Source organism: Cibotium barometz, chromosome 51 (assembly GCF_041138505.1).
Source record: "Cibotium barometz isolate CiBa-2024 chromosome 51, ASM4113850v1, whole genome shotgun sequence".
In the NCBI taxonomy this organism is placed as follows: Eukaryota; Viridiplantae; Streptophyta; class Polypodiopsida; order Cyatheales; family Cibotiaceae; genus Cibotium; species Cibotium barometz.
In genome coordinates this window covers 7739003-7801520 of record NC_141096.1, presented here as the reverse complement: position 1 = coordinate 7801520, position 62518 = coordinate 7739003, and the positions used below count along the sequence as shown (strand labels likewise).

The 62518-nt window shown below is 42.7% G+C and overlaps 1 protein-coding gene across 2 annotated transcripts; it reads right to left on the bottom strand.

The window, feature by feature from the left end:
• Positions 1-16932: 16932 nt before the first annotated feature.
• Positions 16933-32355, bottom strand: LOC147609272 (pentatricopeptide repeat-containing protein At3g24000, mitochondrial-like). 2 transcript variants are annotated; one of them, XM_086787822.1, is made up of 3 exons: positions 32097-32273; positions 30178-31974; positions 16933-17571 (listed from the first exon to the last, which is right to left on the bottom strand). In XM_086787822.1, the coding sequence occupies exons 1-2, from the start codon at positions 32133-32135 to the stop codon at positions 30466-30468; spliced, it is 1548 nt and encodes a 515-aa protein (XP_086643948.1). In that variant the 5' UTR covers positions 32136-32273; the 3' UTR covers positions 16933-17571; positions 30178-30465. The 2 variants fall into 2 exon arrangements, with proteins under 2 accessions (XP_086643948.1, XP_086643947.1); XM_086787821.1 differs by having other exon boundaries at positions 30178-32355.
• Between the last annotated feature and the right edge of the window lie 30163 nt (positions 32356-62518).

Sequence of the window (62518 nt, the reverse complement as noted above, 5' to 3'; positions counted from 1 at the left end):
AGTGTGAGTGCCAACTCCTGCACTTCGCTTGATTGCATGACCAAATTCACCCAAGAAGTCCTCTTCTTCCCTCTCTACCCAAGAGGGGGCCCTTCTTTCCAATACCACCTCTACCCCCATAAAGGGCAGCAAGGGAAGGAGAATAGCAACCCAGGTAACCAAGGCAAACCACAAGGCAACAACAATGATCCCAAAAAACACTGCCTCGACACCCACTCCCTACTACTAGAACAATATTCCTAAAAAGAATAGAATTGCCAGATATCTGAGCATGTTGATGATGAGTGTGGAATCAAAGCCAGAGAAAACAGAGGTACCAACTCTAACACCAACAACTCGAATCGCCAAAAAAACCAAGGTGGCAGCAATGCCCCGAATTGGAAGCTAAGAGGGGGCAATACTCCAACACCTACTCTACATGGTCCCCCACTATCAAGGCATTGGTACAAATTGGCCTAGATCTTCTCAGTGGGGCGAACCACTCATGTCACTCAAGGTCCACCCCCCGAGTGAGTATCCTTCGCCACCCCAGAAGGGATGTCTAATTGGTCTTCTCTTACACCTCATCCCGACCCCTCGGCCAATGTTGCTTAAGGCCACATCTGAGTTAGACTCTAGCCACTCTTTCGAAAGAAGGAAGAAACATCAGGCTGGACGAGGTAGTCAGCGTATGGAAGCTTCTAGCCTCGTTCAGATCTATTAGTTACCTCATGATCCATCTGTGCCAATCATCAAAGCCCACCCAACTCTTCGTTGTGGCCATCCAGTCACTTGGATAGTCGACAGTGGAGCTACACACACCATATGGCACACAATGTCAACATTTTCATCTCTCAGCATCCTCCTAAAGGTGAAGTTTGATGTGGCAACAATACACTGTTGGCCATTAAATCTGTTGGCACAATTTTATTTGACACCACCACAGGCCCCAACTAGGCAACCTTGGATAATGTCTATCTTGTTCCTAACTTGGGCCTCAACTTACTTTCTGTATCCCAACTAACCCAACTTGATCATGGAGTTTACTTCAACAAGCAAGTTGTTGAGGTAATTGATGAGACTACCAGTCTCGTTGTTGCCCAAGGTCAAACAAAGAAGGTTGGCTTATACCGGATGTCCACTTTTCTATCCTAGCCATCTTCCAAGGGTTTTAGTTTCACCGGGTTTGTGCCTGTGTGACCAAATCTCCTTGGGACACTAAACAACTATGGAACTATTGCTATGGTCACCTGCCCCTTATGACACACTCTATGAGTTTTCTAGGGACTAGTTGGTTGAAGGCATACCCCACCTCAAACTAACCAAGGATATTTTCTAGCCATGTCAAAGGGGTAAGTAGCATTGCCACAGCATGCTACTCATTGTGCTTAGGGTATCCTAAAGTTGATTCACCTCGACTTGAGTGGGAAATGCCTAACCCCCTCCTTAAACTACTTGGTTGAGTAGACTAGTTGGTTGAAGGCATACCCCGCCTCAAACTGACCAAGGATGTGTGCTAGACATGTCAAATGTGTAAGTGCCATTGTTCAGCATTCCCACAACATGCTACTAATTGTTTCAAGGTATCCTCAAGTTGATTCACCTTGCTTGAGTGGGCAATGCCTAACCCCCTCCTTGAACGGGTCACTCTACTACATGTTGATTGTAGGTGACTATTCGAGGTACATGTGGAAGTATTTCCTAAAGCATAAATCAGATGCTTTCTAGGGTTTGATTAGTCACTAACCAAATGGGCATCTCGATTGGGATTGCTCAGTGACAATGGTGGTGGTGAGTTTATCTCCCATCAATTCGCCGAGTTCTTGCAAGAGTAGGGCATTCAACGCCGGCTCACCTCCACCAACTCTCCCTCACAAAATGGACTAGTGAGGAGCACAAGAACCATCCCATTATGGATATGGCATGCTCCATGCTCTTTGCAGCAGTTGCCTACTCAAAATCAGTCTCAACACTACCGTGTACCTTCTAAACCATTGCCCTATGGTAGACCTCGTTTTGAGGCATTTTATGGCAAGAAACTAACTATTTTCCATCTCCATATCTTTGGGTGTCGTGCTTACACACACTCCAAATGACATGAGGGGCAAGCTTGAGCCAAGGAGTGATGAGTTTCTCATTTTTTGGGGGTACTCTTCTGAATCAAAGGCCTACAAAGTCTTTGATCCAAGATCAAACAAATTCTTTGATCCAAGATCGAACAAAGTCTTCGTTCATCAAGACATTATCTTTGATGAGTGAGACTTACTTTGCCTTCCGTTTCCCATACCGCCTGAACAAGAATCTCTGACTGTGCCACATGAACCTAATCACTAGACTATTACTCCTCCACTTGAGGAGCCTTCTTCTTGATAGCCACTTAGGGACCCTTTGCCCCATTGGTACCTATACAGACCATGCAAGATTCAGGCATGCTTCCCAACGATACCCCCTTGGACGGTCCTCGTCGGTCCACTCCACTCATTCCTCATGCCTCATTTGCCTCTATGTTTTCAGTAGACTATGTGGTGCATGATGAGCCAACATCGTGGAAAGAGGCAATCAAACAATCTGCCTGGAAACAAGCTATGGAACAAAAACTCATATGGCTCACAAACTCTAAACTTGACATTTTCTATTGCACATCCATCTTAAGTTAGTATTTCAATGCTCTGAAGGAGCCACATTGGAGTTCAGTGAGATGATGAGCGTTATTCACTATCTAGCAGGTACCTATATGTTTGGACTTCACTTCAGTCATGGTTTCACCCTGCATGGTTATGCCGATTCCAACTGGGCTGGTGATATTGATTCCTAGTATTCTCATGCTGGTTATTTGTACTCACTTGGATCTGGCCCTTTCTCTTGGTATAGCAACAAGAAGTAAGACACTGTTGGTTTACAAGTTCTTCATATGAGGCTGAGTGTCGGGCCCTCTATGATGCCACCACTGAGGCTATGTATCTCCGTCAGCTTCTTGAGGAGATGCACATTCCCATGGACAACACTACTACCATCTACGTCAATAGTCACAGTGTGATTGCCCTTGCCACGCGGCAATCCTATTTTTTCCTACCATACTAAGCATGTTGGTGTTCATTTTCACTTTACTATAGGGAACAGGTTGAACTTAGTACAAACAGGCTCCAATACATTCCTATGCAGACAATTATGCTGACATTCTTACGTCCGTCAATTAGCCTATCCTCAAGCATTTTCGCGGGTAAATCAGCATCGGTCCACCATTACCCTCAACATCTTGAGAGGGGGACCATCCTCATAAGTTATCTACCATTGTTGTTAACGGGCACATGAGTAAGTGAAAACCCCATGAGGGCACTACTCATGTGAAAACCCACTGCATAGCATTTACCATCTTGCATACCCTTTGCATCGCATTATGTTTTTTGTGTTTGGGGCGCATGTGTGAATGAAAGCCCATATGGGCATTCATGCATGTGAAAACCCCTTGCATTATGGCATTGATCCAATACAGCCCAAATTCAAAAGACTATAAAAGACAAAGAGAAGAATGAATGATCTACACCCACCAGCAACAACCAACCTACCCAAATCCAAATACTTCATCATGTTCCTCTTGACCCAATTACCGTCTTCATCATCTTCTCTCATGGTCCTCTTTTGGCCTGAGAGGGGGTGTGACAACTAGGCCAAAATAGTCCTCTTTAACATCCCAACAAGGCCCTCATTAAAAAGGCCTAAAAAAGGTTTTTTTTTTCCAGGCCGCCTAGGCTAGCTAACTGGGTCAGCCGACTTGGTCAGCTGGGGGACCTACACTATATATAGCCACCACCTCCTTCCCACCACAACTTCATCAACATATTGATCAATGCAACCAACTAAGATCAACCAACAAACATTAACCCGCGTTCAGTAGCCTTGTGCATCACATAGGATGGTGTAGTCGGTAATAAGCTAGGTAATGGTGGTCATGGTAATGAGCTAGGCTTATATTTATGTAGTACCCACGCCCATTCTAAAGGTTATCTCTCGATGTGTCCTCCCATTAGGGATTCTCCGAGGGCATATTGCCTCTCTTGTGTCAAGCCTTTCTTTTATGATATGCTCATGGAGCAACCTCATATTCTCTATTTTAAAAATATCTTGGAGCTCTTCTAATGTTTTTTTTTTATTTTCAAGCTCTTTGTGAAGCTCAAGCATTTTTGTAGGTAATTTTGGTTCTACCTCCCTTGTGCCTCTTCTGGTTTTTTACTTGAGAGACTCCCCTCATGGGATTCTCCTCTAATAGGCTCTAACAGAAGAGGTTCTCTATGGCAACATGGAAATTAATCTCGTTGGCCCTTATATTTCTAGTTGGGTCTTGCTACACCAACTCTTGCGTGTCATTCAACCTCAAGATTTCCTCTCTTGAATAGGGTAAGCTTGTAACTTCTTGGGAAGGAGTTCTTCTAGTCCTTTAAATTTGTACTTCCCTTCCATAATTTTCTTGGCCATTTTAAGAAGCTTGCCCTTTTGGTCCATACGATCGACTTGTCTTCACTTACCTCGTTTCATTCTTCATCAAGAGTGATTTGAACTAGTAGTTTAGGGATAATATCTATTTCTACATAGCTTGTATCATCAATAGAATTTAATCTTGAGGATATTCATTCCTATCTATGAGCTTGTAAATCTCTTTCAGCTTTCTCTTGGAGTTTTGGGGTTCTCTCTATCAAGATAGGTCCATCTAGGACCACTTAATCTCTTCTCTTTATCCAAGGTTATTTGGCTTATTGAATCCAGAACATCCTTGATCTCAGCATAACCTGGATGGTCTTTTGGGTCCGTTTCCCTTGTCTCATTACCAATAGTAATTTTTAGGTCCCTGGCTAATTGAATAATTTTGTTGACTCTGAGGTAGACAATGTAGTTTTTTCCTTGCTATGATCCTTGCCTTGTTTCTTGTTTTTAATGCTCTTGGAAGTTTTTGGTACTTGGGCCATAGAGTGACGACTTACCTAATCCTACTTTTGTTGGGCTTGTTCCCTAGTCACGCTCCTGCCTGGTACTTCATGTTCACTCCTCTCATTGGTTCTTCTTCCTAAGAAGATTGGAATATGACACTTACTATGCCAGAAGTTGTTGGTGTGGCTATGGTGTACCATCTATCCAATGGTGGTGGCGAATTTACGCTACCATTTCTGGATTTACATTCATGGGGCATTCAGCCACTCTATGGGCCCTTAACATCTAAAACAAGCAAGAGGGGATTTCCTCAAGCCGTGTGGGTCTATAAGCTCCTGATGCTATTTGCATTAAGGTAGTCAACTATTATGGATCCCACATCATTGGTCCTATTTTTCCTTATTGGTATCCACTTCTAGGTGGACTCCCAAGGATTAAATGGTATCCACTTCTAGGTGGACTCCCAAGGATTAAATGTGGATAGTCGACGTAGAATCCCGACGTGCTATAAGGGGTTCATCTGAAATATGTTTAATATCCACTAGCCTAGTCAGCATGGTTCCTAGCGACAGCATTGGCTATGGTGGTAACACTACAGGTGGTACATCCAATGTTCTATATGGGTTTCTTGCCAATGTAGGGTTCATTGCTACATAAGTAGTAGCTAGTCAGCTATAGGTGGGGCTAGTAAAGCTAATGTGGCTGAGGTGTTTTTGTGGTAGTATAGGCACTCCTATCATTTTTTCCATTTGTTGTGCATGGTAGAAGTTAAATGATTCATTATTTTCATACCTCATGCAATACCCACACCATTAGTTTCCTCTTGCTCTCAAGACTAGGCACTCATGCATCGTGTGGTTGCTTTTGCAAATTGCAAACCAAGTCATTTCGTATTTAGGAGGTAAATGCAAATGGCATGTCTCCCTGGGAAAGGCTTTCCACACATCTTCTAGCCCTTTTGATCTGCCTTAGCAATGTTTTCTATGCTCTAGGGCTCTTTCATTTTTCTAGTATCCTAGCTTTTGACACTGGGTTCTATTTAACCAATGAGTCTAGTCTTTTGCTTTTCGTGGAAAGGAATGCCTGTAAAGTTATCGTCAAAATCTGTCACATCTAGGCAACACTCCACTAATGTGCTGTGTCTTCTGGCATATAATGCATCATGCAATTATGGCTTCTCAAACCTTTAAGAATAATGATATTAGGTTTTCTTGGCTCGATCTTTCCTCAACACAGCATCCACTATTCAACTTGTTATTAAGGCAATTGCTAATACAATCACTTACCGACTTATGTTCAAGCTACTTGAATTGATACAACTATGTAACTGGGCTATACTTCACACACCAGTCTTCTAGAAGCCCATGGTAACTGCTAGCTCAAGATCCTCCATGGTCCCTTTTTGTCAATCTTCCAACATTTGAAGCCACAACAGATTAACTTAGTCCTGAGAGAATGGTTGAAGGCAAGCAGAAGCAGAGAAGAGCCTTGGAGCAACCAATAATGATCCAGCACTTGAGCAAAATGATGAATGAATCAAATCACAAAAAGGATCTTCTTATATACAACAAAAATAACCAAATTGGTAGGCCACAACCAGTAGAAGAAACCCACAATTGGTGAAAATTACCTACGACTAGGAAAAGGGATTACACATGTGGGAAAAAATACCCCCACGACTAAGTAAAATACGTCATATAAATATGCTACATAAATGGTATAATAAATGGAATAAATGATGGAGATGAACACAATCTAACACCTCCTCTCAACCCCAACACGGTGGATTCACTCCTCCCATATGGGTCAGGAGCTGATTAATAAAATCTTGAGGAAGAGGTTAGTGAAGATATGAGCTAGGTTGCCCTAAGAGGGATAATAGTCCAGATAAATCATGCCGCCACTAGCTTACGAACAATGTGAAAATGGACCACCTCAATGTGTTTGGTCCTGCCCTGAAAGATGAAGTTTGAGCCGATGTCAAGGCACTCTGGCTGTCGAAAAGAATGCAAAAAGAGGAGTATGAAAGACAATCAAGATTACTCAACATCTACATCAACCATAATAGCTCATAGCAAGTATCCAAATAGGACTGGTACTCACCCTCGGTAGAAGAAATTGAGAGTTCATCCTACATCTTGGATTGCCATGAAATGAGGCCAATCTGTCTCTGTGTGCAAGAGGGTCCTGATGCTCTGGGTTGGGGACGTCTGGCTCGCAGAATGGATCGAGCTATCTCGCTAAGAACTCCTCTAGGGCGTGGAGCTAGCGTGGGTATGGGTGGTCCAAATCAACTCCTTGCTCAATGTGCTCAACCAAATGTTGCACAAGCTCCTCCACATCAATGTTCATACATTTGCTAAGCTTCATGTGCATTCAAACACCTCATGTGACTCTGGAGGGCATCAATCATGTGTAGAATCAACAAAAACTACTCCAATACATAGTAAATTCAGTGTTGCCTACTGTATAGGGGATTTGAGAAGATCGTACTCATCATTGATGATATATATGGCCTAGATTTGATCCAACATAAGATCCCAACACTTCAATGCTTCTGATTTGTGCAATAAACACCTCCAATGGCATCAATTTGGAGAATATATTCTCTATTTTTGTGAAGCTTCCAAAACAATGATTTTTCCACTTATACAATGCATAGATTTTCTCCAAAATCAATCTAGGGTTTGTATATTGTTACCATATTATAGTAGTGATGTGTGTGAACACACTTAGGACCGCCGGGGCACTTTTTCCCTCACTAGGAGGTTTTTTCCCCCGTGCATTGTATATACGCCCATTATCTTCTAGGGCTTGTAATCTTTCATTTTTGGCACTCATAATACACTACTGTGTGGTGCTCAAGCTTCCTCATCTTCTTGAAGTTGTGTGTGCATTCCTGCAACCCTAATTCCAACAATTGGTATCAGAGCAGGCTTCCTTCTCCCGGGCAGCATCACCGGCACCTGCCGCTTCATCTCCTCCGATTGCAACAAGGTTTCACGAGCGTCTGCAGGTTAGTATATGCCGTGGGAAAGCCCGTAGGGCTTGGTCGTTTCAGAATTTTGATCTGAAGTCATTTCGCCCTCCGTTTTTGCATTCCAAGTACTGCGCAGGCAAAATCGTCCTACTGTGCAGATTTTCTGTCAAGATTAAAATCTGCAGGACAGGTGCCCATTCGTCTGTTTTGGGCTGTGCTATATAGCACAGGTCGATTTTATACAGGTTTACCTCTTGCAGACAGCATTTACATCTAGTAGTACAGTCATTGGCCATGGCTGACAACAATGATGTATTCCGCATGTTGGCTGCTGAGGATAAGTTGGATGGCACCAACTATCCATTGTGGGCATATATGATGCGACATGTATTGGTAGCAAAGGGGTTATGGAATATTGTGCAGGGTATTGATGCACGTCCTATTGTGGCTGGAAATGCTGCAAACACATCAGAAACAGGTACTGTTGATGATGGTGCAGGCACAAGTGCTGTAGCAGCTGTTCGAGAACCACCACTTTCAGCAGAGCAGATTCGTTGGGATGGTAGAGATGCGCAGGCTCATGCCTTGATTGCGCTGTCTGTCAAACGTACCATTATCCCACATATTCGCTCCTGCAGGACTTCTAAGGATGCTTGGGATGTACTTGCCACATTGTATCAGGCAAGAAATGAGGCTCGTGTTGCTTACCTCCGAAAACAGTTGGAGAATGAGCATATGAACGAAGGTGATTCTATGGATAGCTTTTTGACAAAGATCAAGGATTTCAAAGAGCAGCTCATTTCTGCAGATGAAATCCTGTCAGACAGTTCACTTGTGCAGACTGTTTTGAATGGTCTACCAGATTCTTATCAGGGTTTTGCTTCCACTCTTCGCTTGATGATGAAAGGCAATCCCAATGCCTTATCATTTGAGGAGTTAGTTTCTGTTTTGCTGCAAGAAGACCAGTCAAGGCAAAACAGGAATATTATGCGTGTCGCAGATCAAGCTTTCGGTGCTAGTCAGAGAAGCGGGAAAGGTAAAGCTGGCTTTTCTTCTAGTAAGCAGAAATCTGCAAATGCTGCGCAACCAAAGAAGGAAGACAAAGATGAGAAGAAGGGTGACAAACAGAAGACATTTTGTAAGTACTGTAAGGGAAATGATCATGTCATCAAAGCGTGTCCTAAGCTGGCTGCGAAAGAGGCTAAGAAGAAAGAGGCTGGTATGGCTGTTGCAGATGCCTCTCCTTCTAACAATGAATCTGCTAATGTTGTGCTAGATACAGAATGGGCATTCAATGCGCAGTGCAGTTATGACCCATCTTTGCATGACACATGTATGTCTGCAGTAGATTCAGATGTATGGTACTTTGACAGTGGTGCCACTAAGCATATCACCTCGCAGCGCAGTTTATTCACTTTCCTTGAGTCTGCTCCCACAGGGAATACTGTCACTTGTGCCAATAACTCCTCTTATCCCGTTAAAGGAGTTGGACAGATTGTGCTGAATGTTGCAAATGGCAACACCTTTACACTTTTTGATGCATTGTATGTGCCAGGGATCAAAAAGAATCTGCTGTCAGTCTCCGCATTTGCCAAAACAGGTTTGGTTGTAAAATTTGTGGATGACAGATGTACTGTTCATGATCTCTCTTGTGGTGACATCATTGTAGCATCTGGTTCACTATGTCGAGGGCTGTATAAGCTCAATATGGATGGCAAATGTGTAGAGGATTCAGCATGTGCTATTATGGATACGCAGGCTATTTCAAATGCAAAACTGTGGCATGCACGTTTTGGTCATCTGAATTTTGCAAGTTTGCTGCGCCTGCAGAAATCTGAAATGGTGTCTTCTTTGCCTAAGCTTGAGGCACCTGTCAAGCATGTTTGTGAGGGCTGCATATTGGGTAAAATGCAGCGTGCTTCCTTTCCCAAAGATGGATCAGTGAGAGCTGAACGCAGATTGCAGCTTGTTCACAGTGATGTTTGTGGTCCCATGCAAACTCCATCATTTGGAAACTACCTTTACTTCGTGACTTTCATTGATGATTTTACCAGGCATGCATGGGTATATCCTTTGAAGGCAAAGTCCGAAGTGTTTTTGTGCTTCAAACAGTTTTTGGTTATGGCTGAAAATGTGTCAGAAAGTAAGATGGGCACCCTCCGTTCAGATCGAGGGGGGGAGTATATGTCTTCAGAATTTAATGCATTTCTGGCTGAGCGTGGGATAAAACACCAATGTACAGTGCCGTATACACCACAGCAAAATGGTGTGGCTGAGAGAAAAAACAGGTCTCTCATGGAAATGGCAAGATGTATGGTTAAGAGTCAAAGTCTACCACATGGTTTTTGGCTTGAGGCTGTCATGTGTGCCACTTATGTACTAAACAGGTGTCCCACCAAAGCATTACAGGTTGTCACTCCATATGAGGCTTGGCATGGCCGCAAGCCATCTGTTGGCCATTTACGTGTTTTTGGTTGCCTGGCATATGCATTAGTGCCTGTGCAACATCGCAAAAAATTGGATGACAAAGCTGTCAAATGTATTTTTGTTGGATATAGTGCTGAGAGCAAAGGCTATCGCTTGTATCATCCACAGACAAAGCGCATTTTGGTTAGCCGTGATGTTGTATTTGTGGAAGATGCAGTTCAGCCCTTGGTTTCATGTACTAAGGAGACAGATATCAGCTCACATGATGTCTATGATACATTGTTGCCTCTTTTCAGTGGTGCACAGTCAAGTGCAATACCTCATGAGGCAGTTTTTCAGCCTATGCAGGTTTTAAATGATGGCACAGATCAGCCTATATCTGATGCAGATGTGCATGATGCACTTGAGGATGAGAGACAAGAGATTGAGGGCTCTAGGAATATGCCTAGATGGCTGGTGCAGACTTTGCGTGACAGCAAGTTGGATGCCCCTTTGTCTAGTCGCACTCGTTCTGGCTCTCATGGTGCCTCTTATGCGTCAGATTGTTATGCATTGGCTGTTTCTAGTATGTGCGATGAAAGTGAGCCTGTTTCATTTGATGAGGCACAAAGTTCAGAAAATTGGATGGCTGCTATGCAAGCAGAATACGATGCTATTATGAAGAATGGTACATGGTCTTTATGTGACTTGCCCCCTGGCAAGAAGGCCATTGGCACTAAGTGGGTATACAAATTGAAGCGTAAGCCTGATGGCACAGTGGATCGCCATAAGGCTAGGCTTGTTGCAAAAGGTTATGCTCAAGAGAAGGGCATTGATTTTGATGAGACTTTTGCTCCCACATGTCGTATGACCACTGTTCGTAGCATCTGTGCAATAGCAGCTCATAATGGTTGGAATGTACATCAGCTGGACATAAAGACTGCGTTCTTAAATGGAGATTTGCATGAGGAGGTGTATGTATCGCAGCCTCGTGGTTTTGTTCAAAGAGGGCAGGAAAACAAAGTGTGCAGGTTAAAAAAGGCTTTATATGGTTTAAAGCAAGCTCCACGAGCTTGGTATGAAAAAATACATGCATATTTGACTGCACATGGGTTTCAAAATAGTCCAACAGAAAGCACTTTGTATGTTAAACGTGTGGATGGTGTACATCTAATCATTGCTCTCTATGTCGATGACATGCTGCTCACAGGACCAAATGAGAGTCATATTGCTGATTTTAAGGCTGATTTGAATGCCTCTTTTGAGATGTCTGATTTGGGGCATTTGCATCATTATTTGGGGATACAATTTAAGCAGTGTGATGGAGGTATTGCTTTGTGTCAGACAAAGTATATTGAAACATTGTTGCGGAGATTTGGCCTTGAAGACTGCAAGCCTATTGCTACTCCAATGGAGACAGGTTTGAAGTTGAGTCTTCATGATGCTGGAGATCACTTTGATGTCACACTCTATCAGACAGCTGTTGGTTGCCTCATTTATGTATGCATTACGAGGCCAGACATTCAGTTTGCAGTCTCACAGGTGAGCAGATTTATGCATAGCCCAGGCAGTAAGCATTGGCAGGCAGTGAAGCGTATCTTTCGCTATTTGAGTGGTACTCGGCATCTTGGGTTGTTTTATCCCAAGGGGGGATCATTGCCGCCAGATTTACATGCTTTTTCAGATTCTGACTGGGCTGGTTGTTATGACACACGCGTGTCCACGAGTGGTTTTTGCTTCATGCTTGGAAGCTCATGCATATCATGGTTGAGCAAGAAGCAGCCTACTGTGGCCACTTCTAGTTGTGAAGCTGAGTACAGGGCAGCTTTCACAGCTACGGTTGAGTGTGTGTGGCTCAGACGCCTTATGGCTGATTTGGGTGTTGGGCAGCCATCTGCCACCACCATCTTCACTGACAGTCAGAGCGCATTGGCAGTTGCGCGGAACCCAGTGTTCCATGCTCGTACGAAGCACATTGAGGTGCACTACCATTATGTCAGGGAGAGACTCTCTGCAGGAGAGATCAGTTTGGCTTATGTGCCAACACAGGATAACCTTGCAGACCTTTTCACAAAGGCTCTGCCTCGTGAGAAGTTCGAAGCTTTTCGCAAAGCTTTGGGCTTACTCCCTTTTGTGGATTCGTCCACATAGCTAGGCACTTCCCTATACATGAGTGCTAGCTCTTGTTCACCGCATCACTCCAGGGGGGATTTGTTACCATATTATAGTAGTGATGTGTGTGAACACACTTAGGACCGCCGGGGCACTTTTTCCCTCACTAGGAGGTTTTTTCCCCCGTGCATTGTATATACGCCCATTATCTTCTAGGGCTTGTAATCTTTCATTTTTGGCACTCATAATACACTACTGTGTGGTGCTCAAGCTTCCTCATCTTCTTGAAGTTGTGTGTGCATTCCTGCAACCCTAATTCCAACATATATGAGTTGCTATTGCATTCATCAATGCCACATATATGTGTCCTTCACCTATTACATGCATTTGCCTCTTTGCATTCAAGCTATCAAGCTTTCCATTAAATCTTGCAAAACAGAATTTCCACTTGCTTTGGGCAACTCAAATCTTGCTTTGCTTGTGTCAAATCACCTGCAATCCGCTCAAGGGTGTTTAGTTTTGCTTACCCGTGGTCCTTAGCTTTCAGATCTGTTGAGTAGGTGTGTGCTCCAAGCTCCAAGCTCCAATGGATAGCTCAAAAACATAATTTCCCTCTTCTTCACTCACTCACAAAACCCTAATAGAAAGCACCAAGCTCTGATACCATGAAAAGAGAGAAGAGGTAGACACAAGTGTAGAGAGGAAAAACCTAATCAGCTCTCATCTCAAACCATCAACATCTACATGATAGAGAAGCTCCATAGCTTTCCTTCATTGCACACCACAAAATGCAGCACACTATACTAGTGATAAGTTCATAATGAAATAACCTAAGTCTAATGTCCACACACTTGGCCAGCTGGACGCAGCCATTATTGTCCACACACACTGCTAGACTGGTATCCACATGCTACCGCTATCCACCAAATCCTAATGAGCTTGCATTCTCAAAAAAGAAAATCATGAGGCAACTACATAAGATGTGTTGAAGACCATAACCTTGGTTTTGCCCAAAATGACCGTAAGGTCTCTCTCCCTGCAAAATTTGTCCAATGCATTTAAGTGTTTCTGTAAACCCTCATTGAATCTGAGATCAAGACAATGTCATCAGCATATAGCAATATTAACAATATGGGCACTACTATTTGAGCCAATGGTGAACCTCTTACCTCCGAAACTATCCACAAATACTGCGATCTCATCAATGTATAGGCCAAAGAGTGTAGTTGAGAGTGGGCAGCCCTGCTTAACCCCAATAGTGCTACATATATCTCCCGAGGTCCCACTGGGTGCACGTACTCGACCGAGTACTAGCTCATATAGTGCCATCACACCCCATATCATCTCATCTGAGAACTCGAGCTCTTGCAACCATCCTATGAGATGGGATCGAGAGACAGAGTCAAAGGGTTTACGGAAATCCACAAAGCATCAATACACGTCTCTTTGAGGACCTCACCTCCTCTATGCAGCCCGTAAAGTAAAGATATGGTCCAGCGTGGAGAAGTTTGTCCTGAAGCTTGCCTGGCCTAATGCTCTGTTTCCCATCCTCTCTACCATAGAGTTCATCATGTCCTCTAGTAGGCAATCTCTAGAGCAAGGGCTTCTTGTGTGGCTAGCTCGCCTTTCTCTTTGCCATACTTGTGCTCTCTTCCTTGCATAATTCCATACATTTCTCCATGCATGCAGCCAAGCATGCGTCCTTTCAGGCTTCCATCTCTTGTCACATCTCATCTTGCAGCTATTTGTTCATTTCCTCTACCCAGTTGTCTCTGCCCTGGATCTCAGGCTCCCGACAGCATTAATCTCCTTTTGATGCTGGTTCAAAGTCTTGTCTATCAACTTCTTTTGGTCTGAAAGGGCCTTCTGAGTTTGTTCCTCCATCTTGTTCACTCTGTCTTCAAGAAGGAGCACCATTGTCGCAATCACCCAGCTCACCATTTGTGCGGAAACGGGAGAGATGGCGAACGCACAGGCAGACAAGAAATGGGAGAGATGGCAGGTGCACAGGTGGACAGAGCAGGCGAAAACGAGAGAGATGGCAGACACACAGACGAACAGAGGCAGAAACGAGAGAGAGAGAGAGAGAGAGAGAGAGAGAGAGGCAAAACTCAATTGTGATAATCCCTTTTCATAATTCATAAATCACTTATATACATGAGCTCACTTTTTACAGTGGCCAACCGCCCATTTACAATTTGGAAGCCCAAGACTGACTTTCTAGCTCTATGTACACCTAAGCTCATTCTTGTGACCAGCATTACATGTCGTAAACTCGGTCATCCCATTTATCCTTTATATGTAGCGCTTAGTGCATTTACATAATCATGAGTTACAAGAAAAAGAATAACCACGCTTAAAGAAATAACCCCCTCCCCATTTCCGATCCGTCCTCAGAGCTGGCAAGGATACTCCGCAGTAGTAGATGGAGTAGGTGCGGACGAAGTCAATCGACGATTTGGGATGTGGGGAGGAGTCAATGGAGCCTCGTCGAAAAGGAAGTCTACATCATATCTTCAAAAGTCTGCAACCACCATGCAAGCATCCACTCGATGCGTTCATAGTAGCCAAAGAGTTGCTTCATGGTTGCCCTCGTAGTAGTGGTCCCAATCCGGAAAGGCTTCTAGGAGAGTGATGATGAGGTTGAAGAAGCGGATGGTAGCCACTATGGCAAGGTCCGGAACCTGATCGTAAGCGGGTCGATGAATCCATGCATTTTGCTGAGCATGGTGGCCTCTATGCAAGGGTTCTGGGACGTGGGAGGAGCGAACCATGGAAAATTGTACTGGAGCTTTGGATTCGCCTCTTGCTATTTCTGTATCAACTCCCAAGCCCAGCGTTGACGAAAAGCTTTGCAATACTCTTGCCAGATGTAGAGCTTTAATAGGAAGGGCCGACGCCAAACTGGCTACTGGCCCATGAGCTAAAAGGTGATGGGGCAAGGGTGAGGGGGAGGCCGGTGGTACCCTCCGTGTTGCCAAGGTGGATGATGTCGCTTCCAAGCGCGATGCTTGGCGTCTAAATACGGCTCAAGGACATGGATGTTCATGCGGTCGGTGACCCTACTAATGGGGGCTTCTTGGAGTTGTCGATCGAGCAGTCTATTGATGGCCTGCTCGAACTCCGTGGAGTCCAAGGGGTCGTGCCAGTTGAGGGGGTTGAGGGGTGGGTCGATTTCCTCATGCTCCTGCGGTGGTGGCGGGGGGGGATCTTGCCTTCCTCTAGATGTGTGGGGGAAGGAAGTTCAGGTGGTGATTGAGAGTGGAGTGGAGGAGCCATTGATGAAGAGGGTGCCATGGTGAGGGTAGTGGTAAAGAATGGTGGGGGACTGGCCGAGGGTATGTCTTGAAGATGTAGCAGAAGGCCTAAATGAAGATTGTTGGTGAGGGAGGAGTGGGTATGTGAGGGGGTATAGAGGAGTGGTAAAGAATGGTGGGGGACTGGCCGAGGGTATGTCTTGAAGATGTAGCAGAAGGCCTAAATGAAGATTGTTGGTGAGGGAGGAGTGGGTATGTGAGGGGGTGTAGAGGAGTGTGATGGCGGAAAGAGGGAAGGGTGGTGGTTCCTAATGGTGGCGGGAGTGGTGGGGGTTGAGAGTTGGTGCTGGGTTGGGAGGGGTGAGGTGGAGGCGGTTGATGAGGAGGAGACGTGGATGGGGGTCTGGGGCTGCTGGGAGCGGCACCACCATCGTCGTCCTCCTCCTCATTTGTCGTTGTCATCGTCGTCGTTGGGCGCTTGGCATGTACAATGAAGTAGGCATGCTCACTTAGGACTCCTCTCGATCGCGAATATGGCCCTTGTTTACAGTTGGTATGAGCTGACGATGATGCATCGATGTCGGCATGGGTCACTGATGTGGATGCTCGTGCCATGAAGGAATCAATGATACATCTCTAGGCAACATCTTGTATGGGCTGAACTCGTATCTCGGCCTGTCCTCTCAATACTCCATCCCTATGACTCATGGAGTGTGGACGCTCACTTTTGTAGCTATCTAGGCCTGCAATGGTGTACGGGATATGCAGTCACCCTTTTGAGAGTGGAACTCTTAGGTCATCACCTAGCACCTTTTGAAATAATGGTGTCAAATGAACACGTTCTTTCTTATGTCTTCTTTTGAGTCATGTGAAGTGTATCCGCATGCGCCTGCAGTTGGGACTGCTCGAGGTTGGCTGTGAAGGCTTTGACCAACTCTTGAGCAACTTCCAGCCTGCTCTTCTCTTCTATGGGATTTGGGTATTCTTCCAACTTCTTTGTAGATTATTATTTAGGTCAACAACAACTTCATGTGGCTCAATGGTGGGCTATTTTAATCATCTCCAAAGGAGGAGGATGAGACATTCGAGGCTGTATCCTCATCGAAGCCATCTTGAACTGTCGCACGGTCATCCACCTTCCCAATCTTCTAGGTTCTACCTTTACAGGTCTTTGGGGTGACTCTTGCTTGTTCCGAGACTTCATCAGGTCGTGTTGGGGATAAACCTCCAATGGGAATAAACACGACAAACAGTAAGAAGGCATTGCATTCCATATTCATTTTTTAAGCGGTTACTTGCATTGCTCCAAAACCCTGTATCTCTGCAAGAAGATGAAGATGAAAAGGGTCTCATGCATGAGAACCCAAGATTCATGTGAAACTATACCTACCCTACTTATATAAGTATATTTATTAATACTAATGCCTAAGACTAAGGCCTATGGGTAATCTAAGGCCAACACCTAGCATACCCGGTCGTGGGCCAAGCCGAAGAGCAAACCCACTATTTCAGCATGGTAGAACAGAGCCAAAATTGAGCACCCATGAGGTACATGGAGTATCATGAAAGATCATACATGATGTCTACATAGAACCATAACATGACAAGAAATAGACACCATGTTGATGTAGACCAAGAAGTGGAATTGATGTCCACTCAAAGATAGTGTCTGCATGAATATCTGATATCGATGGTTCTGATGAAGAACCATATAAAACCTTCATGTAAGATTTTTTTTTTTAATGCTGCATATAAGCATAAATATCTAGATAAGTACATATGCCACAACATGGATGTTGTGAAGTCACCACTTCTGGATTATCATAATCATCCATAAGAATATTTGCATCAATGAATAAACATCTGGAACATGATCATGAGCAGCATCATACTCATCCGCAATAAAAACAATACCTGGAATAACAACATCTGTATCAGTAAGAATACTGGAACATAGGAATCCTGATCATCATTATCATGATCAATATGCACATCAAGAATAATTACATCATCCGTAAATGCAAAGCATTATCATAAACCATCTGCATCAAGAATATAATCATGTGGATCTATGACTAAAGCATCAAGAACTAAATCTTGTATAAGTGTGACATCCATAAGTGGATCAACATCATCATAAACAATGGCATCATCATGAATAATAACATCATCAACATGTGGCACCTCATCAAGGTATGCATCCTCACCTGGATCAATAACTGAATCAAAGACCCAAGAACTAGCATGAACATGAGCTCTTTCAGATGGAAATTGATGGATCAACAACAAAGAACGAGAGGGAGAAAGAAAGATATATTAAGCGTCTACTAAAGACCCAATGGGCCTATGAGACCAAAGTGATACAATAATGTCCATGGCATATCTCATCATGGAATGGAAAATAAAACAGATAGAATGAGAGCAGCATCAGCTCCGAGTACATGGTATACCACTCTCCAAAATATCAAGCATGGGGCTAATGAGTATGGCCGAGAGGTCTCCCTCAGCTATGTCACGTGGAAAGGTAGCTCGATGGCTGTGGAGCATGTCTTGGATTTGGAGTTGATGAGGTGATCGTGGCCGACGGAGGGGGCCGAATGGGGGCCAGGGGCGTCGGGCATGTTGGAGTGCGGAGACTCGGTCCAAGGTAACTCCTCTCGGACGAGGTAGGTCTGGAGCAGCTCGTGGAGGGTCCACAAGATCCACTATATCAACGTCCTCCACCTCCTATTGGCTCCGGAAGAAACTGGTGATGGTTGGCTAGTGAGGGAGGGGGCGGGGTGGCTAGGGCCGAAGCTCTCTCAAGAAGGTGTCCCTGTGTCTGCGGAGCTCAAGCAGGACTAGGCAACGTTGGTCCTCAAAGTCCATGATCCTAGAGAGTGGACCAAATCCCTCACGAAATAGACCAAGGTGGAAAAGTACGGTAAGGTATGCATTCAAGTATGGGTCGAGATTTTGAGGTACATTAAATATGTATGGTCCGTAAAAACATAAAAAATATACTATATAGTGTACATATATATAGAGAAAAATGAATGAAAAAACAATTCATTTCTGAACATTCAACAACACCACAATTACCAAAATGAGAGCTCCATCTGTCAACATGTTTCCTTCGCTATCATACTCTCAGCTCTAGCTCTGCAATGGTGGTGAACGCAACGGCGTCTGTATCAATGAGAGAAATGGCTATGTTCGCACTATGCATAAGTCGGCTAAAATCGGCAACGGTGGCTAGCCTAGGGTTTTTTTTGGCCCAAAATGTTTTTAAAAATTGCCACGTACTTGCCAATGAGGTGATAGCTCGAGTGGTGAAGGTGTTTGCCTAGGACCAAGAGGCCTTGGGCTAAAAACCCCCCTTGGTGCTTCCTCGGCGGCATCACCTATAGGTGGATAAATAAGCTCCCAATGTTACATTGCATAGCATCTTTATGTGCTTGCTTGCAATTGAAATTGCATGCTGTTTTCATGCTTGCTTGACCAATGTGTAGTTCCCGGTAAGGGGACGCCCGTCCGTGAACCGTGCGTGTGAAACTGTCTGCTAACATGGTTATGTGGCATGTGACAGGTGGTAAGTATTGGTCATAAACCCAGCCTTAGGAGTTAACACTAATTTATAAGTGAGTGTGTACACACTTCATTAAGTTTTGGGCGACCAAAACTCACTTATAAATTATGACCAACCCGGTGTTCACACACACTTATGTCCCGAGGTGGACAAAACCCAATGTCCACCGCCCAAACCTTATCCCCTTTGTACAAAGGGAGTAACCGGCCATGTGTCCACTGTAGCTTGCTCCACAAAGCACTTGCCTGCCACCTACACTGGACACCACCTCACTCCTCTCTCTAGAGATTGGCGCCTCCTTCATGAGGGCATTTTGGGCTGTATTTTCTACACTGTTTCCTTGACTACTCCATATCCAAGCTTGCTAAGGTGTTTTCCAAGCTTCCAAGAGTGTTTGTGGGTGCTAATCACTCTCCTACACACTCCCAATGACTGAAATTCAGCAAAAGAGCTCTCTTCATTGTTGTAATTTCTGGTCTTTTTGCTGAAAACCCTAATTTCAGCTCTCCTTTTTCAAGTTGAACCATAGGGAAAGCTTTCCCAGGGTTCCCTTCATCCTCTTGAAGATTTTTGTCGCGAAGAATATCTTGTGCTTCTTCCAAAGTTTTCTGTCCCTCCATATAAACTTCTTGCATAAGCTTAGGTTGCTGGGAGTATAAGAAGTAAATTTCAATGAGACGGCTGAAAAATTATTAAGGTAAGTTGCCACATTCTCACCGACTTTTTGCTTTACCTCGTCCCATTCCTTTTGCACATCTACCTCAAAGTTTGCGGGAGAAGGAACTTCTTGTTGAACATGGTCTTGAAGTCGGTCCATGACGTTTGCTCGGTCCCGTCTTTCACCACTTTTAGCCAGCAATTCAAGGCGGCATCCTTTAAATGGATACGAACCATGCGGAGCTTGGACTTTTCGGAGAAATCTTCACCTCCAAAGGATGTGATAACCCGAGAGTGGCTACGAGAATTGCCACCTCCGATACCCTCCTTCGATTCGAGCACCTCGATCAAACAGAGGTTAGGACCGCCCAAGACCACACAGGCCGAGCTTTGATACCATGTCAAAGTCACGCAGGTGTCCATGAAGTTAAAGCTACCTCCGAGCTGGACTATGCACGATGTGTTTCATGTTAGTTGGCTAAAACCATATGCAGGTCCAATCACTTTAGAAGTGAAAGACAAAGCGGAACCAGACATAGTTGATGAAGCTGAAGTAATGGTTCCAGAATAGATCCTTTTACACCGCTTCAAGCATGGTTCAAGCCGAAGACAAAGACACTTCCTCACAAAGTTTCAAGACCGAGAGACTCACGAAGCGGTTGGCTTGACAAAGAATTCTTCGAAGACTACCCGGCTTTATTGACTGATTATTTGGAGGCTAAGCAGCTTCTGTCAAGTTAAACAGAAGGGGATGTCATGTGAATCCCACACTTGGATGCAACATAGACATATCTGAACAAGAAGGTGCAGGACCTGGAGAGGAAACTCATCCCATGCGAGCCCAGTCCGGGACGAGTCAGCGAGGGTTCCACTCTACACGTTCGAGGTCACGTGTGCATTGTCCTACACATGAAGCAATGCCAGTCTCTACTCTGAGTCTCCCTCTGGAATGATGTCAGATGATCTGTCTTTTGGGTTTGTGACCGGACACCAGGTGTCTGTAGAAGCATGTAGGATTGCATGTAGGATGGAGTCCAGCCCATAGGGCTACCCCAAAAGAGAGTCTTATGCTCTTGCAGTGGGCATGGGGCAGCCTTTGTGACACCCCAAGGGGCCAGGAAGGCCCCAAGCCTTGCCCACCAGCCCATGGAAGGGCTGGGAAGGCTGTCGGCCAGCCCAAGGGGCCTGTCCAGGCAGCCGACAGGGCCTATGGGCGAGGCCAGGCCAAATGGCTGCCCGGCAGCCACTCGGCCAAGTATGGGGGCTGCCCAGCACCCATACATGCCGGCCATCTATGTTTAGGGGTATAAATACCCAATGCATAAATCAGTCATTCTATCTCATTATGCACAAAGGGTTGCTGCGTTCCAAGGGCCAGGACAGCCAAGGTGAAGAAGTGCAGATCAAGAACCAATCTTTATTTCAGATTTACATCATTCTAATAAAGCAAATACACCATTCGTGGTGGGGGCCCTACAGAGGGTATTCGGGAACCAATACTATGTCCTCTTCTCCCTCTCTGTCTCTCTCCCTCTCTCTCTCTCAATTTCTGTGCATCTTCTTCTATGTTGTACGTTATCTTCATCATGAACGATTGCTGAATTCCGAGCGTTGAAGTTACCAATTCTTCCACCGAGCTTCCGCATGTTACAGTGAGGAAGAGGGCAGCACATATATATACTTCTATATGAGTTGGTCCACTGGCCAATTGCATTCTAGTCCATCACACGACCTAAAAATAGGATCTGCAACTTTAGCCAACGGAAAATATGCAACAAATTGATGTATAAATTGTGTGAATGCAGAATGATCACACTTACCTTCATAGTTACTCAAGTTTGGTTGAGCTCGAATGACGGCAGTGGATGGGGTGGTGGATGAACTAGTACTAGGTGCCAACTTGGGAAGTGTTGCCATCAGACTTGCTTGCAATGTTGCCAGTAACTAGTAACTGCTGATGCTGGAGTTGCATGGCTTCCCGGTCAAGCTTATGTTGATATTCTAATGCCGTGCGTTGTGCCTGGCAACGGTCTTTAGCATCCCTACATTTGGCTTCCTCTACCTTTTGTTCCTTAGCAAGTTGCCTTCTTCTTTACTGCTCCATGAGAAGATGGGAACCCTGCTCTCTAGGCTACTCTTTAGGCTTTTTTACTTCTTTGGTCTCCTATAGTTGTGACTTGAGTAGCCTATTTTGTTCCATCGCTCTTGAAGGAAAATGCTAGTGCTTTGCGGAAGCATTTCTTCTTTGTTGGGTCTTTGTGGACACTTTCTTCTACAGTGGTGTCTTCGTGGACACTTTCTTCTGCAGCATTGAAACTTCTTTCTTCTTCTCTTGACATGGTGAATGGCTCCATGTTTTTCTCGACCTCAGTTTTACCATTTACGGAATGCTCTCACTGTAGGTGCTCAAGCTCGGTCACAACCACAAGCTCTGATACTAATGTAACATGCAACCGGTATGATCGTGTAACGCACAGCAAGACCTTTATACCATTACGTTAATGAGCATGAAGCAATCCACTTTAATCTTTATTCACAGGAGATAGAGCTGAAGAAAGAGAATGTAGAGAGACATCACCAAATTGTGTCCCAATCTACCTAGTTAAGGGCCCCCTCCCACAAGCAGGAGTATTTGCTTTATTGCTTTGGAGAACTTCTTTTACGATTCAGAAAACTTACTGAAGATGATTGATGAAGGATTGCCAAACACAAGGACAACGTAGACCAAACGTCTGCTGAACCATCACACGGATTCAAGACAACTGTGAAGCCACTTCAAAGAGCCTTATGCACACCCAGGGTTTATGCAAGGGCTGAGGGGACTCTTATATATGCCTATTTACTGCTGGTCGGTGAGGTTTACTGCTGTCGGCCAATTCATATTTGCTCACGACTGCTAAAAATACTCAGTTTATGACATTGCTTTCACACGTGTGGTGCTCCTGCTGATCCTGCTGGCCATCTGCTGCAAATACTGGCCGACTGGCTGCCTAAAGGCTGAGTAGCATTGCCAACTAGTTCTAGGGCTTTGCTAGCCCATTTGGTGGCCCGTTTAATGGCACATGGGTTGCCCTTATGCTAGGCAATCATGGCTGGCCTTAGGGCCGGCCGAGAGCCTTTGCATGCCCTTGCTAACTAATGCTTCTACATGCTTCTACACATACCTCGGCTAAGATGACCTACATGAACTGATTGTCCTCCAAGTGGGTTAAGTGAAAGACTCTCACACCTAAGGCTTGCAAAGACCTATGTAGCTCGTGCCTAACATGTTCCTGGACAGGGGCTCACAATGGGGTCACGGCGTACGACATAATTAAAAAATGTACTATTTCTGTACAAGTATGGCACCGATGATAAGCCAGTGTCACATTGCGTCTCACTGCATGAGTGCATAAGACATGTATGCATCAATAGGTAGGTATGCATAAGCAAGATCTAAGTCAAGATCCAAGATCATTGTAAATATTCATGTTTTGCAATATATAGTAGATGAGGGCTACATATCTTGTCTTCTGTGCATTTGCAAGTTCGATAGGATTAGCGATAATCTCTCATGTGCTTAGTGTTTATCTATGTTTAAGTCTTTCTGTTCTCTCATGCAACAACAAACTTCCAAGGTGCAAACAAACACGATAGCATCCAGAAAGAGCCACTCTCCCAAGACGATCTCCATTTCTTATTGTTAGAAATATAACCCCAACTTGTCCATCAGCCACAGTTGATATTGTGCTTATTCTTTCTATCTTTAGCGTGCATTTGCCCTATCAACTACTTATTTGTTGTACTAATTCTTTCTATTTGCTACTTCCCTTAGTGCTAGGCTTCATTATGGCTAAGTCTGCCCTGCATCTCCAGAGGTTTGACAGAAACTTAGTACGTAGGGCTTTGTGTGAATATATGCTCGTGTGTGTGTGTGTGTGTGTGTGTGGAGTGCGTGTGTGAGAGAATATCTTGATACAGAGTTCTACACCCACTATTGGGCACTGATGACGTTAGTGGGGATGTCGTAGTATCTAGTCCATACTATGCATAATGAAGTTGATAGTTATATAGTCTTGTGGGTTGACTACCATGAGTATATAACATGCACGTTCCTAAAAGGTGAATTTGGGCATGTTCCTGGATTTATCTAAGTGTATATATATATATATATATATATATTAAATGTGGATAGGATAAAATGTTAGCCTAAGCTAGAGTCAAAGCGTGTAGCATCACTCCACATGTCCAGGGGCATCCCTAGCCTCAAGGGAACGTGGAGAAATCAATGGAAAAGAATCTATGTGCACATCATCAATGATGTCACCAGTGCACCTCCTCAAAGACTATATAGGCCTATGTAACTAGTTCATTTCTAGCAATGCAATCTATGTTAATCCATAGTATGAATGGCTCTTTGATCTATCCACCATAATTTCAACATGGTATCAAAGCTATTAGGTCCATTAGGCCTCAATTAAGCATAATTAGTATCCAACTAATAAGTCAAATACATATCCTACATTCTAGGGTATATTCTAGGAAGTTTTTTTCTAAACGCCCCTAACTTGGAGGTCTTCCACCGCTCAAACCACACACTATCTTCACGTGGAATCTAACCAGCATTGAAAATGTGGCAAAGAGGTGGTGTGGACTACACAAGGAACATATGTTTCATTGCTTGTATAGAGACTATTGGCAATGCCCCCCATCCCCTTAAAAGGAGCAATGGTCAGTGTGGATCAAACCGATCCCACATACATAGTTAAAGAAAGTTGAGTAGCGTTTCTACTGATTCCATTGACATTGTGAATCTGGGTATGAAGAACAATTGTGTTCAAATCTCTGTTCATAAACCCCTGCATCACTTCTTTTTGAGGTAAGAACCATAGCAAAGAAGCTCAAAGAAATTGTTTAAACAAGAGTAAGCATACACGAGATCATCATTTCACATTTAAAAACATGAGAGAGAGAGAAAGAAAGAAAGAAAGAAAGATTTTATTAACGTCTTTCAAAAGACCGAACTCGACCTATGAGACAAATCAGTGTACCTATGTGGGGTATCCTCTGTCATCCCAACAAAATAAAAAAGTACTGAACTAAAAAAGCTGAATCTGGGTGTGCAATAACTACAAAGAGTGGGGGAGGTGATGGAGCTCTACTACTAGGAGAATGCAAAGCTATATGCATGGAGTATACAATCATGATATGCAACCTAGCTAGCTCCATCCTGTACCATACTGGGGGTATAGAATGGTATACATCAATGAAGGGGGTGTCCACAGCTCCCTGAAAAACATGCCTGGGTCTGCTCTAAAGCGAGCCAGTCGCTCCGCACCCTCTCTGTGAAACTGAGCTCTGATCTCTGTCATCTCTCTCTGGTATAGGCGTGGTGTTCGAAAGCCAAGTGTCCTCTGTCTCCTGCGGGCTCTGAGTGTCTGCTCTCTGAAGAGTAATTCCCTGCTGTGTAGGGACTGGGAGTGGGGTGGATCTCTGAAAAAATGTAGTAATCTGTGTCTGTCGTCCCCCCTCTGAAGCTGTCTGAGCCTGTAATGATGTCTCTCTGTGACGCTATATGTCTAGAATGAATCTCCCCAGTATGCGCTGGTCTGCTGCCTCAAAGATCTGGCATAGGGAATGTGGCTCTCTGAATAAAATGGGATATCTCTCTCTGATGGCTGTATATGCTCTGCATTTGCATACATAATGCTCCTCACTCTCCACCTCCTCTCTGCACAATCTGCATACCCTCTCCTCTCGGGGGATCCGTGCTACTCTGCCAGTGTCGATCTCCAATCGATGTGATGAGACTCTGAGTTGACCAATAGCTACTCGGGAGCCGTGTGGTAAAAAGCCCTCCATGTATCTAGGCCTCTCTATAAATCCATCATTAGTGATACTCATGAAGTGATCTCTGTAGTATAGCATCTTCGGTGGAAGAGGCTGTGTAGGTGATATCCATGTCTCTCGTGTATAGAGCTGCCATAGGTCCTGTCTCAATACTCTGTTCCTCTCACTATGAGAGAGACGGATATGTGGTGCATCCCTGTCATACTGGAATGGTGGTAGATGATCCATGTCTAGGCCATGCTGTGAGAACCAATGTGTAACCTGTGCATACCATGATCCTCTGTCTCCTGCCTCAGCCAGCTGTCTAGATGCCTCAAAAGCTCTGTATGACAATCTGTCCTGTGGCATCTCTCTGAATCTGTCTACCAGGCATATAGTCTGGAATATGGCCTCTACCATCATAGGAGGTGTAGCAAACTCTGCTCGGATAATGTCATGAGGTACTGACGGATTGCTGCGTATCATGCGTGCCATCATGAGGACCTGTGGTCTCTCTAACTGTCCACCAATGGGTAGCAAGTCCTGGCACCCATACCACTGCTCCATACATCAGTGCCGGTGTGACTAATGTGTCAAATAGCCACCCTTTCGTCCGGGGTTCCTGAAAATGCGCCTGGTGGCACTGTCTCTCTAGCATAGCCAATGCTGCATATCCCCGTGTCAATCTGGCTCTGGCTGCTGAACCCATGGTGAAGCGCGTGGCTACTGCAGAGAAGGTAACCCCTAGGTACACGTATGATGTCACCACCTCCACCTGGCGTCCTGCGAGAGTGAATGTCAGCTGACTCCTGCCCTGTCTCGATGTATGAAAGACCATAACCTTGGTTTTTCCAAGGTTCACAGTAAGACCCCTTTGTGTGCAAAAATCATCGAGTGCATGTAGATGCTGCTGTAGACCTCCTGGAGACTCAGACACTAATACAATATCATCAGCATAAAGCATAATATGTACTCAGGTACCTGCTAGATCAACTCCATCTCCGCCTCCCTATGTAATGAAGTCAGCCACCTCATCAATGTATAACCTAAATAGCGTGGGGGAAAGTGGGCATCCTTGCTTCACACCAATGGTGCTAGCAACAGTCTCGGACATACCTCCTAGGCATCTGACTCGCCCAAAAACCTGCTCATATAATGCATGGATGTCCCATGTCATATCTGCTGGTATGTCAAGAGACTGCAGGCGCTGAAAGAACCTCTCTCGTAGTACTGTGTCAAATGCCTTGCAGAAATCCACAAAGCAGCAATAGAGCTTTCTCTTCCTCACTCTGGCCTGATCAATCATACATCTCAAAGTGAATACATGGTCAGTGATAGAGAAAGCTCTCCTGAAGCCTGCCTGCCCTGATGAGCGTAAACCTACTCGCTCAGCGTATAAGCTAAGCTCTTGCTCCAACACTGCACCATAGAGTTTGGCCAACGCGTGGCCAACCATAACCGTCCTATAGTTGCTCGGATCGAGCATATCCCCTGTTTTGTGGATCGGCACAATGGTGTGCATCGTCCACTCCGTAGGCAAACCCTCTGCTAGTGCCCTGTTAAACGGGTGTGCAAGAAAAGGAGCCAAAGAATCTACTGCATATATGAGATGCTCACCTTGTAGGCCCATATGGTCGGCGGCCCGTCCATGCTGTAGGCGGCGGATAACTTCCTTTACCATCGAGTGGGTAAAGAAGCTAGCTGTGGTAGGTCGAGGCTCTTGTGGCTGAGGTATAGGTGGCTGCTGTGGGGCGTGGTATAGACCCTCTGCATATGTGTGCCATGTCTGTGGGTCTGCAATGGGTGTCGATGTCCGGGGCTCTCTGAAGTGCCGCCATGAGATAGGGCTATCTCTACTCATGAAGAAATGAAAGATCTCTAGCTCCTGTATCTGTGCGAAGGCCCACCTTTTGCGGCGAGTAAGTCTCCTCATCTCTCTCCTCCACTCCTGCTCTGTGATGGCTCCCAAGGCTCTCTGTATGCGGAGCCGTGAGTATAGGGCTCTGCACTCGTCATCATATCATCTGTTCTGGGGCATAGTCCCAGATCTCGCAGGCTCTCCTGAGTGGACACGATGTGGGAAGCTCTGTAATGCAACCGTGTGTAGGAGTGATGCCAGCTGGGCTGTAATGGTATCCATAGGTGCCAGGGGATCCATGAGTAGGAGCCCATCCTCTACTCTGCCAGTGTATATGTTTGCCATGTCATGTGTGAAGTAGATGGTAGTGTGTGGCGTCGGTATGGGGGGGGCTGGTGATACTGGTGATCCGGCTAGTGAAAATGCCAAGTATGTATGATCTGCCCCAATAGGACGAGGTGGAATGGAGAATGAGGTGACAAGCTGTGATGCCTCCAAAGATCCCATAATGTAGTCCACCACCGTGTCTCCGGTCCGTGTATGACCCCCATGTGGGAAGCATGTCAGCCCTCTTGATCCCGGCCACTGTAGCATCCTGTTATAAATAACGAGACGATGCATGGCTCCCAACTCTAGTAAGTGGTCCCCATAATGTCCTTTGTCTGGTTCAGTGTCCTCTAATGCCCGACTAGCCCCTATCTCCTCTCTGGATCCACAGGGTGGAGGATCTCCATGTCATCATAGTCATACACCTCACACTGTCTACTCTGTGTGTGGGCATTGAAGTCACAAGTAAGAAATACTTCCCCTAGTGTAGAATAATGCATAATCACCTCTGACAGACAAGTGTATGGCGAGGCTCCTGTCTCCTCCTCCTGTGGCATGTCCTCTGTAATGACATAGGAGGATCCTGATGGAGGAAAGTAACATAGGGCTATGTATATAACCCTATCCTGTGAGAGCTGTAAGCTGATCCACATGTATCTAGCCTCTGGATCCTGTGCTACCACTCTCAGTCTCCCCTGTAGCTCCCGTCTAAATAGAACTGCTACTCCCCCCGACCCTCTCGAGGTACCCTGGCGTGTGGTCCGCCTGTATGCTGACTCCCACTGGAATCCCTCTACTCGAGGTAGCCCTCTCTCTGGGCTCTGATGTGTCTCTGTCGTCAGAAGTATGATGTCTCTCCCCACCATAACATGCTCCAGTCGTCCATGCTGCACCCATAGTGAACCATTACAGTTCCATACTGCCATATGTGTCTCTGTCAGTGGCCTGATCTGTGTCCCATAGGCCCCAAACCGCTAATCCATGGGCCGGCCATCAATGATGACCCGACCATCTCGATAGAAGGCCTTCTTGCCTTCTCTCCTCGCGTGTAAGACTCGTGGCATGCAAGCTCTCCTATGCTCTAGCTGCATCCTCGTGAGATCGTCATCCAAGAAATTAGGAGCTCCCTCTAAGCCTCGTAGTATGACCCTCTTCCTCATGAAGGTGACCTTCTCCGTCTCTCCTGCAAACTGTAGGATGGGGGCTCGCTTGCGTGTTGAGTCTTTTCCGGCTCTCCATGCTTTGGTGAAGGGGAGAGGGTCCTCTTCCCTGTAGCCTAGCTTCATGCATAGAAGCCGTCCATCTTTCTCGGGAGTGGAGTTGGGTGTCTCGGCTATACCTGTGACTCGAATGTTGAGGCGGCGGGCATGCCTCATCTTCTCCTCCTCAATGGTGGTGTGAATGATTTGATGTTCTTCCCTTTGAGTCTCCTCCCTCATTTCTTTGCGGATGTTCTTCTTCACCACCTCAACCCATCCTGCCTGCTTGGCTTCGAGTTTTCCCTCCATGTCCTTTGTGATCTCCTTGGAGATCTCTTCTTTGACGGCCGTGAGTTATTGATCTCCCCTTCTTCCTTCTCGGTGTTCTTGACGGCTACCAATTCCACTTTCAATGCACTCACCTCCTCCTTGAGTGCTGTGTTCTCTTGTTCAAGGCCCATGACCCGTGCTTCGAGGGCCATGATGTGCCGGTGTAGTTTGTTCTCCACCTCATTGAGGTTGGAATCGGATGTCTTCTTATTCTCCTTCATTAGTGCCTTCATTGCCGTCTCGAGGGCCTCGAGTTTCTCTTGGAGACTCGGGGCCATTCCTCGAGATTGAGGAGAGAGAGAGAGTTATGTTGCTGCCTTGGGGGCCTGAGCAAGGGTGGGTGGGGAAAGGGGGGCACAGACCCTAGCGGAGAGGGAGGCGGGCTAGCATATTGCCAGCAGTACTGGCCGCTAGTGGCAAACAGAGAGGGCGGCTACGCACAGAGGCGCGAAGCGAACAGGGAACAACGAAGTGAAGCAAGCGCCGAACAGTGCAGCGAAAAGCGGGCAGCGAACAGTTGCGGGCGGCGACAGTAGAGAGATTAACAGCGAACAGGGGCGGCGAGGGCAGAGGTGAACTAGGGCGGCACACACACACACACACATAGAGTTGCACAACACACCTCTCAAAAGAAGGTGATCCGCTGCTGTGGGTGCGAAAGGCATGTGTCTCTGAGGCAAAAGAGCAAACGCTGATTAACACAGGGGAGGCTCAGAAGGCAGAACGTAAGTTAGGGATTTAGAAATTACAAGGAATTAGTGGATCGTAATCACCTCTACAGTAGAGTGGGTCGACATTCTCTTGATTTTCCAGCCTTTTGTCATTATATTTTTCTCTGAGTTGTCTCCTACTTCTCATCAGCTCCACGTCCCTGTTGATAAAGCCCTTAAGTTCACCTTGTAGCTTGACCTGCCAACGCTCTCTACATTGAAAACTGCATCAGTGCCCCAAGCCCCAAGGATACGCACAACAAGGGGAGAAACTTGCCTCCAATCATGATGTGCATGTGTCGTCCTTCTTTGTGAGTGGGATTTGTTACCAAGCAAAACTTCATGCTTTTACTACTGACTCAGGCCAGCTGCTTCCTCACACAGGTTTACTTTTGCAATGCTCTCAGCATCATCCCACCTAATGGCAGAATGGATATTTCGGATCAACATATAAGGGCCAGCCTCCTGGGTTTCCAAATGAAAAATACGTGTGGCAGCACGTTCTCCTCGCTCCACATCAAAGTGGAGTCTACATCCACCCAGCAATGTAGTCCACAATGTTGGAGTAGCCTGCAATGGCATATGCTTTAGTAACACCTCCCCTTCATCAAGAAGTCCAGCCCTTCCAAGAAGATCAATGATGCAATTATAGTGCTCTACTGTAGGTAAGATACCATTCCTCCTCATAAAAGCAAAATAGTTGCAGCCTTCCTTCACCAGACCAGCATGACTACATGCATAAAGTATGTTAACATAAGTGATTGAATTTGGAATCACACCTGCTTGCACCATTTTTGGTGCAAGATCAAGCGCCTCCTCAGCCAGCCCTTGTTGAGCATATGAAGCAATCATAGCAGTCCAAGTTATCACATTACGGTGGGGCATACTATCAAACACCGAGCGTGCTTTCCCCACACTCCCACACTTTCCATACATGTTCAGAAGAGCGTTCCCTAGATTAACACAAAGTTCAAACCGCATGCTCACAAGGTGTGTGTGCAGTTGTTTGCCCTCATTTATGGCTGCCTGATTGCCACATGCATCAAAGGCACTTATGAAAGTGATTTCATCAGGGGAAACCCCCTGTTGCTGCATTTGTTGCAAACAAACAAGGGCTTCCTTGCCCTGGCTGTGCTGGGCACATGCTGCGATCATGGCATTCCAAGACACAATATTTCGATCATGCAAATCATCAAAAGCCATCATTGCATCCTCAAGGCTGCCACACTTACCATACATGTTGACAAGGGCATTGCGCACCACAATGTCTGAATTATGAACACTGCTTGCAACATAGGAGTGTATCAACTTGCCGTTTCTTAATCCTAGGTTGCTATCACATGCAGCAAGGATGCTAGCATAAGTGAACTCATTTGGCACTATCCCCTCCATCATCATTCGTTGAAACAGGCCAAATGCCTCTTCACCTTGTCCAGTCTGGACATATGCACTTATAACAGCTGTCCATATAACCACGTCCCGCTCTGATATGTCATCAAACACCCATCTTGCATCGTTCAAGCTGTGGCAATTTCTGTACACATTGACAAGTACAGTTCCAACGATGACATCTAAACGGAATCCAGAGTTTACAACACGGGTATGCATGCGTTTAGCCTCTGTGAGAGACCCTGATTCAAGACAAGAAGAAAGGGTACTGACAAAAGTGGGTTTTTCTGGCACAACACCTTCAAGGCACATTTGATGAAAGAATTGCAAGGCAAATGCGGATTGCCCGAGATGGGCATATGCTGCAATTATATGAGCCCAAGAAGAGGCATTCCTGTCATGCAATTGTGCAAACACCATGCATGCTTCTTCCAGAGCTCCACATTTGGCATACATGTGCAGGAGGGCGTCCTGTAAAAGTGGAATTTTCTCACGACCGTTCTTGATTATGTGTGAATGGATGTGCCTGGCTTGTGGCAGAGCTTTAAAGTTCCTACAACGGTGCAACAAAGAGGCGCATGCGTAGAGCTCACCTTCAGAGGTCTCCTTGATGCGTTCCTGCTTGTCTGCATGTGAAGCTTCCAATGGGCCTCTGCTGCTGAAAGAGCGCCAATGCAGAACGCCAACACTTAAAAGCTCATAGCTTTCGATAATTTTCAAGCGTATCATCAAGCTACTCTTCCGAACCATTAGAATAACGGAGATCCATCAGAAGAAGTGGACGAACAATCGAGAAGAACAATCGACCTGCACCGGTTCAGGATTTTATATCTGTAGAGAGAGAGAGAGAGAGAGACATACATGCATATACTATGTGTGTGTGCGCATATACTATGTGTGTACATAATATTCATACATACTGTATATACATACATACTCTAATTGGGATTTTTTTGCTCTCGAGTTTTTGATGCACATTCGACCGGAAACTAGAAATGCGAAGCAATATGCACCCAAAATCTTTTTTTATTTATTAATTAGTGAATGCTCAGTTTTACTAAGGTGTACGAACGTTTCATGAGATAGTCAATAACCTAAGAGAAAATATATATCAAAGAATCTACTGTTTATGGTAACAGCACAAGTATCTCTGTGATCGCGCGATAGAAGGGCTTTCATGCCGTCACTTGTAGGGAGCGTGGCAGGTATCGTGGTAGGCATCCGTTTAGGGCCTCTCTCTCAAAGATTTAAGAGCCTTGTCTCTCTCAGAGTCAAGCGAGGGTAAGGTGGGGGAGGCGACCAGGCTAGGGGAACCAAGCAAGCGAGGGGAGGATAGGCAAGCTCTCTCTGCGCGCCGTAGTTGCATCGAAAGGTAAAGGAAACTGGGCAGGCACGGGGAGACGACCATGTGCATGGAGGGGAGGGAGAGAGGGAGGAGGTAAGCAGGTGTGCAGGTGTGCACGCGTGGCAAGGAGTGGAAGGTGGGGGAGGCGGGTGAAGCGAGGTGAGCGGCAGGCAAGCAAGAAAGAAACGATGTAGAGAAAGTAGCCTTAGAAAAAAAAATAAGTGGCCACTTAATTAATACAACCAAAATATATTGTGTGAATATACAACCAAAATAGATTGTGTGAATACCCACACATTATGGGGGCGCCACAAAGCCAAAGGTGTTTTGCCCATAGCCTTGGAGTGAATCAAAGCCATGTAAAGTGGAAAGGGCATGTAAAGTGGAAAAGATTTACCAAGAAATCTCTACATTTGAAGGTGGGGATACATCCATGTGGAGCATTCAATGTAGCCCACAATGTTGACCTTTAGCCCACATGGAGGATGGAGAGAATCATGGAAAAGGGGATCTAGATCCACAAATCAAGGGGAGCTTTATTAGCACGTAATTCTCATCTAAACATGCTTATGCACTAAGCTAATCCTTGTATCTTCAGCCTATATAATGAGGCTCTCGTATCAATGAAGTACACAATCTATTTTGCATCAATCTCTTGTCATTATGCTCATTTGTCATTAGTGAGTTTACTAGCTTAATCCCATCATTATGTGATTGCTTTGATCCATTTTCTTAATCTCTTTTATTTTATCATTATCTCTCAACCATGTCTTTAATCACCTTTGATCCGCCATAGCTCAAAAGTTAATAATGGTATCAAAGCTTAGGTTAGGTGACATTAAGCTAGTTGTAGCTCTCATCTCGGTGAGGCAACATAAAGGGTAGACGTGAAAACATTACCAAGTGCAAAAGAGAGCACATAGGTGGCCATTGAAAGGTGTAGCGTGTTCATCTACAAATTGGTTCATCAATAAGAGAGAAGCGATGCAACACAGCTCATCAGCTAGGTTGTATCAGCCAAGGTAGTAAGAACACTACTCAAAGCAGTAAGGATAAGAGCTATGTAGGCTCTCATAAAGCATACTACAAAGGAGGATAAGCAACTCAGTGATCACCTGCAAAACAACCATTACAATGGCACCAACAAAATTAAATGCGACCAAGTGCCCCCAATACAGCGACAATAAACGCATTACAGCATCTCAAAAAAAATATTAGAAGGAGAGAGGATCTAAGATTCTGCAAACCCTATAGGCGACAAAGCTTCTTATGGAGAGTAGCACAAGGGTTCAAAGATAAAACCCTAAGTATTTAAGAAGTAGTGTAAAGAATGTTTTTTTTAAAAGGGGGTTTAAAGTGTTTGTTAAGAGCCTAGTCACATGGAGTCATTAAAAACAAATGTGTATGGGCTTCATCATCATCGACATCATGCACATCATCAAAGAAGGGTACAAGCAAGGGATTTAAAGGGGGTTTAAAGTGTTTGTTAAGAGCCTAGTCACATGGAGTCATTAAAAACAAATGTCTATGGGCTTCATTATCATCAACATCATGCACATCATCAAAGAAGGGTACAAGAAAGGAATCGACATCAACAAAAAGATCTGCATTGAAAAAAACTTCAACAACAAAGCAAAGAAGTGAAATAAGAAGAAAGCACATGCCAACTTTGCGAGGAGTGAAGGTGAAGGTGACCAAGCCTCTTGCTTAGAAGAGGCACACATGGTCCAAGAAGATTGGGCTTTCTAAACAACAAGGCCAATGGCCAAACCCCATTGTAAACCCCTAACGTAAAATGGTGTAACCCTATGTGAAAATCCATGTAAATCCAGGATCCTAGTAAAGATGGTGAGGCACCAAAATAGATAATTGGTGGCTATGACTTGGAGGGGGAGTTTGTTGGGAAATGCCAAAGCAATAGCCACACATTATGGGGGAACCACAAAGCTAAAGGTGTTTTGCCTATAACCTTAGAGTGAATCAAAGCCATGTAAAGTGGAAAATATTTACTAAGAAATCTCTACATTTGTAATTGTGGATATATGCATGTGGAGCATTCAATGTAGCCCACAATTTTGACCTTTAGCCCACATGGAGGATGGAGCGAATCATGGAAAAGGGGATCTCGATCCACAAATCAAAGAAAGCTTTATTAGCACCTAATCCTCATCTAAACATGCTTAGGCACTAAGCTAATCCTTGTACTTCAAGCCTATATAATGAGGCTCTCATATCAATGAAGTACACAATGTATTTTGCATCAATCTCTTGTCATTATGCTTATTTATCATTAGTGAGTTTATTAGCTTAATCCCATCATTATATGATTGCTTTAATCCATTTTCTTAATCTATTTTATTTCATCATTATCTCTCAACCATGGCTTTAATCACCTTTGATACACCATAGCTCCAAAGTTAATAGTGTGCACCCTTATTTATCTACATTGGCTTTGCACTTTTCATTCAAGTTCGCCACGTCAGCCTTTGGTTCATTTTTTGGGGGTTTTTTTTAATCTCGCCATGTGTCAACGAGCGATCTTTTTCCCGATCTGATGGCACTGGTGTTCAGCATAGTATTCATTATCATTTTTGGTCACTTGACATTATTGCAAGGGACTCACTTGCCTTAGTTTTTTTAGCTTAGTTTTTTGTATGTGGCTCTTTTCTAAGCGGTCTCGTGTTTTTTTAGCATGAGTGTGCTTTTGTTTTTTTTGGAAGCCTATAAAGGCTTTTGGCCTTTGGCCATTAAAATTATATAGATGATATAATGAGAAGATAAGCGTGGATTTTTGGGAGAACAAGCTTTGAAAAGCTTACGAAAAGCCTTTGTTTCATTTCTCTAATGCCTACTTGTTCACTCAAGAGAGAGGGAAAATAGACAAAGCCGAGTCATCATAATCATTGTCATCATCATCGTTGCATCCAGTCAGAGCACGGTTGTGAGCAAAGAAGGAATAGCACAAGAAGTGCTTCTTTTAGCCTTGGCAAAAGGCCTAACAAAGACACAAAGACGTGTGGCTGCCTTAGCTAGTGGAGGGGGCTTAAAGCCCTTCATTTGTTGGTGTGAATCTCAAGTTTACACGTCGTGCCTTATGTCTTTGGCCTTCATGGTGTGTGTGGTATCCACATCCCATAGTGGTGTGATCGTGACGCGCCCGTCTTTTTGGTTTAGTCACTTGGCGAGTAGCTTGGTTGGTTCTTGTGGGTTTAGTGAGGATGGTTTTTGTGCAACCGGGTGTATGGGGCTTGATCAAGCCCAAGGGAAGCTTCCCATAACCATTTTGTGATTTAAATCTTCTCTTTTTTTATCAAAGGATTTATTTTCTAGAAGTTAAAGGACAACCCGTGAAGGGGATTTTTTAAAAAGGAATCAATGATGCTTAAAAGTACACGATGGTGGCTCTTTATTTGGAAAAGCATTCATGCACGCTTGACACTCATGTTTGTGAGCTTCTACACTTTGGTTTCTGGGGACTGGTGACAACATATGGGAGGATTTTCTCACTTTGGCAAACGGATTTGTTTGAAGACCCATCGAGCATAGAGTTCGATCAAGTTGGTGCAGATGAAGCAGATGAAAATGGTTTGCTCTTTTTATTTGCTACAATTGCTGAGGATGATGCTTATGATGGTTTCTCTACTTTATTTGTCATCGAGGCTTTTGTGATGCATGAAGTTCTTGACAATAATGTGCATGCCAAGCCAATTGCTGATGGTGGATCCAAGGACAAGGAACCTTATAGTTCAACACATGTTGGTGATCACATGGATGTGGATTACAAGTATTTGTGAGGGATTGATTGGCCATGTGATGAGTCTCTACCTAATCATGTGAATGAAATCTACAGAGGGGATATTGTGAAATCATGCTCTATGTTTGATTGTGAAAAAGTTCTTGGATTTCATAAAAGAAGTAATCTTCATCGCGACACATTGGGGGGTTGGCATCTGAATTGGATGCCATGTGCAGTGATGATGCATGGTATGTTTCTTTCTTCTTCGACAAGCATGGTTTCGACAATACAATAATATGGTCACTCTTAAAAGACTCATGTTCTTTATTGTCATGAGATCTTGGGCCTTAGATTTGTGATTATGCATATGCTTACAAGTTCCTCATGGTTAGATCAATCCTTTTTTTAGGATCAAGTCTTTGTATGGCTTGTGCTTTATAAAAGTGTCTTTGTGCTCAAGGCAAATGGGGGTTGCTTCTTCTTTTGACTCTTGTGTGGTACACATGGCTTGTTTGCAGAGGATGAGGATATTTATAGGTTTCTTCAAGGTGTCACAGTTCCTAGGCACAAGGATATTATTTAGGACTTCTTGGTCAACATTGAAGATATAAATGAGTTTTTTTCGGGCTAACATTGTTGAAGAGGACAAGCATATCATTCGGGATTTTCTTGCTCATATCATAGATGGAAAGACGATTACAAATGTATGTCTCTCTACTTATGATGGCATTACTATGGATAATTTGGGGGGTACGCACACTCTTGTTTGCTTGTATACAAATCAAGAGCGCCTGTGTGTTGATGAGGATACTCTAGAGGATATATTGGCCATGCATTCATTATGTACATATGAGGCTCGAGGTGTTCAAGATGAGTTGTTTAACCGGCTTGTGCATCAAAGTGAGCTATTTGAAATCCATTGGTTGAAAGCAGCACAGTTTTCAAATTGTTCGTCGACCATGAAGATGTAGCTTATGATGGTTCTTTAGCTTATGCTGGTGAGCAACAACAAACCTTCATCTTTGACCCTAAAGGACTTGGAGTAGCACAAAAGATGACTCTTGTAAATCAAGCCTCAATTTGGGAGGGTAAAATGTGATGGGGATTTCTTTGCTAGGATTTTTGATACACATTTGACTGTAAACGTATGTGTGCACCCCTATTTATCATCGGCTTTGTTCTTTTCATTTCGGCTCATCACATCGGCCTTGGTTTGTTCATTTGGGTTATTTTGGATCTCGTCGCGTGTCAATGATGAGCGATCTTTTTTCCTAATCTGATGGCACCAGTGTTCAGCAGAGTATTCATTATCATTTTTAGTGACTTGGCATTATTGGAAGGGCTTCACTTGCCTTAGATTCACTTGGCATTATTGGAAGGGATTCGCATTATTGGAAGGGATTCACTTGCCTTAGATTTTTAGTGACTTGGCATTATTGGAAGGGATTCACTTGCCTTAGATTTTTTAGCTTAGTTTTTTGTACGTGGATAAAGGAAAGTCTTTTTTAAAGAGGTCTCATGTTTTTTTAAGGGAAAGCATGAGTGTGCTAATAACGTTCTAATCAACCTTTAATTGGACACAATAATAAGCATAAACAAGTATCTAATCTTATTGCAAAATATCACTAATCAAGCTCGCAAAATGAGCAAAGGATAACACAATTTTAGAGCCCTCAAAAGGACATCCAGATCTAGCAACCAATCACTCCACCTTGTCTATGATTATCTCAATCACCCATGTCATCAGTTACTTCTTCACATTTTCAACCACCACATAATCTTTATGTAATCAACCTTTGAGAATACACACATTATATCAAACATCTGAGGTCTTTTAGACCTCCACATAATCTTTATGTAATCAACCTTTGAGAATATGCACATTATATTAAACATCTAAGGTCCTTTAGACCTCCACGTGCACACAATCCAAGGCTCATGCGCTCCCCCTCAATCATAACACGTCCCAACTCAAAACGAGCTTAACTTGCTTATTTCACCTAAATGCAATCATGTGTATACTATGTATACATGTGTGCGTGTGTGCATGTGTGCGTGTTTATGTATGTATATATCTACGTATATATATATATATATATATATATATATATATATATATATATATATATATATATGTATGTATGTAGATATCGATGTATATATATGTATGTGTGTGTATACATACATACATACATACATACATACACATATATATATATGTACATATACATACATACATACATACATACATACATACATACATACATATATATATATATATATATATATATATATATATATATATATATATATGTACATATACATACATACATACATATATATATATATATATATGTACAAACACACACATATGTGTGTGTGTGTGTGTACATTACATATATGTGTGTATGTATGTATATATATATATATATATATGTACACACACACACATGCACGCACGCACGCACAAACACATTTATATGGTAGTACTGTACTATGAGGACATGCACTTATGGCATGGGCACTTTTGTCCCATGGCCACCATCTAGGTGTGAATGGGAACCTTAATGTTAGCTAGTATATAAGCAGTCTTATTCACAGTTTAGGTTGATGCTCATTTGTACTCGTAAAGAGCGTCATCTCTCTCCTTTGAACTAGCCATTCTCTCTCACACTCTATACCTTTATGTTTTTGTCTTTGAGCATTGTGTGTGTGTGAGTCCAGCTCCATTCTGTGTGAGCTAACAGTGGTATTAAAACAAAGCTTTCCATAGATTTTTTTTTGTGTTTTTTCTACACTATATTCAAGCTTTCCATAGCTTATTCCTTTTGTCTTTTATCAGGTGGTTATAGTTTAGTTTAAAGCTTACATTGTGATGCTCTTAAAGCTTTCCATTGAAGCTTACACTAAAGCTTTCTCTCTCAACACTGAAGGAGGATTCTTCTTCTTCAATTGACTCTTGCTCAAGTGTTTGTAGAGCTTATTCCTTTTGTTTTTTATTAGGTGGTTATAGTTTAGTTTAAAGCTTACATTGTGATGCTACTTGAAGCTTTCCATTGAAGCTTCTGTTGAAGCTCTGTCTCCCAACACTGAAGGAGGCTTCTTCTTCTTCAATTGACTCTGGCTCAAGTGTTTGTACTTCAATCAATAGCATAGCTCTTAGTCGATTCTCACAAGCGCCTTACCTCAACAATAGTCGGCTTAGTTTACTATAGGTGAATCATCGCATGCAATTAGATCATTTCAACAGTGCATGCGTCAAAACAATTTGATCCTGCTTTTCCACCACTTCACCAGTAGGCAACATGTGGTAGATAGAGTTGCCATTTCTATGCTATGGATAGGAATCGTCGATCCAAAAGTTTATTTAAGAAAGTAAGTAGCACCAATTTTTTGCATCGGTTTTTGTATACTTTCCAAGTACAGCAAGGGTCTTTAAACAACTTTATACCCTCTTACAAGAGAATATTTGATTGGTACCTTAATAGTCCCCTTTTTTACAGCTCAATTGTATGGAAATAAAGATCATTTACCACCATTGATTGTTCTTCAATTTAGTTCTTAAGGTCATTGACACCAGCACCTTGTAGAATGTTGCCATAGGTGTATAGAAAGGCGGTATTTATAGGTTGAAGGACTTTGGTGGCTCTTTAAATGAGTCATAGCTCATTTCCTACAACTTCTTTAAAGCTATCATGCCTTGGTAGCTCACGCGAATACAATGTTGTGCATGTTCGCTCTGCAAAACGGGCACTTGAATTATGCTTCTCTTTAGTAGGCTTTCTTCTCAACAAATGGTCGAGGGTCTTCCACAAGTTGAAACCCTCCCACTCCACTTGTGTGGCCTATTTGCATGGCAAGAAACACAGAGACCCTTTCCCTCATGAGGCTACTCATTGGGCTTCCCACATATGGACTTCCCACAGATGGACTTGCACAATCCTATGCAGATTATTGCCTATGGTGGTGCCAGGTACTTCATGCTTATTATTGATGATTTCTCATGTAAAGTTTGGGTGTATCTCTTGGTGGAAAAATCTCGGGCTTTCTCTTGCTTTCAAGAGTGGGTGGCTCTAGTTAAGAATGCGACCACACGTAATGTTCGACAAGTCCATTCAGATAATGGAGGAGAATTCATCTCCAAAGCCTTCCACAACTATTCCTAGAAAGGTATTGGCCATTAGTTCTCCACACCTGGCACTCTGCAGGAGACTGGTGTGGTTGATTGCAAAAACACGATTGTTCAAGAGATGGCATGTACCATGCTTTCTTCTTTCGATCTTCCTGTGTCTCGGGAGAAGCTATGACCACTATTGTCTACATCATCAACCGTTATCCCACAAGGCGGTTGCTAATATGACCTCTGAAGGAGGCTTTTCCACAACAGAAACCTTTAGTTTCACATCTCAGGGTTTTGAGCTATGATGCCTATGTTCATTCCCTGATTTTGTCACGTCTAAATTTGATCCCAAATATAGGAAGTGTAAATTCCTCGGTTAAAGATATCAATCCAAAGCTTATAGATTATGGAAGAAGAAGTCCTTAGTGGGTTTTCCACCGTTATGTTCACTTTGTTGAACCCTTGTCCTCGATGATTCCCGGTCTCACCCCGAGCTTACCATAGAGATTCCCTATCCTCTTGCTTCTTTCTCTTCTTCCTTGACACCCCCACCCCCAGCTTCTCCACCCCAAGTTTCTCCGCCCTTAGCTTCTCCTACTCCTCTTGCTTCTCTGCGTTGCCCCTAGAATTCCCCGATGGGCTGGAAGCCACTGTTCGTCGTGACTTTCATCTCTCAAATGTTGATCTTCATTAGCTTCTTGCTGACTCCTCAGTAGCACCTTTGACGTGGGCATAGGGATTATAATAGCTTTATCATTCCTGTAACCTCACCTTGATAAGTAAATTGGTGCAGTTATATGAGCCTACTATAGCTAAAGAGGCTCTTGCTCTTCCTGAGTGGTAGGTAACCATGAGCCTTTTTAAGACCAAGATTGATTCCATTGAAAGAATGGTACATGGGAGCTTGTGGACTGACCTTTGCATAGTAGGTAATTAAGGTCAAGTGAGTCTTTTTAAGACCAAGTTTCATGTCGACGGTTCTCTCGACAAACACAAAGCTGGATTGGTTTGCAAAGGGGTATTCTCATATTGAGGGTATGGACTATGACAAAACTTTTGCCCCTTCTTGCTCTGGACTCATCCTCACAGTGACCGATTTATGAGATGGATGCCAAGTTGGCCTTTCTCAATGGCGACTTACATGAGGAGGTTTATGTTGAACATCCTCTAGGTTTTCAAGTTCTTGGACACGAGGGTAAGCTGTACAGATTTGTTAACCACATTGATTAACATTATCTCTTCAAGCGTGGTTACACTTTTTCTTGTAACCCATTATTATGTAAGCACGCTAGCACTTCATGTAAAGGATATATGGGATGACTAAGCTTACGACGTGTGTAATGCCAATCATAGGAATGAGCCTAGGTGTACATAGAGCTAGAAAGTTAGTTTTGGGCCCCCAAATTGTAAATGGGCGGCCGGCCATTGTAAAAAGTGAGCTCATGTATATAAGTGATTTACGAAATATTAAAAGAGACAATTCTATTATCACAATTGAGTTTTGCCTTCTCTCTCTCTCTCTCTCTCACTCCCTTGTGGCTATGGTGGTAGGCTTGTATTGTTTGACGCATGCTTGCTTGATTGTGGTGTGTGCATGTAGGTGATGATTCTTTTCTTGCCTTATCTTCTCCCTCATCTTGTCTTCCTCTTGAGATCATTCTTGCATACACAAAGGCATTGAGTAGAGTTAGAGCTTTCCATAGTTCCCTTACTCTTTGATCTCTACTTACCTTGTGGAAGCTCCATTTGAGTGACATAAGTGGAGGTGGAGTGAGCCCCTAGTGGCCTCACACAGGGGAGTTAACCCTCATTAGGGTTGGCTAAGTGCTACTCTTCAAACCGACCCTTGCATAGTCTTCCTTCTCTTCTTCTCTCCCTCTCTTGTGCAAGGTAGCATGTTGATTTGGTTAACATCTTTGGCACCGTTACCGGGGATGAGCATTTACTTAGAGTCCTCCATACCCTTGGAATGAAAATCTACTGGTTACTGTATGTTTGGGATGTTTATTTATTTGTTTGATCTTGTCTTCTTCAACCATGGAGTCCAATGGAGTTTGCAAGTCTTCATCGGGAGTGGGTGATATAAGTAAGTGCCAATTTTGCTCTTGAAGTTCATGAATTTTTTAACATTTGTTCAAACTTGCATAATAACTTAATCCTCTAATTAGTCTTAGGTCAATTTTTTCAAGCATTCTAGGTACCATTAGGTAGCTTAAGGTTAGCTCAAGCCACTCATAAAAACAAAACACAAAAAAATCATCAAGGAAAGACCCAAAATCTTAGAAACCTCAGGAGGAGGAGAAGCACATTTTTGGCTCTACCTAGCTTCTGAGAAGTGTATGGCCATACGCTTCTCAGAGCCACAGCCGTGTCTTCCTTTGCCACGGACATTCCTTCCTTCTGAGAAGATCTTTCCAAATCTGCTCCATAACTATGAGTAGTTTGCATTTAAGGAGAATGAATTACATTTACAAGGTTAAAGGGCATTAAAAAAGGGTAATGTGGTATAGTTAGGCGAATATTAGTGGGTGGCTGTCAAAAGACACGTCATCTTGGCATAGTTAAGAGACTTGCTTGATCCAACAAGAGTACGCCCGTACCTTCACAAGAGTACGGCCATTTCTTCTAGCGAAGTACGTCCGTTCCAAATTGGAACACATGCCCGTGTCTTTCCTCCTGGCCGCGTCCATGTCCTTTAGAAAGGAATGTTCGTTCCTTCTTGAATATTACGCTCGTACCTTTTCCCAAAAAAAAAGCACCCATTCCTTAACCAAAGTACGACAGTACCTTTTCCCAAACACACACACACACACACACACACACAAAACAGAAACTATTCAGAGGAGGGGGATCCAGCACTACCACATCCCACATTCATGCGCTTACACTCAGGAAAATTGGTGCGAGACAACCCTCTTTTCGACGACATAAATTCGCCTCATGATCCTTTGCTTTTTAGATCAGACCCTTCGGTTAACACAGCATGGAGCCAAACGGTGTTGGTCTTTGACAGCACCAATGAGAGTGAAGAGCATCCTAGCACGGGGTGCACTACCCCTGATCTTGAAACATGAGAATTGGTGCCTAGTGCATGGACAGACCACCTACCTTGGAGTAAGACCTAGAGTCCCCCACACATTCACAAAGAAGTCTTGCTTCAAGACTCTAAAACTTTATCTTAGGAAACGCATAGTGAGACAATCCGCACCCTAGGGAAAGAGGCATGGAACACTAACCAAAAAGGGAGGCCATGCCACCTCTAGATCGCAGGCTATATAGGGCAAAGCAAAAGTAACCCAACCCAGACTAACCCACCAATCTCTCTAGGGTGGCCCAGAAATGACTTATCGAGAGAGAGAGAGAGAGCCTACCCAACCCAAACCTATCAACCCGCCGCACCAATGTACCCGCAGTACCCACCTCATGGGATATACCCTGGATACCATATGGGATACTTCGAAGCACAAAAAACTAGTCCTCCCTTGAGACAAGGACCCCCGATGGTATATTATTCACCCGGCCCAACTTCCCCATCTATCGTGCCCCAACTTGTGCCCGCTCTAACCATGGTAGGACTGACTCCTGAAATGTTGAGGATAGCCATGGAAATAGGGAGGGGGGTAGCTGCCAGAATAACACCGCCCGCACCAATTCAGCCAGCACAAGTGCCGAGACAAGAGTGAAACAAACTGGCCAACATTTCTAAATTAATCACTAAGTTCGATGGAACTAGAGATCCGATTCCAAATTTAGAAATGTTTAATAATATCTGTGATGCATTTGGCCACGTGGATGACCAAGTCAAGGTGAGTGCCTTTGGTCTCACCTTAGATGGTAAAGATGGGTAGTGGTTTAGATCACTAAAGGTAGAGGATAAGGCCACCTTTGAAGCCTTGAAAGAGGCCTTCAAGGTTGGATACTCCCCCCACCAAGGAACCTGATGGAGCCCAATCGAACAGCTGCACAACGTCTAAGTAGAAGGATGGGGAAACCATCCAAGACTATATCAACCTGGAGAGATACCTCCATTCCTGCTGTAGTAGTGACATAAACAAGTTCTCAGATGAGAGGTTGATTGGTAGATTCCTCGAAGGCCTTGAGGATGTAGCCTTGCATAATTCCTTATATGCTATAGCCCACACCTCCTTCGAGCAATGTTATAGAAGTGTTATGGACTTTGAGGATAATTTTAAGGGAACGCGTTCTTGAGAGCTGCACGAGGGTACATCCAAAACTACCAGCACAAGATATAATGGGAAGACCAAGGAGTCCTCTTGAGGACAACAAGTTGAACAATTGGCTACGGCCTTCATGCAGCAAATGACCCAACATTGGAGAACTGGCCAAGGACACGATCGAGCAGGCCAACCCCATCTTTACCCAAAGAGGGAGTTAGTATGGTGCCCAATTGGTTGAGCTAACCATACTAGCATGGAGTGTCCACATTTGAGGCCCTGTCTTGCCCTCTACTGCTCTTATTGCCAAAGATGGGTCAATCATGAAATCGCAAATTGCTACTAGCAAAGAGCTACTTAAAACCGAGCCCTATCCCAAGCCTTGCCGACAAACCCTAGGCAAAGAGCTGCTTAAAACCGAGCCCTATCCCAAGCCTTGCCGACAAACCCTAGGTAACCTTTGGCCTTGTCGTCGGCACTAGTACTGCATAATCCACCTCAACCAAGCCATGAAGTGGCCTAGAGAGGAATTCTCAAGATACCAGAAGTGCCCTTACCACCCCTTGTACTTCCACCACAACCCTTGTTACCTTGAATCACCCATGTTCATCAGTTAACCTTGACTAAAATCTTTGATGAAGGTGATGAGGGGGAAGCTATTGAAGGGAACACCTTCAAGCCCTTGAATTAAATAGTCCACCCTCCCAGATCCTAAGTCGCTATGTAATGGAGGGAGATGGAGGGAGACCAGATGTACCTCGTATACCTAGCCACCCTGAATCCACGGATATGGGACTTGAACAACGTGGCTTGCAATGTTATCATTATGCAGGACATCACCGAGTAGCTTAGTGTTTGGTCAAAAAAGAAATGGCAAGTACTCCTGTGAGCACTTCCACCTTAACTCCCTATGCATAAGTGTATACTCATAGCACCAGCATTAATTTGCTAAGTGTAAGAGATGGCTTCATCCACACGATCCCTCTTAATGCAGTTATCAGAATGCAAAGTAGAAGAAGGGCCATAGCTCATGCTGCTAGCTTAGGCATCAGCCTCACAAAACCAGGGACACACAAAGGTTATGTCCCATAGGGATGTCCCTGAACAAGCATGCATGACAAGGCACTCGTGAAAGAAGAAGGCCACCTCTTAATGCAGTTATCAGAATGCAAAGTAGAAGAAGGGCCATAGCTTATGCTGCTAGCTTAGGCATCAGCCTCACAAAACCAGGGACACACAAAGGTTATGTCCCATAGGGATGTCCCTGAACAAGCATGCATGACAAGGCACTCGTGAAAGAAGAAGGCCACCAAGATAGGTGAAGGAGACAGTCGTGTGGTCATAAAGAGCGAGTCTGAAGATGGAACGACCACCAGTGCATCAACCTCTTCTTGTGAAGAGGAGTAACTGCTACATCCAGTCTCTATCACCAAAGAACCAATAGATCCCAACTAGTTGCCCAGGAAGTTAGCCGAATAACCTAACGCCATAGAAGAAAAGGAGAGGCTAAGGTTAGCTTAAGAGTTGGTTAGGGACTGTCAAGCTCAACTAGAGGATGAGCCTTTATTGAAACTATGGATCAAGCTCTCCTACTAGCAAAACATCTACCTAATCAAGCCTAATCTTATACTAATCAAATATAATTAATGTGATTAATCTAAGGTGGATGTAATCTAAGTTTACTCATGATGATGAGTATGTGCAATAGACTCAAGCAGAATTAGGTTACAAGATTAAGACTTGTACTCATAAAGAGGCTTGAGATGTGTGCAAGTGATATATATTCATTGCTTGAAATAGCCTCCTTTTATATGAGGAGGTACACCCTTGGGCTTGTACATCAATGTGGGATATACTCGGGGGGTCACTATATGTAAAATATCCCTATCCTGTGCGTTCAAGGCCAATATTTTAAATCCCTTATTTGTGAATTTTTTAATCTATATAATATCCCCTTTTCTTTATGAATCTGTAATTTTTTTTGAAAAAATTTTAAATCATACCCTTATGTAAATATATTTCTGTAAGTTTCATAAATTAAAATTATGCTTCTGCTGAACGCACGTGATATTCACATTTTTTTGTGAGTGACCCCCCGAGGGGATATATCCCTTTGCTCATGTGGTTGCATGCTATGATTTACACTTTCTTGGCTACTCTTTCTCACTCCCTACCTCTTTCTTGTGCTCTTTGGCACCACATTTCTCAATAGCCTCCAACGCCATACTTAGAACCATGCCCCTCTATTTCCAACATAATACCGACTGAGGATGCTCAGGGTCATAACGTAAATTTCCAAGAACAAGCTAAAGAGAATGTGGGGGAGAGGGAGAGCTTCAAACCCTAGCAAGCAAACACACACACACACACACAAGAGAGAGAAAGACACAAGAGAGAGATGGATAGCTGAATTTTCTTCTATCTTCTTCTTCTCTATACCAACATAACATAAAGATAAGAGTACACACTGTATGAATTAGTACCTCAACTACTAAAACATACAAGGGTCAGTTCATAATGTGAACCCGACTCAATGAGCTGGCGCTATAACTATCCCAGTCTCTAGTAATCCAAAGTGGCTATCACCATAGCTTGTCGTCCCACTGGCCGCATATCACCCATAATCTCACCAACCATGCCAGTGGTGTAGATACAAAAGTTATCACCCAGGTAGGTCATCAATGTCCGTCGTAGCACTAGTTATCACCCAGGCGGGTCATCAATGTCCATCGTAGCACTAGTTGAGCTCGATATCTTAACACTCCCCCTCGAGCTCAACTCCACACACTACACTCTAAGTAAGCTCCTAAACCTGTGGAGCTTCTCTGTTCCCAATGCCTTCGTGAAGATGTCAGCCACCTGATCCTTTGTGGTGCTGACATATACCAGATCTACATCTCCTACTGCTAGAACCTTCTCAATCCAAGGTTATGATATGGAGCAAAAAGGTTATAGATGCTATAAGCCTACCACTCGTGAGATGAGAGTAAGCAGAGATGTTGTCTTCAATGAGATGAGTAGCTGGTATGCACCAGTAGTGAAGGTAACAGAAGATGCATATGTAAGAAGTGCTGATGTTACACCATATGTAGAGCAGCAATGACAGGTGCTGAGTGGACCTGGGGAGTCCTCGAGCAGTGGATCCAATGTTAGCCCATGGTCAGGCAGGTTAAGGAATAATGCAAGTACACATGTATCACGAAAAGGGAAGGAAAAGGTAGATCAACCTTTTGTGCCTGATCTGTCAGTAGGTCACTCATATGTGGATGGTGACTCTAGTGGCTCTGAGCAGAGCCTTGATGATGAGCTTGGCATTCCGTCTGTGGTTACTCGTAGTGTAACTAGGGATGTTTTGAGGACACCTGATCGTGATCTAGGTATACGTAGGTCAACGAGGGTTAGATACCCTGTTGTGACAGGTTAAGATATGATGGATATACAGCTCATCATTATGCTTACATGGTAAAAGCAATACAAGTGGTTGAGCCCACTTGCTTTGAGCAGGCAATTGGAAATAAGAAATGGGAAGATGCCATGGATGAGGAGATGGCAGCATTGGATGCAAATGCAATATAGGAGTTAGTGCCTTTGCCTAAGGAAAAGAAGGTAATTGGATGTAAGTGGGTGTATAAAGTCAAGCACAATGTTGATGGTTCAGTGAGGAGGTACAAGGCAAGATTGGTTGCCAAGGGATATGTGCAGACTTATGGCATAGACTATGAGGAGACATTTAGCTTGGTTGCAAGAATGGCAACCATGAGAGCTGTCATTGTGATGGCTACAACAAAGGGTTGGTCTTTACATCAAATGGATGTAAATGCTTTCTTGCATGGTGATTTGCAAGAAGAAGTCTACATGATGCAGCCACTAGGTTATGAGAGTGATGCACGTCTAGATTTTGTGTGCAGGTTACGCAAAGCCTTGTATGGCTTGAAGGAGGCACCCAGAGCATGGTCAAACAAGATCAGGGAGTATCTTTTTACCATTGGATTTTAGCCAATGCGTTTGTGCCATATATGTCAATATGTGCAATGACACCTGTTTCATGCGCAAACATGGCTGCCTTTATCTCAGGCATGTTCACATCCAAAGTAAACATCATGCCATTTTCGTTACCCTTTGCAACCAAGCGACACTTATTTTTGAAGTCTTCCACAAAACATCCTTGAGGATTAAACCTCACTTGCAGACCTTGCTCAACCATCTGTCAAACAGAAACCACGTTCTTCGTAATATTCAGAACATGAAGTACATCAGCCAAGTACTTCTTTTTGCCATCCTGCTTAGACAATGGTGAAAAGATGCAGGGGAGAAGAGAGCTTGAGCTCTTGCAAGCACACACACACTCACAAAACCCTAAAAGAGAACACATAAGGTGAGAGGCTAAAAATCTTCTTCTTCTTCACTCAACACTCAACACACCATATACAAAGATAAGAGTACACACCATATGGAAAGGTACTCAACTAAATACATACTAGGGTTCTCTATTGTTAAAACCCTAAGATCTCTCTAGATAATTGTTATGCATAAACATGCATAAATCAGGCATAACTCAACCACCCAACCACCCCCGAGCCCAAGGGATGCACACATGAATCATAAATGAAATACATCATACCTCTACCTCGATGTCCCATACCATCAAGAGGTATAACACAATCCAATAGCATGTAGCTATAGTGTGAATGGTAGGTGAATAGATATGAACCTCTACAAAGAGAGCATAACATAGCCTTGGCCTCATGGAGCCCAAACCTCCAAGCCCCCCAAGCTCCCTTGAGTGTGCCCCATGCCCCTATTATATAGGAGGGCCCTCAAGTGACTCTTGACTTTCCATTCCTCATGTGTGACCCTTGGATGCCTGACCCTAACCTTAAACCTTAAGGTTAGTCCTAACCCATGCTCCACTAGAGCTTGTTCCCATGCTCCCATGCTCACAAGCCTAATGTGGGTTAGCCTCCTAGTATATGCACACATAATGTGTATATAACATAGCACACATAATGTACATATAACATACTTCCCCTCTCTCAAAACATTGCACTCTTGCAATGAAAAGAAGGAGAACTACGCTGAACAATCTCAACCGACTCCCAAGTCGAATTCTTAATTTCCTTATCTTTCCACCTAATTTTAACCTCAGGGATTAGTCAACTACAAAGTTTCCTTTCCCTAAATTCAAGTACCTTATCAGGTTCATGTGGAACATAGGATAATTCATCAACTTCAACGAGTTCTTGAGGAGTAACTGTGTTATCCTCACCTCCCAGTTTCCCTTTCAATCTATCAATATGAAAGACTGGATGAACTCTAACAATTGGAGGTAGTTTTAGTTCATACGCAACCGTGCCAATCCGATATATAACTCGAAATGGAACACAATATCTAGGAGATAAATTCGAGCATTTTTCCATTGACAAAGTCTGAGAATCTTTAAGAACATTAAAATAAATCAACGCTCCTGGTTCAAAAAACCGAGATGAGCGTCCCCTATCAGCATAAAACCGTGCCCTATCATGAGCACTCCTGATAGAATCCCGAGCTTCGGTCAGAATTTCCTACATATCTCGCAAGAAATCCCTCGATGCATCAATCTCGATGTCCTTAAGACTGACATCAATAGGTGCCCTGAGTTGATACCCATACATAAGTATGCACGGACTAAAATAATAGCCGTAAATTTAGAACTGTTATAGGCAAATTCCATCATTAGAAGATATTTTCCCAATATGATGATTTTCTAGAGACATATGCACAAAGCATACACACTATAATCTGATTCATACACTCTGTTTGCCCATCAGACCACTGCGGATGATCAGAACAATTCACATTCAAAGTAACTTCCTCATTGTAAAACATTCGGAATAAAGTAGGAAAGCATGGCATTATAACAGCAGAAACCAGGGATTCATCGGCGCCCCGACATACCCACATCTGCATATGGAATAATCAACGTCTCGAGTTATCCATATCAACATAGAGAATCATCAACGTCTCGATGAGACACATATGTCCATCCGTAAACCTATCAGGTTGATTGTGTAAATCACCTAAAGTACGGAACTAGAGAAAGAAATGCCAACAAAGGAAGAATCCAAATTTCCTTATCCGAACACAACAAGATAAACTTGTTTGAACTCTAAAGAAAGAGATTTCAACAAGTGAAAATGCCGATGAGATTGCCCTCATCATAACATGTAGGCTATAGATAAAAGAAGTTTATCTAGATAATGCCCACACTATAACTTCTAGTGAATTTAGAAAATAAGATTGTCTATGAATGTTGAGGTCAACATGCTAAGTGATGTAAGCAAAGCAACAATCTTGAGTCCAAATTATCCCATAAGATAATATATGTGAGGGATCCCTAGCGTCCCATACCACCATGATACCACCCATACATACCTTAACAATTTGAAACTCCCTAGTATGCCGTCTAGGAAAATATGAATAAATTCCCGTGTAAAAGGAATAAGATGGCCTTATCCAGACTTTCACATACTAAACCTGTCTCTATATACTTGAGAGACTACATCAAGGAATAACTCCTTCTGAGTACATCATTAGAAAAGAAATTGTATTATTGGCGCCTTTCTAATGATAACTACCCAAAACACCATAAAGTTAGGGTAGACAAATAACTCACCTAGATATATAAATAACTAGGTATCCGAGTTGGAAAATGTACAAGAGTACAAGAAATATACTCCAAAATTATGTGCAAAAAACGAAGGCAAATGCTACCTTCAAAGCACATGTAATTATTCAAAAGATCAAAAGATCCTTATAAAACCATGGATAAAAGCATAGAAGCTACTCCAATCCATAAAAACCATAGTTGATCATAAGAATCAATGCATATCATCTAATGGACATAAATCATGCCAAAAGAAGCATTAAAATTGGTGGTGGCCAACTCATCAATCCGGAGTATATGAACATTGCGTTGTTCAAATAAAACTCCAAAGTAAGAAAGTGAAACACATGTGTGTAACACTCAATAAAAAACCCCTAGACACAAGTGATCTAGGCAGCACCTGATGAGTCCATATAAAACTTGGAAAACATCCAATAAAATCCACCAAAACAAACCGATCAACTAACCCATGATAGAGGCTTAAGAAATTAAGCACCAACCACACTTAAAAAAGTGCAAAATAAATTATCATGGAAAAGTGTCAAAGGTGAAACACACTTTGAAAGTAAATTATAGCCATCAAAAGAAATTAAGGAACATGTTCAAAAAGAATGACTAAACAATGGTAAAAAATCATGAATACATCGTTTAGAATTAATCCAAACATAAATATCCATTAATACGAGGTATAATCATATTAATAATATGCGAATAATCCGCATCTATCTAATGTCAGCACGAGAAAACGTACTTCAACATTAAATAACCCTCGAAAATATTAAATTCTCGAGAAAAAGAATTATCATAAATTTTTCCTAATTTTACAGGACCTCAAAATATAATAATTTTGAAGTCCACTAAACCTATCTTATGGCATTCCAAACCTATATTTTTCCAGAAAATTTTTAGCAATTAAATTTGCCAAAATACCATTGATATTTAAAAAATACCAATTTTTAGGATTTCTAAAAATAATTTCTAGAAATTTCCTAATTTTCCCTGAGAATCCCATCGTTCACGAAATTTCCAATTTCGCCCGATAATTCTCAAATCCAATGAAAATTTTTAATTTTAATGGATTTTTCTAATTTTTTGGTTCAAAAAATATATTTTTAAAGGAATTTGAATGGTCATGGGTGCCCGAATGGACACACCACATGCCAAACACCAACCCCACATTTACCCGAAATTTAAAATAACCTTTGTCTAATTTTCCACTAATTTTCAGGAATTTTTTGAAAATTTTAAATTACCCCGAACGCATTTAGAATACGAACGGTCAAAAAATTTCGGAATTCCAACGGTTTTCCCGGAATACGGAAAGCCAAAAGTTTTGGGAAAATGAAAAGACAAAAAAAAATCGGAATGTGAAAGGTCAAAGGTTTCCGGAATACGGAAGGTCAAAAGTTTTTCCGAAATTCGGAAAGCCAAAAGGTTTCGGGAAAACGGAAAGCCAAAGGTTTTTCGGAAGTTGAAAAGCCAAAATTTTTCAATAAGAAAATTCCATAAATTTTTCAGAGATTTTTTTACCTCAAATTCCAAATTTTCTGAAATTTTCAGGCTTTTTTCCCAAGCTTTTTTCTTGAAATAAATTCAAAAGCTTTTTTTTAAAATAAAAAACTCATTTTTTTTAAAAAAAGAAAAAAATAACATTAATTGGCTTATAGCCAACTTGATTTTTTTAGGGGGGGGGCGTTTTTTTCCGCCCGGCTGCAGCGCAGCCCCCCCCCCTCCCGTCGTCGCCTGCGCCTGAGAGAGAGAGAGATGGAAAGTCACAACCATCTTCTCCCCTCTTTCCTCTCCTTCACCTCCTTTCCATTCTCTTTCTCCACCCTTCTCTCTGTTAATCAGAGATTAGCTTAATCTTTAATTAAGCTTTTTCAATTAAATCCTTAATCATAATTAGCATTAATTATGATTAATGTTAAAAAAATTCATTTTTAAGAGAATTTTCACCCGGAAAAGAGAAAGAAAAATTAGATTTGAGAGGCGGAGAGGATTCCACGCACACGGGAGAGCAAATTATGCATCAACACGCTGTCCCCTACTGAATTTCAGTAGAAATTGACAGAAATTTGATCGCATTTCCGCGAAAAAAACCCGCAAAAAATGTATAAAAATACATTTTTAATCATAAAAATGCTCAAAAAATTCCTAAAAAATTAGGAAAAAATTTCTAAAAATTCTAGAAATTCGGGGAATCCATCCTACAAAAATATCCACCATAAAAGTTATGGTATTTTTGTAAAAAATTCCATTAATGCTCAATTTCAACCATAAAAAATAGGGAAAAATAGCATTAACTCACGGTATTCCCCCGCAACGTCGATTCGTCCATTGAATTGAAGTACCACACGTTCCAATCACCATAACGATGATCCATGTGCATTTCATCAACACAAATCAACAAAAGATAACATTTTATTAGTAAATATTAAAATTTACTAAAAAAAATCAACAACAATTAAATAGAGATTGCTCTGATACCACTGTTAAAACCCTAAGATCTCTCTAGATAATTGTTATGCATAAACATGCATAAATCAGGCATAACTCAACCACCCAACCACCCCCGAGCCCAAGGGATGCACACATGAATCATAAATGAAATACATCATACCTCTACCTCGATGTCCCATACCATCAAGAGGTATAACACAATCCAATAGCATGTAGCTATAGTGTGAATGGTAGGTGAATAGATATGAACCTCTACAAAGAGAGCATAACATAGCCTTGGCCTCATGGAGCCCAAACCTCCAAGCCCCCCAAGCTCCCTTGAGTGTGCCCCATGCCCCTATTATATAGGAGGGCCCTCAAGTGACTCTTGACTTTCCATTCCTCATGTGTGACCCTTGGATGCCTGACCCTAACCTTAAACCTTAAGGTTAGTCCTAACCCATGCTCCACTAGAGCTTGTTCCCATGCTCCCATGCTCACAAGCCTAATGTGGGTTAGCCTCCTAGTATATGCACACATAATGTGTATATAACATAGCACACATAATGTACATATAACATCTATAGTGTGAACCCAACTTAATGAGATGGCGCTATAACTATGCCAGTCTCTAGAATGGCTGTCACACACAGCCTGTCATCCCACTAGCCGCATATCACCCATGATCTCACCAACCATGCCAGTGGTGTAAGTGTGGGGCCTATCCCCCAAGCGGGTCATCCTCAGTGTCCACTACCTCACTAGATGAGCTTGAAATCTCAACACTTCCCCTCGAGATCAACTCCATCTCATGTACACCAAGCGAAGCTCTGAATCTGGGGAGCTTCTTTGTACCCAATGCTTTGGTGAAGATGTCAGTGACCTGACCCTGTGTGCTGACATAAACAAGGTCAATGTCTCCTGCCAAAACCTTCTCTCTGACAAAATGATAGTGGACCTCTATATGCTTCATGCGAGCATGAAAAACTGGGTTCCTAGCCAAGTGTATACTGCTAATAAATAACTTGTCTATCCACTGATAGACCCAAATCTGTAAGTAGCTTTCTCAACCAAGCTACCTTACATGCTGCCATAGCAGCACCTCTGTACTTAGTCTCTGAACTCGATAGAGCAATCGTAGGCTACTTCTTGCTGCTCCAAGTCATAGCAGCATTCCCCAAAGAAAACATGAAGCCACTAGTAGATCTTCTATCTGAGATACTACCAGTCCAATCAGCATGTGTGTACCCATGTACATATATCTCTGTCTCAGTTTCATAAAATAGTCCACAATGCAAAGTAGACCTCACATACCTCAGTATGCGTCTCAATGCATCCAAATGCGGCTTTCGAGGAACCTGCATAAAATGACTCACCAACCCAACAGCATAGCTCAAATCCGGCCTGGTGATCGTCATGTAGATCAAGCTTCCTACTATGCGCCTATACATAGTAGGATCCTCCAAAATCTCTCCTGAATCTGCACTTAACTTGCCATTCTGATCCAATGGCACTGAGATAGGCTTACAGCCTATCATACCATACTTGGACAACATGTCCAAGCCATACTGTCTCTCCAGTAATCCAATACCATGTGGTGACCTAATCACCTCAATGCCCAAGAAATATCTGAGCTCCCCCAGATCCTTCATCTCAAACTTCTGTCTAAGCAAGATCTTTATATCAAAGATCTCTGCATCATGGTCCCCCGTAATGATCAGGTCACTTACATAGATGACAACAAGCACAACCCCTCTATCACTGTGTCTCACATACAGCGAGAAACATGCATTGGCTACATGAAAGCCAAGATATTCAGAAATCTTGTCAGGCCATGCTCTTGGTGCTTGTTTTAAGCCATACAAGGCCTTCTTCAACCTGCAAACATGCTCAGGGTGACTCACATCCTCATAACCAGGTGGTTATAACATATACACCTCTTCCTGCAAATCCCCATGCAAGAATGCATTCTTTATATCCATCTGATGTAAAGACCATTGCTTTGACGTAGCCACTGCTATCACAACTCTCACTGTTGCCATCTTGGCAACTAGGCTGAAAGTTTCCACATAATCAATGCCATATGTCTACGCATATCCTTTGGCTACCAATCTAGCCTTGTACCTGCTTATGCTTCCATCACTGTTATGTTTTACTTTGTACACCCACTTGCATCCAATGGCTTTCTTGCCTTCAGGCAATTGCACTAAATCCCAAGTCTCATTTCCATATAGTGCATCCATCTCCTCATCCATAGCTTTCTCTCAACACACATTTCCAACAGCCTCATCAATGCATGTGGGCTCTACATTCTGCACAACTTTTGGCATGTATGCATAGTGATGTGCCACATAACCATCATAGGTAAACATTTGCACAAGGTTCTTCACTCTCCCAGATCTTCGCAGCTTTGCATTCATGGCTTCCATAGCCTTCTTTACACCAGGTGTTCTCATAGCTGGTATCCCAAGATCCTCATCAAGGCTCATCTCTGAGCCACTAGACTCTCCCCATCAACATGAGAATGCCCTGCAAAAATGTCAGGCATACTAAGGGGCTCAATCACTTTCTCTTTGCCTTTATGTGATGTACTAATCACATTTACAGGATTGGTATTATGACGCAGCCTGCCACTCCATGGTCTATCAACTGAACCACCAGATGAGGACTCTCCTGGTCCTTTCAAAGACTGTGATTGTTGACTTGCATTCTGTGCAACCACATTTCCACTCACATCAGCCCCAACGGCTTCTTTTTCAGCAGTATACCAGCTGCTCATCTCATAAAAAACAACATCCCTGCTTACCCTCCTCAACTCACGTGTAGCAGGGTTATAACACCACTGTATCCCTTTTGCTCAAGGGAGTATCCAATAAACACACATTTTTTAGCTTTTGGATCCAGCTTAGTTCTCTTAAATTTTGTGAAATAAGTTTTATCTTTTATTATTTAAAAAGAGTAATCCCCACCGCTTGTGTATTCTAAAAGTGTTTTTTTAATTCTACGCATAGAAAAATGCATATTAGAAATATTTTTATAATAAAAGTGTTATTTTCATTAGAATTAATTTCTATGTATAGAAAGATGCTATTGGGAATATTTTGATTATAAAAGTGTTACTTTCATCAAAATTGATTTTTATGCATAAATAGATGCATGAAAGAATTTTTTTATTATAAAAGTGACACTTTCATCAAAATTGATTTTTATGCATAAATAGATGCATAAAAGATTTTTTTATTATAAAAGTGTTACTTTCATCAAAATTGATTTTTATCCATAAATAGATGCATAAAAGAATTTTTTTTATAAAAGCGTTACTTTCATTAAAATTGAATTTATGCATAAAAGAATTTTTTTTATAAAAGTGTTACTTTCATCAAATTTTGATTTTATGCATAGAAAGATGCATAAAGAATTAAAATTTATTTCAAAAGAGCTATTCTCATCAATTTTGATTTTATGCATAGAAAGATGCATAAAGAAATTTATTTGTATTTCAAAAGAGTTATTCTTATCAATTTTGATTTTATGCATAGAAAGATGCATAAAGAATTATGCATCTTTCTATGCATAAATAAATGCATAAAAGAATTTTTTTTATAAAAGCGTTACTTTCATCAAATTTTGATTTTATGCATAGAAAGATGCATAAAGAATTAATATTTATTTCAAAAGAACTATTCTCATCAATTTTGATTTTATGCATAGAAAGATGCATAAAGAAATTTATTTGTATTTCAAAAGAGTTATTCTCATCAATTTTGATTTTATGCATAGAAAGATGTATAAATAAATTTATTTTTATTTCAAAACAGTTATTCTCATCAATTTTGATTTTATGCATAGAAAGATGCATAAAGAAATTTATTTTTATTTCAAAAGAGTTATTCTCATTAAAATTGAATTTATGCATAGAAAGATGCATAAAAGATTTATTTTTTTTGAAAGTGTTATTCTCCTTAAAATTGAATTTATGCATAGATAGATGCATAAACGGAGTTTTATAAAAGTGTTATTTCCCAGTGAAGTTGTTCTTATGTATAAATAGATGCGTAAAGAATCTTTATATCAAAAATAAGAATTCTCTTACATTCTATAAAAAGATGTGATAAGATGTGATATGAATGAGATAGATGATAATGAATAGAGGATGGATGTGAGGATGAGAATAGAAGTGATGAGAATGAAAGGTAAATAGATGTGATGATATGTGATGCGAATCAGATAGATGGGAATGAATAGATGGATGGATGTGATGAGAATAGAAGTGATGAGAATGAGAGGTAATTAGATGTGATGAGATGGGATGCAAATCAGATAGATGGGAATGAATGGATGGATGGATGTGATGAGAATGAGAGGTAAATAGATGTGATGAGATGGGACGCAAATCAGATAGATGGGAATGAATGGATTGATGGATGTGATGAGAATAGAATTGATGAGAATGAGACATAAATAGATGTGATGAGATGGGATGCGAATTAGATAGATGGGAAAGAATGGATTGATGGATGTGATGAGAATAGAAGTGATGAGAATGAGACGTAAATAGATGTGATGATATGTGATGCAAATCAGATAGATGGGAATGAATGGATGGATGGATGTGATGAGAATAGAAGTGATGAGAAGTGATGAGAATGAGAAGTGATGAGAATGAGAGGTAAATAGATGTGATGAGAATAGAAGTGATGAGAATGAGAGGTAAATAGATGTGATGAGATGGGATGCGAATAAGATAGATGGGAATGAGTGGATGGATGTGATGAGAATAGAAGGAATGGATGGATATGATGAGAATAGAATTGATGAGAATGAGAGGTAAATAGATGTGATGAGATGGGATGTAAATCAAATAGATGGGAAAGAATGGATGGATGGATGTGATGAGAATGAGAGGTAAATAGATGTGATGATATGTGATGCGAATCAGATAGATGGGAATGAATGGATGGATGGATGTGATGAGAATAGAAGTGATGAGAATGAGAGGTAAATAGATGTGATGAGATGGGATGCAAATCATATAGATGGGAATGAATGGATGGATGGATGTGATGAGAGTTGAAGTGATGAGAATGAGAGGTAAATAGATGTGATGAGATGGGATGCGAGTCAAATAGATGGGAAAGAATGGATGGATGGATGGATGTGATGAGAATAGAAGTGATGAGAATGAGAGGTAAATATAGATGTGATGATATGTGATGCGAATCAGATAGATGGGAATGAAAAGATGGATGGATGCGATGAGAGTAGGAGTGACGAGAATGTGAGGTGAATAGATGTGATGAGATGTAATGCGAATCAGATAGATGGATGATGTGGATTGATGTATGGATGATGCAATTGGATGTGATTTAATGTGGAAATGATGTGATGTGATAGGGATCGATGAAGAAAAAAAAATGTGGGAAGATGAGAAAAGATGGGGACTAATGTGAAAGGATGTGGAGTGATGAGAAAAAATGGAAATATTGTTCGAACTGATTTGTATGTGAAATCTATTTTTAAATGACTATTTTTTGTCAAGAATGCTGGGGAAGCATTTTGACCGTCTTGTGAATGAGGTCGTGGAGACCTATCTATTAAAGTTGCAACTGCTATGATGGAGAGTCAACAAAGGATGTCTCGCATAGTGAGGTCTTGACCAGCCTCGGTTTGATTTAAATGGTGAGCTTCCGGTACAGTGGATGAGGGACCAAGGAAGCGGCCTATGAGTGAAGCGCTAGGTGACTTGCGAAGGATCCTAGAGGGTGCTGACCATGGTGTTCAGGCTCTGGGTCACCGAAGATACCCACACGTATGTCGGGGAAGATATTGGAACAAGGAGTAAGAGTAGTTTTCAGAATTTGGGCATGGATCTAGTTGGTTGACCTTGCTGGTCCTCAATGGATAAGTCCATGGCTCTTTTATATGGATCTGTTGGTTGATCTTGCTTATCTTCAATGGAGATTCCATTTTGATATGTGAATATATTGCCGGTTACTATGAGCTAGGAACTACATCGAAAAGGCCCCTGAGTGAACAGGTGGTGAGCGTTCTGGTTGCCAATGATGCCATAGGTACATCGATGAAGGAATGATTGGAAATAAGGATTCAATCGGAGATTTTGAGGATTGTGATCAGTGACACAATGGTTTCATTAAATGATTGTTTTAAAGATAGCTGATGCTGAGAAAAAGGCAATTTCATATTGGGTGTGTAAGTGGTGTGACTAGTTTCAAGTTTGCATGAATATCCGGCTAGGGGGCCTGGGAACTCTTTTCCCTAGTACCCGAGACAAAACCTAACCAAATTCTTAATTGGATCCCATCACTACAGTTGTTGGGCATTGGCTAACCCATGAGACTGATGGATCCTTAAACTGAGACTCAATTCTGTTATGGTACGATAGATGAAGTAAATCCCGGACAAAAATTGTTCTATGGAAAAGAATCAACAGTTGTGCCTCTCAAAATGAGGAAAAAAGCGTTGGTCTCTATGATCCAAGTGCAATCTTTTCCCTGATCTAATTTAGGACTTACGGGTTTGGTGAGATCAATTCAGTTAGTTAAGGCTTTTGACTACATTAGAGAAAAGTTATCATGGAGGAATCGCCCGTGCTTTTCGGGCAAGGGAAGTTTTTCCAGGATCGGTTTTGGAAGAACCGATGGATTAGTCTCTTGTTCCGATATCCGTGGGCAAGGTCCCGAGTGTGAGACCCTACTTGGTGCAAGAAGTGCTACTTCCACTGCTAGAACCTCTGAATTCATTGCGCGGTGGGGATAGGGACCTCACATACAAGGAAAGATTGGTTGCCAAGTGCTATGTGCAGACTTATGGCATAGACTATGAGGAGACATTCAACTCAGTCACAAGAATGGCAACCATGAGAGCTATCATTACTATGGCTGCAGCGAAGGGTTGGTCTTTACATCAAATGGACGTAAAGAATGCTTTCTTGCATGGTGATTTGCAAGAAGAAGTGTACATGATGCAGCCACCAGGTTATGAGAGTGATGCATATCTAGATTTTGTGTGTGCAGGTTACGCAAAGCATTGTATGGCTTGAAGCAGGAACCCAGAGCATGGTCAAACAAGATCGGGGGTATCTTGTTACCATTGGATTTTAGATATCCAATGCAAATTTTTTACTATATGTGAAAAAGACAGATAGAGGGATCATGCTATTAGTCATCTATGTGGATGACTTGATTATCACTAGTGATAGTGATGCAGACATACATGATGTTAAGATGCTTTTGAAGCAGAAGTTTGAGATGAAGGATTTGGGTGAGCTACGATATTTCTTGGGCATAGAGGTGGCGAGATCACCTCATGGCATTTTTCTATTACAGAGGCAGTATGGCTTGGACATGTTGTCCAAGTATGGTATGACAGGCTATAAGCCTATTTCAGTGCCATTCGAGCAGACCACAAAGCTTTCCGAAGATACAAGTGAGCTTTTGGAGGACCCCACTACATACAGGTGCATAGTGGGTAGTTTGATCTACATGACCATTACAAGGCCAAGCTTGCGCTATGTTGTTGGACTTGTGAGTCAGCTTATGCAGGCTCCTAGGAAGCCACACTTGGATGCAGCTAGACGGATCCTTAGGTATATAAAGTCCATAGTTGATTATGGACTTTTCTATGTGGCTCATAAAGAGATATAGTTGCATGGGTACACATGGTAGTATTTTAGATAGGAGATCTACCAGTGATTTTATGTTCTCATTTGGGAGTGCTACTGTGAGTTGGAGCAATAAGAAGCAACCAATAGTTACCTTGTTGAGTATAGAGACAGAGTACAAGGGTGTTGCTATGGTAGCTTGGTTTCAGAAGCTACTTGGTGACATGGGAGAGTCCATGGGGATAGGGTAGTTGTCATATATTGTGACAACATGAGTAGCATAGAGTTGGCAAGTAACCCAGTATATCATGCTAGAATGAAGCACATTGAGGTGCATTATCACTTTGTGAGGGAGAAGGTTCTAGCAGGAGATGTAGATATGGTATATGTTAACATAGAGGATCAGGTAGCTAACATTTATGAAGGCATTGGGCACAGAGAAGCTCCACAGATTTAGGAGCTTACTTGGAGTGCAGTGTGTGGAGTTGCGCTCGAGGGGGAGTGTTGAGATATCGAGCTCAACTAGTGATACGATGAACATTGATGACCTGCCTGGCTGATAGCTTCCGCATCTACACCACTGGCATGGTTGGTGAGATTATGGATGGTATGCAGCCAGTGGGATGACAGGCTTTGTGAAAGCCATTTTGGATTACTAGAGAATAGCATAGTTATAGTGCCAACTCATTTAGTCGGGTTCACATTATGGACCGACCCTTGTATGTTGTAGTAGTTGAGTACTAACCCATATAGTGTGTGCTCTTATCTTTATGTTATGTTGGTTGAGTAGAGAAGAAGAAGATAGAACAAAATTCAGCTATCCATCTCTCTCTTGTGTCTTGCTCTCTCTTGTGTATGTGTGTTTTCTTGCTAGGGTTTGAAGCTCTCCCTCTCCCCCACATTCTCTTTAATGATGTCTCCAAGGTTTTTCTTGAG

Coding starts and splice junctions, on each gene's coding strand:
- LOC147609272 (XM_086787821.1), bottom strand. CDS start 32,253: ATGGTTCGGAAGAGTAGCTTGATGATACGCTTGAAAATTATCGAAAGC.